The sequence below is a fragment of the Podarcis melisellensis genome, assembly GCF_964234715.1.
Source record: "Podarcis melisellensis genome assembly, chromosome: Z".
Classification (NCBI taxonomy): Eukaryota; Metazoa; Chordata; class Lepidosauria; order Squamata; family Lacertidae; genus Podarcis; species Podarcis melisellensis.
In genome coordinates this window covers 31,527,243-31,597,253 of record NC_138547.1, presented here as the reverse complement: position 1 = coordinate 31,597,253, position 70,011 = coordinate 31,527,243, and the positions used below count along the sequence as shown (strand labels likewise).

The 70,011-nt window shown below is 45.3% G+C and overlaps 5 protein-coding genes and 1 long non-coding RNA gene across 7 annotated transcripts in view; 1 reads left to right on the top strand and 5 right to left on the bottom strand.

The window, feature by feature from the left end:
- Positions 1-5,168, top strand: part of CLIC2 (chloride intracellular channel 2) — a 16,611-nt gene extending 11,443 nt beyond the window's left edge. The window contains exons 4-6 of the mRNA XM_081897507.1: positions 946-1,052; positions 2,189-2,370; positions 3,569-5,168. Coding sequence (XP_081753633.1) covers positions 946-1,052; positions 2,189-2,370; positions 3,569-3,730 — 451 coding nt within the window. The 3' untranslated portion in view covers positions 3,731-5,168. The remainder of the gene's footprint in view (positions 1-945; positions 1,053-2,188; positions 2,371-3,568) is intronic.
- A 2,336-nt stretch (positions 5,169-7,504) lies between these two features.
- On the bottom strand, positions 7,505-15,736 carry LOC309361702 (uncharacterized protein). The gene is made up of 5 exons (XM_081896791.1): positions 14,686-15,736; positions 14,163-14,321; positions 12,884-12,924; positions 11,692-11,797; positions 7,505-9,671 (listed from the first exon to the last, which is right to left on the bottom strand). Exons 1-5 carry the CDS (start codon positions 14,786-14,788, stop codon positions 9,640-9,642), a joined length of 441 nt encoding a protein of 146 aa, XP_081752917.1. The 5' UTR covers positions 14,789-15,736; the 3' UTR covers positions 7,505-9,639.
- A 5,684-nt stretch (positions 15,737-21,420) lies between these two features.
- LOC309361844 (uncharacterized protein) lies at positions 21,421-33,677 on the bottom strand. 2 transcript variants are annotated; one of them, XM_081897079.1, is made up of 7 exons: positions 32,952-33,677; positions 30,341-30,461; positions 28,767-28,945; positions 28,269-28,468; positions 27,136-27,283; positions 24,787-24,920; positions 21,421-23,898 (listed from the first exon to the last, which is right to left on the bottom strand). In XM_081897079.1, exons 1-7 carry the CDS (start codon positions 33,007-33,009, stop codon positions 23,182-23,184), a joined length of 1,557 nt encoding a protein of 518 aa, XP_081753205.1. In that variant the 5' UTR covers positions 33,010-33,677; the 3' UTR covers positions 21,421-23,181. The 2 variants fall into 2 exon arrangements, with proteins under 2 accessions (XP_081753205.1, XP_081753204.1); XM_081897078.1 differs by having other exon boundaries at positions 28,767-28,951; positions 32,952-33,675.
- Positions 33,678-37,024: 3,347 nt separating this feature from the next.
- On the bottom strand, positions 37,025-38,870 carry LOC309361701. Its single transcript, XR_014164592.1, has 2 exons — positions 38,413-38,870; positions 37,025-37,191 (listed from the first exon to the last, which is right to left on the bottom strand). It is a non-coding gene; the product is annotated as an uncharacterized lncRNA (long non-coding RNA).
- Positions 38,871-38,880: 10 nt separating this feature from the next.
- Positions 38,881-54,047, bottom strand: FAAH2 (fatty acid amide hydrolase 2). Its single transcript, XM_081896790.1, has 11 exons — positions 53,728-54,047; positions 49,546-49,628; positions 48,273-48,409; positions 45,797-46,006; positions 45,219-45,338; positions 44,154-44,289; positions 43,479-43,596; positions 42,387-42,506; positions 41,209-41,320; positions 40,418-40,612; positions 38,881-39,769 (listed from the first exon to the last, which is right to left on the bottom strand). The coding sequence occupies exons 1-11, from the start codon at positions 53,977-53,979 to the stop codon at positions 39,594-39,596; spliced, it is 1,659 nt and encodes a 552-aa protein (XP_081752916.1). The 5' UTR covers positions 53,980-54,047; the 3' UTR covers positions 38,881-39,593.
- Positions 54,048-66,919: 12,872 nt separating this feature from the next.
- LOC309361843 (transmembrane protein 47-like) overlaps positions 66,920-70,011 on the bottom strand; it is a 13,125-nt gene continuing 10,033 nt past the window's right edge. The window contains exons 2-3 of the mRNA XM_081897077.1: positions 69,349-69,489; positions 66,920-67,684 (exon numbers count right to left, since the gene is read on the bottom strand). Coding sequence (XP_081753203.1) covers positions 67,503-67,684; positions 69,349-69,489 — 323 coding nt within the window. The 3' untranslated portion in view covers positions 66,920-67,502. The remainder of the gene's footprint in view (positions 67,685-69,348; positions 69,490-70,011) is intronic.

The following is a 70,011-nucleotide window of genomic DNA, read 5'->3' as shown; positions in this document are numbered from 1 at the left end:
ATTTTGTTGCCTAGTAGCAAAGCTTATTTTTAAAAGGTCAGCATCATTGGGCTCCCAGTAGTGGTCCCCCACTGGCAACCCCTAGAGTCCTCTGACCTTGATTTTCCTACTCCTTGATTTTGCTGCCTGCTCGCCTGTCTTCTCTAAAGCAGCAAGCTGGAGGGCTGAGCAAAGAGGAGGAGGAGCTGCAGCAGCAGCAGCATCCTTTTCAGTGGTGATGCAAATTGGCCCAAGGGGTCCCTTGCAGGTTTCCTATGACCACTGCAAAAACAGGATGCAGGACTAGAAGGGCCAGTGGCCGGCCTGGTGCAGCAGCAGGGCTTTTCCTTATGTCATTTTGACAACACAAATCAGCACACAGTGGCAAAAGCAATGAGGAGGTGGATGCCCAGACAGTGGTGGCTGAAGGCATCTTGTCCAGGACTTACCCTCCATGCAAAACTGAAGACAACGCTTCCACTTAGATACAGGATTTCTCTGTACCATCTCAACAGTTGACTTGAAGCTTCAGGGTTTAGCTTGCCTCTTAGAGTCTTCAGAATGAGGTGTAAAATCTTAGTGGGGAGAAGCCAGAATCAGGGGGGCAGGTTGTTTTCTGCTTAGCTTGAGAGATAACACTGTTTACTCAGCTACCAGGTATTTCCTATAACCTTCCAGGTTCCACCTCCTGTTTCTGCTGGGTACCACTAGCCTCCACCCCTCCCCTACCAGACTCTGCTCCTTTTTACCATTCTGAGGCTTCAGAGACCTTGTGTTGTGCTCAGTTGTATGCCATGTCTCTAGAATACCTTGTTATGGTGTCCAGAATTGTGTCTCTTGTGCTTTCAAGCTCTTATGAGATGGGGTTCGAGACAATAAGATAAGCAAGTGGCTAGTTCAATGGAAGCATGAGAGTTCTGAGTTATTTTCCTGCACATCTAAATTAACTCTGTACTTCTAATTAAGATACCCCCGGCTCACCCCACAAAACCAGGATTCTATGGCTGTTGGCAGGAACATTTTTGCCAAGTTCTCTGCGTACATCAAGAACCCCCACAAGGAAGCAAACAAAAGTAAGATTATTAACTTTATTTCCTTAGGGAAATATCTAGAATGAAATAAGCAAGGATAATACATAGGGGTGATGCTAATTGTATTATCATATTCATAAGAGGGAACTCGATAATCTGGGAGTCATGGCATTTATTTTAGGGGGGCAGGCTTCATGTTAGGGGGGACAGAACCGAGTTATCTGGGATGCAGTTGGTCAGTTAGTTAAGTATTTAAATTTATTTAATTGAATTTCTCCTTCCCAAAATGATACACTAACTAAAATACCGCTGTCCTTTGCCATGTGCACTTATCCAAATTTTGTGGTGCCACTTTTCCAACCAAACAATGTTTACAAAAATGCACATATTAGGGCATAAAAGCAAATATATTAGTGAGAATCATATTCAAAAGTGCATTACAGAAGTCTGTACGTGAGTGAACACTGTGGGCAAAAAATGTGTTTACAAGAATAAATTTGCACTAAAATCCAGATTAATTTCCTCGAGGGTTTTTTAACTGGTTTTTATCACCAAATTGCCTGACCACCTGCCCTGCCACCTCCATTGATGCCAGAGAAGTGGCACTAGCATCATCGCTGATTTGGGGTGAGATCTTGTCGATTTCAAGTGAGATCTCCCATGCTCTGTGAGATCTTGTCTGATTTCGGCAATACAGTATCTTGCCTGAAATTGGCAAGGTGTCAGCCAAAATCAGTGCTGATGCAGGCATCACTTCTCTGCCACTGACAGAAGCAATGAAAGGGTTGCCATCTGTGGGGCTTGAACCACCTGCGGTGGGAGCCTCACCCCATCTAATGGCTGGACCAGCCCTGATGGTTAAGCAAAACTGGAAGCAACAAGCACCCCCATTCTCCTCCTGGTTGTGCCAGGGGTGGACAGAAGGAAAGGTGTTTGTGCAAGCCCAAGGCTTTCCTAGGCTTGTTCATGCCATGCTGAGCTATGGTATAGCTTGGCAGCCAAATGCAGCCATTATCTTGCTCATAGGCAAAGCCCTTAAAATATAACAATGTTGACATATTTCAGGGCAGTCCATCAATCAATAGATAAAATTGGTTAGAAAGCAAAAGCGAAATGAAGGACTAAAACTGTTTAAATTGGACAAACGCTTAAATTCGTGGCTGGTTCTTACGATTCAGATATGGAAAAGGCTTTGTTGAGAGAATTCAAGCGCCTGGATGATTATTTAAGCACCCCACTCCCAGAGGAAATTGACCAAGATTGTGCAGAAGATGTGCTGGTCTCCAAGAGAAAGTTCCTAGATGGGAATTGGATGACATTAGCTGATTGCAACCTGCTCCCTAAACTCCACATAATCAAGGTGAGTACATTTCCCAGTATACTAAGCTGATGATGTCTATTCCTGAGATCAAGGCTCAGTTCTCCAAGCGGCTGCTTATGGGTAGGGATGCAAGAAGGCATTTCCCTTTCTGCCCCATGTTTATTATTATTGTATTTTATTTTAGTTATTAAATTTATATACCACCTTTTCCTCCAAGGAAGCTCAGGCTGGTGCACTTGGTTCACCAATCTGCATTGCATCCTCACAATAACTCCACAAGGTTGGTGGGGCTGGGAGACGGTGACTGGCCCAAGGTCACCCAGTGAGCTTCACAGCTAAATGGGGATTCGAACCCTGGTCTCCCAGGTCAGAGTTCAACACTCTTATACACCACATCTGTCACTTAACAGCACTGTTTCTGTTCCACTGCAGCTTGTCTTCCACCCAAGATGTTGCTTGATTGCAGCCTTGACTTGAGATGGGCTAAATATTTGTCACTAGACCACAGGATCAGAATTTCCCAAATGCTGCCATACAACAAACAAGGGCTGGGAAGGGCCTTAGCTCATTGGCAGAGCATCTGCTTTCCATGCAGAATGTCCCAGGTTCAGTCCCCAGCATCTCCAGGAAGGTCTAGGAATGTCCTCCCTCTAAATCCCTGGAGTGCCACTGCCAGTTAGTGCAGGCAATATTGAACTAGATAAACCAATGGTCTGACTCAGTTTAAAGCAGCTTCCTGTGTTCCTCTATGTAAGCTAAAGCACAGAGAGACTGTGGTCAACTTCTGTCCAGGTCATGCTCTCTACCTTAACTACATCTGGAATTGGCATGCAGCTGGCCGGGCCCACACACTCCAGCAGGGCCCACCAGTGCTGATGGCTGCCACAAGCCCCTCTCTGCAGTGGGTTCTGGGAGACTGCCATTTAAAATTTCCCATGATGCCTTGGAGCGCCCAATGTTCTGCACTCTGGGCCACTGTAGGCAATTTAAAATGGCTGCCTCTTGGAACCAACCAGGGGCAGACAGCTGCACATTTCCCACTGGAATTCTACCACCAAGGAAGCTTGCTAAGGTGGGGTGCTGGATAATCCTGCCCAGGGATCATGCCAAACCTGGCACCAGCTTTAATCACCAATTAATTGCCCCAACTTTTCTCTCTCCTGAGCAACACTTTGTGCTTAAGAGTAAATCAGTCTCCAATTATTATTATTTCTCTACATCCATCCCTTCCCCTCAGATCGCTGCAAAAAAGTACCGCAACTTTGAGATCCCCTTGGAGATGACAGCAGTTTGGCGCTATCTCCACAACGCCTACGCCCGCGATGAGTTCAGTCACACCTGCCCAGCTGATGAGGAGATTGAACGCACCTATGCCACTGTGGCCAAGAAGATGAGCTAAGAGCCATATTCCATTCATGTTGGCTCCTGGCATTTCCAACTCTCCTTCTTGAGAGGCTCTCGTCAGCAAGTTCTTTTCATCATGCTGGCTTCAAGAGACATCCCTCACATTTGTTCTGGACACTCCACTACACTAGACCTAAAGGAGTTCTTCAAACTTTTTTAGGGGAAAAGATGTCTCTTCATTCTTTCTGTTCTGTCACATCTGAGTGCCTTCTTCCCATGATGAGTTGCCCAGAAGTGCTATACATTCCACTTTGTGGTGGCAGAAGTAGCTAACAACCCATGACCTTTGGACATGGTTGGTATGTGGCAGTGGGGGGCTGGTGGCCGTTGAGACTAGTATGGCGGGTAGCTGGGAGGCCAACAGTAGGTGGAGCCAGAGCCGATGGGTGGGGGCTGGGAAACATACACCTGTAAAATGCTTGCTTGGGGCCGGTGAAGGCAATCATCACTAAATGTTGCCATTTTCTAACCACAACACTCCAGGTTCCCCTTTGGCTCCATCTCAGCTGACAAGATCTGTGCTGGTTGCCCGCCCCAGTTAATAGCTAATGATACTGTATGAGGGTAGTAGCAATGTTTGCAATGTAATCAAATATACAGGTATGTACCATGCACTGGGGAAAACAATTAAATATATCTCTGGCCCTCCTGTGGTGCATTGGATCAGTGTGTCTGGCTGTTAACCAGAAGGTTAATGGTTTGAGGCCACCCAGGGACAGCTGTGGGCAGGATCCCTACATTGCAAAGGAATGGACTACATGACCCTCAGGATCCTTCCAACTCTACAGTTCTATGATTCTAAAGGATAAATTTCAGAGGTTTGTTGTAGCAAAACAAAAAACAAATACACAGACATGTCCTTATGGCACATTAAAGATTTAATGCATGTTGCCTAATAAATGCACCTTGGCCAGAGCCCATTTCATCACACATAGGAACATAGGAGGCTGCTTATTCTGAAAGTTGGGCCATTGAGCCATCTTGCTCAGCATTGTCTGGGAGTGGGTCTTAGGTTTCAGGCAGGAGACATTCCTAACCCTCTCTCTTCCATGAATGACTCTGGGCAATCCTTTTGAAAGTATTGGTACTAATGCAAGTGGGAGGCAGGCTGCCATTTACTCTGCTTTGGCCAGGAAGCTAGAGTTGGGCTGCCCGTCAAAGGAGGTAATATTACGCTAAATAGGTAACTAGTCCGGTCCGGTCTGTGTCAGCTGACCATGGTCCCTTATGCCACAATAATGTGTATTAGTGTTTCAGGTGCCACAAAGGCACTTGCTGGTGTGCTTGTCTCTCAAGGAATCTCTTAGCCTTCTTCCATTGCACTAGAACAAGGAAACTTTCCACTTAAAAAAATAGATGCGCCAGTTTACTGTCTAGTAAAAAAAAAAATTATTTTATATACAACTTTATAATAAACTTTATTTTATATACAACTTCCACAACTTGGCCTGGATATGTGTATGGAAAATCATTGCTGGAGACTGCTTGAGTATGATTGCTGCATGTCCCATGATGGAGGCAGGGCTGTCTTTAGCATATGCAGCGCCAGGGTGCAAAGATCTGCCCAGCGCCACTATCTTGCTGCTGCCGCCACCACCACCTCCCGAGTAGTAATAAATGCTACTTTCACGAAGGGAAGACAGGGGGTATGTGGCTGAGGAAGGGAGGTGCTGCCTTCATGCAAGGGAGATAGGTGTGTGGCTGAGGAAGGGGGACCCTACATTCAGGCAGGAGAGACTGGGGTTGTGGGGTGAGAGGGGGGTAGATGCTGCCTTCACGCAGGGGAGCCTGGGGGCAAAGGGGAGGCCAACGTGCCGAGCGCCCAGGGCGGTGCTGCACTGCTCCTCCCGGCGTCACGCGTGGGCAAAACAGGGCTGGCGCCATTGCCATTGTTCCACGAGCTCCGCTTTCGGGGGCAGCAGGGGCTTCTCAGAGGGAGATCAGGGCCCGAGGAGTGCGCAGGACAGGTAGCGGCCTCAGCAGGCTGCTCCAGCGGCCTGGGAAGTCAGCCTAGGTGAAGAAAATGAGCCTTGCCTTGCCTTCACCCCGTCCCCTGCCCACAGCTCCCACTGCTGCCGCCGCCGCTAGCGCCCTTGACCAAGCCCATCCCCAGCCATAGCGCTGCTCTTCGGCAGGGAGGCGCCTGGGCAGCTTCAGCAGCAAGCGCTGGTCGCCCACCTGGCACCCCCAGAATTTGGAGCCAGGTTGCCCTGCACCCCTTGCATCCCCAGGTAAAGACAGCCCTGGATGGAGGACAGAATTAGGCAGGCCTTTTATTGGTTTGTATCCCTCCTAATTAGCAAAATGCCCAACTAATAGCAACAGCAAATGAAATGGCAACACTGTGCCTGGACGGTATCGCTTTATGATGAAAGTTGGAGCTGCATGCTTATATGTTTTATTATGAAACCTTTCCCCTCCTCATCCTTTTAAAATCATGAGTCCGGGGACAGGGACTATGTTTATGCTTGTCCTCAATGTGCTGCTTTCAGTCTAGATTAATTCTAGATCCTGTTGTCTACAAGGGTGTGTGTCGTTACCAGTGGCGTAGCGTGGGGGCTGCAGGGGGGGCCGGCCGCACCGGGCGCAACATCTGGGGGTTAGGGTTAGGGGGCACAAATCCACGGGTTAGGGGGCACAAATTACTTGCCTTGCCCCGGGTGCTGACAACCCACGCTACGCCACTGGTCATTACTTGATACACATTTGAAAACCCTTCTCTTGATTAGGTTATTCTTCCCTGCATGTGCCTCAGGTGAGAGAGGAGCCAACTTGAATAAAATATTAGGGGGACCCAAGTAAGCTCTGGCCTGCATATTCAATTGCATGACGTGATGCACACAGACACTATTTGAATGGCAATGCCATCAACTTTGGGAGTCCCAAAAATTTTATTTGGGGGGCCTGAGGACCCCTCGGCCCCTATGAGTTGGCTCCTATGTCAAGTGAACTAAGGAGGAAGTGGTGGTGGCAACTTTGTTGTACACCTACTCACAACATAATTGGGCAGTTGTGGATATGCTCCCCATTGCTAGGACTATTTTCAAAGGGGCACCATTATTGGCAATGAACTTTTATTTTCAGAATGAAACCAGTTTCTTTCCAGGGGCAAGAAAATATGCCATAGAACTAGACTGTTGGTGTGTGGGCTACGCAAAAAAACCAAATCTGGAGTCTTCACTGATGCTGAAATAAAATGTCATGTGTTTGCATCCAGAGACTGACATTATTTTATTTTTTTGCAGGTTTGTATGTTTGTGTGCATGCATGAGTAAGAGGTTTTCGTCTTACCCCTTTCCCTCCCCTACATAAAATTCTTTATATTTTGACATTCGGTTTGTTGGCTATTAAAGCACAGTTCTATGGAAATTCCCACTACAGTCTTCTCCATGTACTTAAGACGGCACAGTTGTTAGTAGGTTTTTTCCAGATTCTTTTTGCCATGTATGTGCAGCACGAAGAAAGTTTCACACAGTCAGTTCACTGCCTCGCAATTGTTTCTATGCAGAACAATTCATACTGGCATCCATATGCCTGCCCCACTGTGATAAATATAGTGGTCCAAATAACGCTTAAGTTCAGCCTCCCCATTACGGCCCCTATAAATGACTGGTTTATTTGAGCATTCAACCTGATTTGCTTGTACACAGTTTGTGCAGAGGTTAGATTATAGCCAGTTCTTTATTGAGCTTTGCACAACCAAAATTAGCTGAAGGCAAGACCATGGAAACAGGCAGCAATGCAAACGAAAAGACAATAATCCCAGTAATAAATACAGAAAGATTTTAATCAGTACAACAAGGAAAAACAACACAGGCTTGCTGTCATGGGGATCAATGAAGTAGGTCTTATTAATGCAGAAGGATGCAGGATGAGGGAATATGTTGTCCAAAATCATCATTGTTTGGGGTCTTGCTTTGGATAATCACCCCAGTCTAAACAGTTGTGGCATGAGATCTTCACTCCCTTACACAGCAGGGCCTGTAGACTGGCATCATTACCCACAGTGGTCAAATGGGACAGACTAGGACTTTACTTGCTCCCCAGGTGAGTAAGCATTCTGTGGCAGATGCCTTGCAGCACTCGGGGAACAAACCATCACTTGCAATTAAGAATAGATGAATCTTATCCATTTCAGTTTCTCATTCACCCCCACCCCCCCCCAAATCTTCAGTTCAGTTCTCCATATTTCCACAGTAAGTTTGCATTATTGTTTTTTTAACATGAAAACCCACCAGCATTTTAGTGAGGATTTATCCTAATACACCCATTTGTGTATACAAATTTTATATGAAGCAACTTCCCCCTTTATTATGCCTATTTGCATTTTATTTTCACTGATATATGCATTTCTATGCACATTATGCCCTAATATATGCATTTATGTACCCTGGAGAACTGGACTGCAAAATTCATAGAACCATGGATTTTGAAGGTTGGTTGTGTTTCTGTTCAAAGAAAGTGCATACAGTATTAGATAGGTTTGGCTTTTAATGTGAATTGAATCTAATCAATACCCTAACCCTACCATTGCAATAAGAAGTTAGCGAGCAGGTTAGGGGAGGAAGAGGTGGTACAGAATGCACCTCCAACTCCTTCTCTGTGTCAAGCATACAATTGGCCTGCCAGAGGAAAGAACACACATTTCCTTTACAGCCAGAATAGAAATGCCGTGGGTTGCTGAAAGAGGGAGCTCCCTCTCTCTCTTCTCTGCCAGCCTCTAGAAAGGTAAAGAATACAGCTCTGCAGGCTAATAAATTTTGTGGGCTTATTTTCAAGGCAGTCTTAAAACAATTAGGTTGTATCCAACTAAGGTCTATTCAGAGTAGGTCCATGGAAATGAATGAACCTAACATGTCTAGTAACTTCAACGGAGCTACCCTGATTAGAACTAGTACTGGATACACCCCATTGTTATTTTATGAAGGAGTGTCTGCTTGCACCCAAGCATTGCTAAACATTGCAGAGGCCATTCATCCCGATGTCACTATCTTAATGGTATTAATAATTTACATGCATGTAATTTTATTAATTTTAAAAACTGCTGGTTTTATTCTGATAAATGTTATGCCTACTCCATTTTAAAGTTTGCTTTTTCTGATGAATATTTTACATTGTTTTTATGAAAACAGCCTATGGTGTTTTTTGTGGATTAAGCAGCAAATAAATATATAAAATAAATGCGTAAAAATAGGCATCTTGCAACTTGCTGTTCTTCCTCCAGTGCTTTTTTCTGAAGTCTGCTAACTGGAAGGGGTTTGCCTTTGTGGGAGCTTCACACAACAGCCAACTCAGGCTGTTGTGTTTTGACTTCAGGAACAAAGTTTATTCATGATGGAATCTGATTTTAAGATAATCCAAGGCCCAGTTTAATTCACCTGCTGCCCAAGCAGGAGTGGGGAACCAGTGGCCTCCCAGTTGTTACTGGACTCCAACTCCCACCATCCTTCAACATGGGCCATGCTGGCTGGTTCTGTTGGGAGTTGTAGTTCAGCACCACCTGGAGGGCAATGTGTTTTGGTGAGTTTAGGCTTTGAGCTGTGGAAGAACAGACTCTTCCACAACTACCCCACCCAGTTTAATGAAGGTGCAAGCTTTTTCCTTGAGCTGTCTCTCTTTCCTCATCTGCTATGCCATCAACAAAGCCAGCAGCTGTATCAGAACTGGTCTCTGTTCTCCACCATGGGGCTGTTGTGGTGATATGAAGGATTCTATCTGCAAGGCAAAGCAAATTCTTCTGCATAACCAAAATGGCATGGCATGATTCAAGGTTAACTGGTGCATTGAAGCGCAGCTGTAAGCAAGGAGTCCACATTCTGGACAGACTGGGTTTGAAGGCAGTCTCTGGAGGCATTTGGGGAGACGGGCACGCATGCGCAGAGAAGATCAGTCGGATCCTGGCCTTCAGTTGGTAACACAGTACTTCCAGAAACAAGCTGGCAAAGAAAAGTAAAGGGGGGGCAGGGAGGAAGAAGTCACCACAATTAATGGCAAGAAACACTGCTCTTATTTTGGGATGCACTAATTTGTCTATGAACCGCAAATTGACCTAAAGAAGTGGGTATGTGGTTGAAAGCCTGTGGTTAAAATTAAACAGCACAGGCCAAATACATAGCACCAGCAAAAGGAAAGGTAAAGGACCCCTGACAGTTAAGTCCAGTTGCGAACGACTCTGGGGTTGCGGCACTCAACTCACTCTATAGGCCGAGGGAGCTGCCATTTGTCCACAGACAGCAGTCCATGTGGCCAGCATGACTAAGCTGCTTCTGGCAAAACTAGAGCAGCAAACGGAAACGCTGCTTATCTTCCCACCAGAGTGGTACCTATTTATCTACTTGCACTTTGACGTGCTTTCAAACTATTAGGTTGGCAGGAGCTGGGACCGAGAAATGGGCACTCACCCCTTCAGGGGGATTCGAACCACTGACCTTCAAATCGGCAAGCCCTAGGCTCAGTGGTTTAGACCACAGCGCCACCCACATCCCAGCACCAGCAAAACACTTCACTAACTGCTCACTTCATGTGACCGTATTCATACAAAAATGTGTGCTGAGTTGTGGGGTTGGGGATGGTTGGTATCACGGCCTCAGTATGGGGAGTGGCTTTAGCCTTTTGTTAGGGATGGGCAGAGCTGTCAGTCTCAGTTTATCTCATTTTTCTAGACTCCGCATTTCCATAACAGTAGGGTTTTTTTTAAAACAGAAACTCCTCATGTAAATTTATCAGTACAGTGGTACCCCAGGTTACATACGCTTCAGGTTGCATACGCTTCAGGATACAGACTCTGCTAAACCAGAAATGGTACCTCGGGTTAAGAACTTTGCTTCAGGATGATAACAGAAATCGTGCTCCGGCAGCACAGTGGCAGCAGGAGGCCCCATTAGCTAAAGTGGTGCTTCAGGTTAAGAACAGTTTCAGGTTAAGAACGGACCTCCGGAATGAATTAAGTACTTAACCCGAGGTACCACTGTATTTTAGTGCGAATTTCTTTTAATATACACATTTTTGCATGCAGTTTTTGCCTTTCACACTTTCTGCAATGTGGTCTTCCATAATGTAATTGTATTATTATTCATTATTTTCACCAATCTACTCATCTGATGCACATTTTATCCTAACGTATGCATTTTTGTATACATTACTTGGCTGGGAAACTGCCCTACAATATTCATATAGGTATGAATGTCTTCCCTGTCCCTAGCCTTTGCCCCAGTCCAGATCCCTCCCACCCCTCAATCTGCTATTTGTTTTTTGTTTTATTTTTAAAATCACTATTGTGTAAATAATATTCATCTTGTTTCCCCCTATGCATTTAGTCAGGGGTGGGCCATGTGGTGTTATTTAGATGTTTCTGGGTTCTTGCATTGTTTCAGAAAGAGCAAACTAGGTTAACCAATACAAATGCATGCATGCAGAAACAGAAAAAGTAAAATGAAGCTACCATAGGGAGGAAAACTTGAAAGCAATTTATAATTTTTACTGTATTTTGTATATACTTATATCAATATTTTTTTCATTTTTTTAAAAAAAACAATTTAATAAATTTGTTGTTGTTGTTGTTATCAGATTCACAAATTTAATAAATTTGTTGTTGTTGTTATCAGTGCTTTTTTCTTAAAAAATGTTTAGGGGTACTCTCATTTTCCTACTTATATTGAAATACTGCCCCTCAATGAGGCCACACTTAGATTCACAAAATATTTGGGGGTATACGTACCCCTGCATCCCCCCAGAAAAAAGGACTGGTTATTATTATTAAAAGAGCAAATTAGGTAGATTCACCTTTAAATGAAAACTGAATTGAAATTCTTCTCCAACCCTATTTGAGAATTCTATGAGGCCTCTGGCCAGGAACCTTACACCTGTACATGACCCAGAATTCTACCACCTGCATATTTTAGAAAGCAGTTCAAGTTCTCCTTTCAACCACGTTACTGAGATCCAGAGGCGCCTCACCTCTCTTGCTCGGCTTCTGAGGAGACTGGTCTGCTTTGACAAAGGCCTGGCTGCGGAACTTGTCTGCTGCTGCCAGCTTCCACAGAATGGCTTTGATATCCTCTACCTGAAAATTGAAGATGGAGAAATCAGTCCACTGGTAGTCCATGTCAGGTTTGCGTGTATTCATTCATAAGACTGTTCTAATTCTGTGCCACATAATATTGCAATTCTCCCCTCAAATCTGCCTGGGAAGTTCATATTTACACATGTGTTTTTAAACCCATTTTCTCTCAAAATACACATTTCTACGTTTCATCCTCTGACATGCATTTTTATACTACCAATCAGATGTCAGTGATATAGAAAGGCGTGTCAGAAAAGGGAGGAAAAGACACACTTAAGAACTGTAGAAAAAAAACAATCTGATTCTCTGGGTTAGGGATGGGCAAATCTGTCAATTTTGATTTCTTGATATTACTTGTTACGCCAATTATAATTTCAGTTCCCCACATTTTCACATTAGTTTGTGATTTTTTTAAAGTCCTCATGAAAATTAATCAACACGTTACAGACAAGTTCTGTTAATATACACATTTTTATATGCGATTTTGCAAAGCCTTCCCCCCCATAGAATGTGGTTTTGTATGTTATTTTCACAATATATGCATTTTAATGCACATTTTATCCTGGTATCTGCACTTCTGTACACATTATTTGATTGGGAAAATGCATTGCAAAATTCAGAGGTGTGCATATTGCAAAGAATGGCTGTGTTTTGGTTTCCATGTCATTTTGGGAACTGAATTCTCTAAATGCACTGAATGAATGCCATTCACATGTGGATACTCTATTAAAAACATGAAGGTTTGGGAGTTCCAGAGAAAAGAGCTAGTGTGGATGGATACAGGCTTTGGAAGCTGAAAAGGTAAATGGGTGATAGTACAGGCAACATCTAGCAGCATAGAAGCTGATTTATACTAAGTTAGGCCATTGGTCCATTTAGTTTAGTACTGTTTGCACTGACTGGCAGTGCAACTCCAAGGCTTCAAGACGGGAGCTTTCCCTAGTCCCATGTGGAGGGACTGGGGATTTAACCTGGACCTTTTGCATGCAAAGCATCACATTTGCTGAGGGTAGAGATGTTATACGTATACAAGAGTGTCCTACATTAATCTGTGAAAAGTTGGGAGGGCATGTCTTTGACACTCACCAGGTTATTGGCACTGTCATCTTGCAGTGACTCCTTGACTCCTGCAATGACAGAATACATCTGGAAACGGCCCCACAAACAGTCAGAAAGAAACTGAGCTTTTGCCGCGCAGTTATTTTTCAAGCGGGAAAAAAGGAAGAAAGTGGAGGCAGGCAATGCCAGTTGGTAATTTGGAAAGCAAAATGAAGAAAATGTCAAGCACACTCTATTGTTGGAAGCAACTTTTTAAGGAGGAACTAATCTCAGTCTGAAACCGAGAACTGTAATGAGCATCATTTGCTGAGAAGGACAAATGAACACGTTCTGGACATCACAAACAATGAAGGGGCAGGACCTATCTGGTCTGACAGTTAATGCCCCAGGTAACCAAGATAAGCACTGGAATCTATAATTCTATGATTCTATGATGCATCCATTCTTTCTGAACAAATCCTAACTGGATATGTATTCTGTGAGTTATTTATGGCTGCAGCTCTTATGCTAGTCAGCAAACAGCGGAAGGAATGGAATGTGACCTTATACCATCCAGATAAACACTGCAAAGAACTGAACAATGGAAGACAGTAATTAACTCTCCCAGGTTTGGAACAACAATGTATATGAAGGACTACACATGTGAAATGGGTTACTTATTTATAAGATGCAACGTAGGTGCTTTTTGTAAGGTGAAAAAAGCAGCCAGCTGGAATAATGGTTTAACTTCAAGTGAAGGGTATCAACAGGACTCCAAATAAGAAACCATGAGGCAATGTGTGGAAACGATGATGGTCATGCGTTTGGAACAGGAGCTGGAAACTTGATTTTAAGAAACTGTATTAAATTTAATTAATTTGGTTTGATTTGTAATAATTTGGAAAATTAATAAAAATAATTTTGAGATAGCAAAAAAAGAAAAGAAAAAAGAATTAAGGAAGCATCCTACTAGCCTAATTCCAGTATTGGAATTAGGCTATTGGATCAATATCATTGATATTGATACGATGCAGAGCTGATGGGGAGGAAGAGTACAGTAAAAGAGGGGATTTTAAGGTTTTTTTTAGACCAGTTGATTATTTAGCATTCATGCAGATACATTTGTGCAGAGGTTATATGACGATGCCAGCTAGCGGATGTGATCCTGCACTTTCCATTACCATTTTCTGTCATTTTTCTTATTGGACTCCCTGTGGTTAGAAAAGTGATGGGATGATTGCACTAGAAAAGTGTGGGATGTTAACTACATTTTGTGTGAATGAACAGCCCATCAGGAAGTGCCCCCAAATCATGTACCCACACTAACCGTTCCATTGTCTACTTTTCTGGACCTGATTAATTCCTTCTTCCAGGGCAGAGTGAGCTGCATTCAGATTCCGGGATGGACGAAGTCCAAAAGAAGCTGCATCATCAGGTATGAATCCAACAGCGTTATCCACCAAGTTAAAATCCGTAGGTACAAAATCTGGACAGAACATTTTAAAAAATGTGTGCTTGTAACTTTCCCACTATGGGACGCAGGACAGATACACCAGAAGTTCCTTAATCTGGTGCTCTCCAGAAAGACTACAACTCCCATCATCCCTGACCATTGGAGTACAACCACTGGACTTTTGGACTACAACTCCCATTGACCATGTTAAGAAGACTGAAGAGAGTTAGAGCCTGATAACTTATGGAAGGCACCAGATAAGGGAAGGCCAAGATGGGCCTTGGTCTGATCTAGCAATGCTCTGCTTATATTGACATGCATTTGTAGCCTAGCGTGAAACCATCACAACAGCACTGACCAACTTCCACCCCAAATCATAATCAAGCTTGTTTCTTACCTTGCATGGCCTCAATGTCTGGGTAAACAGGATAGGCCACTACGCAGCAGATAGATGAAAGTGCTACCATGACATACGCCAGAAGCTGGAACTGCATCTTCATTGTCCTCCTTTGCAGCTTGGCCAAACTGTGAGGATCTCGCAGCGGCCTGCGTGCTTGGACCCTCCTTTATATCCTCTCCACCCATCTATCTCTGCAGGATCAATATGTTATTATTTTGCAAGAGATTCTCATCATCCCAGTCATCCATCTATCTCAGTGACAGTTTGTCATCCTAATGCACCACCATCCTTTTACACTTCCATTCTATCGTCGCTTGAACAGGTAGCCCTTAACAAATGTTTGGACTAGATCAGACAGTTCATTACTGTTTGGTTTGGCTGGGAGAACCTGGGGTAGAAATGAGATGTCGTGACGTCAACAACTCTCTGAAGTTAACAATGAGTTTGGCCTGGACTGAATGGAATGGACAGAAAAATAGATGGTACCATTTTATTTTATTTTTTGTTATATGCAAAATGCAAACCAGCATTTCCGCTTCACAGGATGTTACTGTGTAAAGATTACCCACTTCCCCTGCCTTATGAAAAGCCCTGCAGAGGTGGACGCTTCTTGGTAGCAAATGCCACCTCCGTGATGATGCATTTCCTTTGCTTCCTGCCAAAGTTTTGCTGGAGTCAAGAGTCCATCCAAGCTGAAAAGCACAGTCTCATAAGCGCAGGGATGGGAAACCCTTTTCAGCCTGAGGGCTGCACTTCCTTCTGGGCAAGTTTCTGGGAGCCACGTGCCAGAGGCAAAAGGAGGTGGAGCAACTTAAAAAAATTACCTTTGTATAGTATAGCCTTACATGGCTCAGGACTGCAACACCTTAAGCATTGCCTCTCCCCATACGAACCAACCCAGACCCTGTGCTTGTCATCTGAGGCCCTTCTCTATGTCCTCCATCCCACAGAGATTCAGAGGGTGGCAACAAGAGAACGGGCCTTTTCTGTGGTGGCCTCCCAATTGTGGAACGCTCACTGCAGAGAGGCTCACCTGGAGCCTTCATTACATGTCTTTAGGCACCAGGCAAAAACATTCCTCTATACCCAGGCCTATGACTATTTATTATTATTATTATTATTATTATTATTATTATTATTATTATTATTATTATTATCTGACTGGGCAGCTCCCCCCCAAAAATAGTAAAAATGCAATACAGCATCCCACACTAAAATCTTCCTTGAACAGGGCTGCCTTCAGATGTCTTCTAAAAATGACATAGCTGTTTACAGTGCTTTTTTTCTGGGGGGGACTCAGGGGTACACATACCCCTAAACATTTTGTGAATCTTTGTACTTTACTGTAATTATTTTTCCTGATTTGAATATAAAATGGTATTTTCTTGAGTCAAAATGAGAGTACCCCTAAGCATTTTTAAAAGAAAAAAAGCACTGGCTGTTTATCTTTTTGACATCTGATGGGAGGGTGTTCCACTGGGCAGGCACCACTACTGAAAAGGCCCTCTCTCTGGTTCCCTGTAACCTCACCTCTTGCAATGAGGGAACCACCAGAAGACCCTCTGAGCTGGACGATATGGGTGGAGCGCCTCCTTCAGGTATACAGGGTTGGAGCCGTTTAGGGCCTGTAAAAGGGGGGGGGGATGGAGGACTGTTATTATGATGTCTATTTTTTTTATTAGGCTGTCTGTCAGTATGCTTTTTGCTATTATATGTTTTTATCATTGACATTCCATAATGTATCTTAATTATGTATCTTTTGGTATATAAATTGAATTACATATATATAATTATATACCCATCGTTCAGACACTGAGGTCCTTCTGACAATTCCCTCCCTGCAAGAAGTGAGGTTACAGGGAACCAGGCAAAGGGCCTTTTTGGTGGTGGTGCCCACCCTGTGGAATGCCCTCCCATCTGATGGCAAGGAAATAAACAGCTATCTGACTTTTAGAAGACATTCTGAAGGCAGTCCTGTTTTGGGAAGTTTTTAATGTTTGAAGTTTTATTCTGTTTTTAGTCTTCAGTTGGGAGCTGCCCAGAGTGGCTGGTGAAACCCAGGCAGATGGGCGGGGTATAGATAATAAAATGATTATGATTATGATTATAGTAGCCTCTGCACACACTTAAATACTTACTATCCTCCTGTCAGGCAAACAAAACTCAGTATCATAGGAACATGTAAAGCTGTCTTATACAAGGTCAGATTACGTGTGAGGGATGAATGAATGACTAATAGAAAGATATGCAAATACTCTGCAAGCATATCAGAATGGATGCTGATTGTCATGCAACCGCCCCGCAAACAAATCACGGCAAATGCTCAAGGGAGTTCAGATGCAATCTCCGCACAAGTTTTAGGCAAGCAAATCAGAATGGATGTGCAATAAACTGGTGATTGCTATGCTAGGAACAGACACCAAAGCTCCAACAGCATTCCGTTTCCAGCAGCCTCTGCCACTTTCTGCTATTGTGTTTCTTGCTGGCTCCACAACTGAGCCATTATCATGTGGCTCTTCCGGCTGCTGGAAACGGAAAAAACAGTCTGCATGCATCAGCTGCTTACAAAACTCGTTTTTCACCCCTAACCTTGACAGATTCATTTTCCCTTCCGCAGCACATCCCGTGAGAGGGATGAGAGAAGACAGATGAGTCAGAACAGTCATCCATCTTGGCCTGGAGTGCCCGTCATTGCTTTAGGCAGCTTGTCCTAACTACATCTATTCCTGTCCTGTATTTAATTTGCTTCTATTTACTGGCTGTCTGTTGCCATCAGATGAAAAATTATTGACGTGATCCTACCACTCTGGCTGGCTCAAGGCAATAGGAGGGTATCAAAGGAGCTCCGAAAGCTTCATAAGAGTAGCTTCTGTTTATGATGATTTATATAGGACTCCCACATCCAGGCACACTTTTTTTATTTATTATGCGTTTATGATTATATGTGCTCTTGATGGTACTGGGGTCGTTATACGTGATTCTGCTTTCAATACTGTTTGTGCCTGCAGAAACTTCGATGTGGATATACTGCTTTGTTTTCGATCAGCCCATATCCTGTAGCTTCCTGCGGAAACCCTGTAACTTTTTATACCGCAGGTGTTCCAATTTATTTCTTGTTCTGCTTTCATTGCGCTTTAGAATAACTTGTGACTGGTCCAATATAAATCCACCAGCAATGCACTATTCTTGCATCAATGGCATGTTGCAGGAAATTACACCTGCAAATACACACACCAATTTGGACCACAGAAATTCAGTTAGGCTTTTCATGCGAACCTACCTAATTCACACTTTCTGAAATGATTGCTGTTGTTGTTGTTTAGTCGTTTAGTCCTGTCCGGCTCTTCGTGACCCCATGGACCAGAGCACACCAGGCACTCCTATCTTCCACTGCCTCCCGCAGTTTGGTCAAACTTATGTTAGTAGCTTCGAGAACACTGTCTAACCATCTCGTCCTCTGTCGTCCCCTTCTCCTTGTGCCCTCAATCCTTCCCAACATCAGGGTCTTTTCCAGGGAGTCATCTCTTCTCATGAGGTGGCCAAAGTATTGGAGCCTCAGCTTCATGATCTGTCCTTCCAGTGAACACTCAGGGCTGATTTCCTTAAGAATGGATAGGTTTGATCTTCTTGCAGCCATGGGACTCTCAAGAGTCTCTTCCAACACCATAATTCAAAAGCATCAATTATTTGATTGTGATCAGCCTTCTTTATGGTCTGAAATTATATGTGAACCCAATCACAACCAACCTTCTAAATTTGTACTTATCTAATTTTTACAATGCAGTTCTGCAACCAAATAATGTGTAGATTGGGGTAAGTGTGCATTTAAAAAAATCATAATTAGGGTTGCCATATTTCAAAAAGTGAAAATCCGAACGCAACGGTTGTTGAGCTTTTTTTTTTTTTTTGCCCAAAGTTTTTGAAACTATTTTTAAGGATTTTTGACAAAATCTAGTCTTCAGATGCCCAGACACACTGATTCCAACTGCCATATTCCAGCTATGTCAATGAAATATGGCAGCCTTTCCATGTATCCATGAGAATAATATAAAATGTATTACATGGGGGAGGGGAAATTGCTTGCAAAATGGTGTACTCAACGGGAGAAATTTGCAGTGAAATGCTGACAAATTTCATGAGGACTTGATCCAAAAATGTAGAATACTAAACTTAAGGCTGGGGAAATGAACAACGGGGAGAAACTGCAATTTATGCACCCACCCATCCCTCCCTACTGCTGTATGGAATGCCCTCCCTAAAAAGGTCAACTGAGAGACCTCCTTACACTCAAGATGCCGGGTAAATGCATTTGTGTTTTATTTATTTATTTATTTTATAAAATTTATACACTGCTTGACTGTAAAAAACAACAACATAAAACTCAAAGTGTTTTACAAAAATTTTAAGCAATTGAAATCAAGAAAAACATCACAACCCTACTTTAAAACATACAAAAGTTAATACACTAAAACAGATTAAAATCACCTCTGCTTTCTAAGCTTCTGGGTAGGCTTGTCTAAAAAATAATTTATTTATTTTTAGCAGGCTCTGAAAAGACCACAGAGAAGGCTCCTGCTTGATGTTAATAGGAAGGGAGTTCTAAAGTGCATGTGCTGCCGTACTAAACAATCAAATTCTTACAAATGCAGAATGGGTATTATGTGCCAGCTTTAGTCGTGCCAATTCCACCTATAGAACTGGTTGAGTGGTAAACTGATCCCAAGTTGTCAATGGCTTTATAGGCTAATAGCAACACCCTGAACTTGACCCCATTGAAAATCAGTAACCTGTGCAGAGCACAGGTGTTATAATCTGACAAGGCGTCCTGTTGTTTGCTGCATTCTGCACTAACTGCAACTTCCAGACCAAATGTGACGGAAGACCAACATAGAGCTCATTGCAGTAATCCAGTCATGAAACAACCAGTTTCTCCAGCCCTTTAGGACCTGCTCCTGTAAATATTTTTTCTATTACCATTGGCTGTTTCTGCTTCAGTTTGTGATTTTAATTTCCTGTATTCATTTCTATGCTCTACTACAACTACTACTTTTAAATTAGACATTCATTTTTTTCCCTATTCAGTTAGCTGCCCTGGGAACATCAGTGTACCTATGTTGAAGGTGTGGGAAATATAAAAATACATAAATTAAGACATGTTCCAAGCATATATTTCCCTTCCATTGCTCTGGCTGAGTTGAAGCTATCTAAGGCCATGACGCCCACCAAGATAAACAAGCATCGTTTGCTTAAACAAAGCCACAGATCAGCCAAAGAGTAGTGAATAACCTTGTTTACTCTGCCCAGCCTGAGAGAGTAAACAAGATCAGACTACCTGGGCAGATAATCTGAACTGGGAAAAGGCGGCTCCCTCCCTATGGTACCATTACATACCCTCCAACATTTCTCCGATGAAAATAGGGGCGTCCTATTCACCATCATCATCAACAACAATAACTTATGTCCAGCTCATCTGACTGGGTTGCCCCAGCCACTCTGGGCGGCTTCCAACATATACAAAAATATTTTTAAAAAACATTAAGCATTCTAAAAAAATCTTCCCTATACTGGGGTGCCTTAAGATGCCTTATAAAGGTTGTATAGTTACTTATCTCCTTGGGCTGGGGGTTGCATAATTCCATACCCTCTGATGAAAATAGGGACATCCTAAGAAAAAGCAGGACATTTTGGGATCAAATCAGAAACCGAAACAGCTTCTGTAAATCCAGGACTGTCCCTGGAAAACAGGGATGTTTGGAGGGTCTGCCATTACGACGCCTAAAAGGTGCTGCTGGCATAAAATCTCGTGCCACGCCTGGTAGCTCCTCAGACTCCCATCATGTTGTGGGAGGAGAAAAATAATGGGAAGGTGTTTTGCTGTTATCATTATACAGTGGTACCTCGGGTTACAAATGCTTTGGGTTACAAACACTTCGGGTTACAAACTCCGCTAACCCAGAAGTAGTACCTCGGATTGCGAACTTTGCTCCAGGATGAGAATGGAAATCGTGCACCAGCGGGAGGCCCCATTAGCGAAAGCGTGCCTCAGATTAAGAACGGTTTCGGGTTAAGAACAGACTTCCGGAACGAATTAAGTTCATAACCCAAGGCACCACTGCATGTTGAATCAGAAGACTCAAAGGGTCAATGATGAGTAGGGATGGGGAAGAAATTTGACCCAGTTTCTTATTTAAAGGCAAATTTACCTAATCTGCACTTTTTAAAAGCAATATAAGAACTGAAACCCAGGCGTCCTTCAAAATCCTCACTATTCTCAATGTTGTAATGTTGTCTGTCCAACTAAAGCCTTTGTAAAGGCATTTGACTGAACTCTGGAAAACGAATGATAGATGAGGTGGGCCTTGGCCTAGTCAAGGGAGGCTTAGTTTTCTTTCACTGAATATCAGTCGATGAGGAGAGTGTTGTGCAAGCAAGGCCTGAGCACACAACACTCTCCTCAGTGAGCGGCATAGTGCCTCTGATATTTGGAATAATGTAGCCAACCGGCATATATTTACAAAGGGTCTGCTTTAATAATATTAGTTTCAACAATATTTGCATATTGTTTAAATGTTTCAATAAGGTATGTTCGTTGTTCTTGCATGCAGGGCCGCTGAATAAGTGTGTTCAAAATGCATTGGACAAATATTGTAGCCACTTTATGTCTGTGCATCCTTGAGATTTAATTCCCCCACTCCCATCATTATCGATGCCTTCAGGCCAAGGACGGCAGAGCACTTTTATCTACTTTAATTGCACAATTTGAATCCCTCCCACAAGAGACTTACAGTCTGGAGACACCCTCCTATGTACAACTGCAAGGAATAAACCAGCACTGCACAAAAGTGGAACTCTGGTAAGGTCCAGGCATGGTGGAAATTTCCTGTTTCAGGTAAGTGGAATGCCTAGGTACCTTCTAGCAAGGTTGGAAGCATTATTGTACTGATGTCACAGGAACTGTTCCAAGGTAACAGGAGTTCACAAGCATGGCCACCAAGATGCTATTCTTTTTAAAAACCACGTTTTTCCTTAGGAACCTATGCCTTTGCCCTCCTTGCTAGCTTCTTCTTTGCAACAGCGAGCACCTTGCAGAACGGTGCAGATACATAATTAACACTCCGTTGTTGAGCTGTCAGTGCCTTCCATCAAGCATCAACCAGGAAGAGTATGTGCTGTAAATGGAATGCACATGCCACCCAGAAAGAATCAATTTATAACCTTCCTCTTAGAAAATAAGATGTTTTTTATAAACGAATAATGTCTTTTATGAATGATACTCATGTCAAAATGTTATAGTGAGCCAAAAGGGGAATGGAGGAGCCAAGTTCGTTCCATATCGGACTCCGGCAGCCACCTATGTAGTGAGGAACTCCTAAATGTACTGCTGATGGGCAACTGGCAGGTTTGGTACTTGCCAGAAGAAGGTGAAACCTGCCAAATGGAGTTCTTTTGTGTATAAAAGGGGAGAGATTTGAGTCAGTGCAAGAAGAATAGCCTAAGAAAGAAGAGGAGACAGGGATGGTTGCAATATCTACAGGAATGGTAAATGTGTCCGGAGTATGAATGAGTGAGACAAGCAATTTATAAAATATCATGATAGACAAGTTGGAAAGCATGTAATCCATGCATGCTCCCAATTTCACAGAACAACCACTTTTTATTACATTTCTGGGTGGTCTTTCTGTAAAGAGGATGGGACACTTTCTGAAGTTTTAGAACTTGCTACCCACTTTGCGGCTCTTCTTCCTTTTTGAGGAGGGGGGAATCTCTGTTGCAACCATTCAATAAGGATCAGGCTTAGCAGCCAGCCTTGCTTTACCTTTACTTGGTTGTTGTCTCCTTTTATTTTTCTGAGAGCAGACCTTGGGGAATTCTGAGCCCCTTGAGTGGGACTTCAGCTGTAAAAGCGAACCCCAGTTTCTATAACATTGATATGGGAACTGGGAAGATGATGAGTGCAAAAGACCCACTGACAGCAGCCACACAGTTTGGGAACACAAGATCTACAAATCTAACAATGAATTTTCAAATACAGTAAAACCCAAAGTTCCTAGTTTGGAGTATCCTTGGAGCCTTGGTAGTACGTAAGGGTTAACACACATGAGGCACATGAGAAGGAGGAGTTCTACCATTACTCCTTCTTACAATTTTCTGGCTCTCCTTTGTGCACTCCAGTTACATGGCTACATTTGGATTAGGTAGGTTCATGAGTCAGATTGCTGTCTCACCATCCTCAGTGCCTGCCCTACCATTAGGCAGAGTGAGACATCAGTTGCCAGGGATCAGGGTGAGGTGGCGAGCTGGAGGAGGGTGGAACTGTGCATGTCAGGAAGCAAAATATAGTGGGAGGGGAGGGAAAGAGAGGCCAGTAACCCTTTTGAAGACCCGTCAGGACAGACCTCTCTCTTTCTTCTTCAGCTCCCACCTTCTCCTGCAAGGTGAGACAGCAGCTGGGGTTTCTGCATTTCCCAGTTGCTTATTTGACACATCAAAAAACTACGTTTCACAGAAAAGGATGGGTGGGTGGAGTTCATAGCCAGGGAAACTCATTGCCTTTGTGTCTTTGGCTTCCAGGCTGGAGCTGCTACAAAGTTCTGCATCTTCTAAGAAACTGCTTTGATCCCGGTACACCTGTAACTCAGCGACCTGCTTGGCTGGGGCCTCTGGGTAGGTATCGCAGCCTTTCACTATATCAGAAGGTCCTGGACGGTACACAAGGCCTTGTGTGTCTAGATGAGCCTGCAGCTTCAAAGAGCTGAGGGGAATATCAGCCCCAGATGAAGGCAGCCATCTCACTTGGCCACTTTTATAGCTAGTTCTGCATTCCCAAGAGACTGTCTCCAAGCCACCAAAATTAAATCCTCCCAGTGATGGTGATGGGTGTTCAGAAGATTCCAAGAGGCCCAGAGCACTTCTGTAGTCCTCATCAGCTGAATAATCTTCTCTCACCAGCCCTCCTGAGGAGAGGGAGTCTACAACAGCAACTGACAAGCAAGAGGGGTCCTCATTGCCCTTATCAAAACCATTTGGACAATAGTCACTTGATCCCTGAGCACCTAAACTTCCTGGAATCAGTTGGAACTGGGGGTTCTCCTGCTCTGTTGGCAGGCCGTCTTCCAAGGGCAGCTGCACAGTAGTTGAGATGAAAACTACGGAATCAGCTTCCAAGTGAAGTGCAGGTATCTGAGCAGATGAATTCCTGTTCAGAAAGACCTGTGGAGAAATGAACAGATTGTTGCTCCATTGTAAACCAAGAAGAAATTCAACAGGGCAGTATGCTACCGCATAAAATTTCATGGGCAAAAATAGTTCCATCAGAGGTCCTTCTCTAGGCACCCCTCTCTTCAAAGGCAAGACAGGTAGTGACTAGATAGAGAGGGGCTTCTCCCATTTGTGAAATACTCTCTCCAGTTGCTCAGGTGCCAGATGAAGGCTCTCTTATTTGTCCAAGCCTTCCCATGAATGGCACACTGCTTGTTCTGTTTTTTCAATCTGCTGCTCCACAATATTAAGGCTCCCCCATTATTTTTTAAACACTGCCTATTAATAAAAGCATCAGTGAAAAAGCTTCTATTCCAGCTTGCTTCTTGCTATGCTAGATGTCTTTTTGCAAGGGGATTCCCCCACCCACCCACCCAGAGGGGAGCATTCAAGACTGCAATTTCTTCCACCTGCAGTCTGAAATGACACAGTTCATCCTATCACTTCAGGATTCTTCTCCTCACTACCAACTCACTTTGCTGCAAATGTAGATTGAGACTTTCACAGATGGCAACTGGTTTAAAATTGTAGGGTATGCAAAACACTGATGCCCAAGGACGATACATGTAAGAATTATAGCCTGTTCCAACAGGCTTGGGGAAACTGACAGCTTCTACACACACACACACACGTTTAATTGTTTTTAATTGTTATTTTTTCTATGTTTTTAGCTGTTCTTATTTTTATCTGTAAATTGCCTTGGGTCCCTGTCAACAACAACAACAACAACAACAGCTGTATGTGTCCACAAGAGAGTTGCCTCAAAGCATACATTCTATCAAAAAAGGATGCAGATCTGTTGATATTTGTGCCAAGCTGAAGCAAACAATTGCTACTCACCAGGGATTTGGGGAGATCCATTTCTGAGGTGCTCAGTTGCATGTACTGCTTAAGGAAAGTCTTTCCAACCCCACTCAACAGGATGAGTCCAAAAACAGAGGCCAACACTATAACAGAAAGGGTCCAGTAGACACCTGAAATGGGGTAAAAAAAGTTGGGAGAAAAAAATAACCTTTCTTCAATTAACACCATTCTATTCTACAGTGGTACCTTGGTTTAAGAACAGTCCTGTTTATGAACGATTCAGTTTACAAACTCTGCAAAACTGGTAGCAGTGTCCCGGTTTGTGAACTTTACCTCAATCTAAGAACGGAATCCAAACATTGGAAGGGCACCGGCCGTGGGAGGCCTCATTAGGGAAAGCGCGCCTCGGTTTAAGAATTGTTTCAATTTAAGAATGGACTTCTGGAACGGATTAAGTTCATAAACTGAAGTACCATTGTATCAGGATTGTGAATAAGGGCTTTTCCCGGCGAATAAGTAGGTCCATTGCAGTTTAACCTTTGGAAAGCTAATCCTGACGGCCTTGATACTGAAATCTTAGGAAGGATAACAACAGGAAGATTTAAAGAAGGAACTATTGTAAACTCAAGGCAGTGGAAACATAAGATGATTAGACCCCACTGAAATTGAAGCATGGGAAGCCGCAACAAAAATTTATACTGGTAATTTGGCAGAATATTTGGACTATATGAGATGTATTTGTATAATTTGGAATATGCAATGTGATCTGATTGGATTGTTAAAATGGAAAGCTTAATAAAAAATATTATTAAAAAAAAAGATATTGAAATCTTAATTTAGTCCATATTTAGAGGAGTGGAGGAGACAGCCATCCCACTTTTATATTTTCAGTATACAGGTGACTCTCAACGTACGCAGGGGTTATGTTCCAGGGATTGCGCATAAAGCCAATATTATTATTATTATTATTACTATTATTATTATTATTATTTATAATTTATACCCTGCCCATCTGGCTGGGTTTCCCCAGCCACTCTGGGCGGCTTCCAACAAATATTAAAATACAATGGTCTGTTAAATATTAAAAGCTTCCCTGAAGAGGGCTGCCTTCAGATGTCTTCTAAAAGTCTGGTAGTTGTTTTTCTCTTTGACATCTGGTGGGAAAGCATTCCGTAGGGCGGGTGCCACTACCGAGAAGGCCCTCTGCTTGGTTCCCTGTAACTTAGCTTCTCACAGCAAGGGAACCGCCAGGAGGCCCTCGGCACTGGACCTCAGTGTCCAGGCAGAATGATGGGGGTGGAGATGCTCCTTCAGGTATACTGGAGCAGTTTAGGGCTTTAAAGGTCAGCACCAACACTTTGAATTGTGCTCGGAAATGTAAAGGTAAAGGTAAAGGTACCTCTGCCCGTACGGGCCAGTCGTGTCTGACTCTAGGGTTGTGCGCTCATCTCACTTAAGAGGCTGTCTGGAGACACTTCCGGGTCACGTGGCCAGCGTGACGAAGCTGTTCTGGCAAACCAGCACCAGCGCAGCACACAAAACGCTGTATATCTTCCTGCTATAAAGCGGTACCTATTTATCTACTTGCACTTAGGGGTGCTTTCAAACTGCTAGGTGGGCGGGAGCTGGGACCGAACGACGGGAGCTCACCCCGCCGCGGAGATTTGAACCGCCGACCATACGATTGGCAAGTCCTAGGCACTGAGGTTTTACCCACAGCGCCACCTGCGTCCCCAGCTCGGAAATGTACTGGGAGCCAATGTAGATCTTTCAAGACCGGTGTTATGTGGTCTCAGTGGCCACTCCCAGTCACCAGTCTAGCTGCCGCATTCTGGATTAGTTGTAGTTTCCGGGTCACCTTGAAAGGTAGCCCCACATAGAACACATTGCAGTAATCCAAGTGAGAGATAACTAGAGCATGCACCACTCTCATGAGACAGTCCGCAGGCAGATGGGGTCTCAGCCTGCGTACCAGATGGAGCTGGTAAACAGCTGCCCTGGACACAGAATTGACCTGTACCTCCATGCTTCATTCGTGAGTCCAGAATGACTCCCAGGCTGCGCACCTGGTACTTCATGGGCACAGTTACCCCATTCAGGACCAGGGAGTCCTCCACACCTGCCCGCCTCCTGTCCCCCCAAAACAGTACTTCTGTCTTGTCAGGATTCAACCTCAGCCTGTTAGCAGCCACATAAAGCCACATCTTCTAAAGACAGCACAGTCTCTGCTGACCTTTATTCCTAGGAAACTGAACCCTGGGTAAGCACAGGCACACCTGGAGTCTCTTGCACATTGAGATATTGGGGTGGTGCACAAAAACAGCAAAGATTAGGTAGATTACCCCAGTCCAAAGTGAGTGGGGGTGAAGTCTCTTTGTCTCTTACCTGTTGAGCTAGGTGGTGTTTTAATACACTGCACAGCTTCCCTGGTTCGCTGGTTGGCAACTTCTGCTTTGACGCAATAATTGGTATTTGGCTTCACATTCTTAAAGGTGTGTTTTGTTACATTTATTCTTCTTTGTTTGCTATCCATCTTGGGAAAGAAGACACACAGGGTGTCAAAGCAGATCCATGCTCTTAGAAACAACAAAAGGCTACTGTCACTTTTAAGGTCAGTTTTTAAACTGGAAGCCTTTAGATAAGGCTGCGGGCAAACAAGTTTTCTTCAACTTAGTGCTCTCCAGATGTTGGACTACAACTCCCATCAGCCTCAGCCAACATTGCCAGTTGTCAGGGATGGTGGGAGCAGTATTCCAATTGGATCTGGTGGTCATTCATGTTGAGGAAGGTCAGTGAAAACCACAATTAGATATTTCTGTTGTGGCTTAATGGCTAAGAAACTGAGTTGTGGATCAGGAAATCCCTGGTCCAAATTTAGCCTCTACAAAAAGGAAAGAAAGAAAACGCAGTTGCACTGTAGTCCTATGCATCTCTTCTCAGAAGTAAGTTCCACTAAGATCCATCTGCACTATATATTTAAAGCAGTTTCATGCCACTTTAAACAGTCATGGCTTCTCCCAAAGTATCTTGGGAATTTCAGTTTTCTAAGGGTGCTGGGAGTTGCTAGGACACCACCTATTCCTCTCACAGCTACAATTCCCAGAGGCCCCTGCAAAGATGGATTAACCGTTAAACAATTCAGAATTGTAGCACTTTCTGGGCCATACACCTGTGCTGGGTGGGGCCAGGGCAAAAGTGGGTGGACCAACAAACACAACTTCCCCTTTTGTACAATAGGCTAGTTTCTACTATCTTCCATCTAGGCAAGCAAGAAATATTATCAATGTTAAGGGAAACTTTCCAGCCAGGCAAAAACACTTGGCATGCGAAGCAAGGACAATGAGTAGGGTGGCCAGGACAGAGTTTCAAGGACCAAGGACCAAGGAAGGACACCTTCAGCCTCTGGCCCTGAGGTTCTCCACCCCTGTGTGAACCCATTCAATACAATCTGCCTGGTTCAAGGAAATGGGCATCAAGGAAAGGGAGAATCTTGTTCAACAACAACAACAACAACGAACCCAACAGCTGTTCAGTTCATCTTCACACAACATTACGCTCTGGAAATCTCCCCCTTCACTACTGAGGATGATCAGGATCTTTAGAAGGGATGTAAAATCCAATGAGTCATTTTCCTTCAGTAGGATCTGGGGCATAGAGATGGATACCGTAATGTTGCGATCTGCAGCAGCCAGAGAGAGAATGAGGGGGCCAACAACAGCTGTAAAGAGAGAGGAAAAGAAGGAGATACATTTGGCTGGTTCCATTTCACCTTTCAGTGCCCCAGGCAGAATAGGCAACTCAGATCTCGCCATCGTCAGCACTTTTAATCTCTGCGCTTTCTTCTGAATGTCAGGACTAGACGACGTGCCATATTAAATCCATGTTTACATTACATTATGTTTTAAAGCAGAGATGGACAGGACACCCCTTCAGAAGGAGCTGCCTTTCTTCTGCAAAGTAGTACATGCATGGTCACCTAACCCAATTCAAGTCTTTGACAGAAAAAGTTCCCTTACTGTCTTTGTATGGCTGCAGCCAATCCGAATAGGTCCATTCTGACCACCTGCCTCCATCCTGGGCTCTCACCCTGGCTTGGTAAAAACTGAAAACGTCTGACAGATGAAGCTGGCAGCTTTGGTTTCCTCTGAGATTCCTTCTTCTGCAGGACGGCTCTTTGATCCAGTCAGGATAAGATCTGTTACTTAGAAGCAGAAGATGCAATAGTACCATGACATCTCTTGTCTTAGCATTTGTTCCACGCTACCCACAACCAGCCTGTCTGTGAAGCGCAGCACCCCGAGAGGAGGAAGAGTCACCACTGCCCAAAGTGGCAAGATAAGCAAGAGGCTTGTTGGGTGGGGGGCTGCACCTTCTACCCCCACACCATCATGCCTCCCCCCTGGCAGGTGGAACTGCTGTTGCCAAAGCCAGCTCCTGCCCTTCGCTGCTTCAGAGTGCTACCCTCTGCTGGGTGTTTGCTGCCTCCTGCTCCTCAACTCTGGCAGCTGGCAGTGGCAGGCTCATGGATTGCTGTGGCAGGCTCCTCTGCTCACCCCTTCTTCTTGCTTGCCCTCTTTGGGGCAGCCCAGGTGTAAGTATAGGTTTGCTGCTGCCATCCATGAGTGTGCCAGTGGTGGGGTTGAGCAGCAGCAAAGAGCAAGCACCCAGCAACAGTGAGCACCCAGCAGGGCCAAGTGCTGGCCACCAGAAGGTGCTGAGGGCTAGGGGTTGCCATCTGGGGTTTTGCCTCTAGTGGCAACATGGCTTGGGCCAGGGCTTACCCTGAAAGTTAATCTCTCGTTCATGATTTCAGTCATGATCAAAATGATACTGCTTTCAGGAAGACTGTGGCCAGGATAGAGCCAATGGTGTACCTCCATACCTGGAGCACTGATTTACCCCCTGTTGTTGTTGTTATTTATTGAACATGATCATTTCTTGTTACGCACAAAGGCATCCAAAAGGCTTGCAACATATTTAAGACCATAAGCATAAACAACTAAAACACATTGTAGAAAAAACACATTTACATGAAAACATACGTTCTTCATTAAAAAAAAATATGGACAAGGAGCAACAAGAAATAAGAGCAGCAGAAAACATTGGCAACCTAGCTAAAAGCAAGCAACATCACTGTAGTCCAATCAAAAGCCTGAAAGGAAAAGTATGTTTTTACCTGAAGGCCTCTGAAAAGAGAGTGGCACAGATGGGGGAGCCACAACTGAAAAGGCCCTTTCCTTTGTCACCTATGCACCACCCCCCACCCCCCAGAAAACACATCAAGGGAAACTGCTCTTAACACCCATAGAGACTTTCCTTGAAATCTAAATAATTTTCAAGCAGTGATTTTGGTCAGTACTGTGGCACTGGGAGTGTGGGTGGATAGACTGAAACTTACCCTCCCCATCATTCCACAGTCCTACAGCTGCTGCACAAATAACAAAAACCAGGAACATTAGCTGCACTCACGCAGCTAACTTCTTGGCAAGTTTGACCCTCAGTGTTGACAACGCTTAGCTAGGTGGACTGATTGTCTGGTTCAGTATAAGTTCAAAAGAGGTAGTTCTTGGAAAAGAAAATGTCAGCATACCCATTACTTTTCTCCACCTCATACTGAGTGCTGTTGGTCGAGTTTGGAGACTGGTGCCATGTCAATAAAGTGTAGAAGTTCTCCGAAATTAGTGTCACATTTTGTGGAGGAAGCAGGATTCCTTAGAATGAATGAGAAGGGGGAAAGTGAACAAATCAAGAACTCTGGAAGGAAAGAGCTCTCCAAATATGCTACTTTCAGCTGAAAAGGATAAATCCTGATGAATACTGTATATACTCAGAATTCAGGGGACGGGAAAGGCTGGATTCAAGCCAGGCCCAGATGCAGAGTGAGATGGTTGGGATGGGTTTTGGTTTCTCTCCATTCCCCCCCCCCCCCCAGTATTTAGTTAAGTTCTCCATATTTCCATAGCAGTTTGCATTTTGCTTCTTTTTAAAAAAGTCCTCATGAAAATTCACCAGCATTCTTCTAGGCAATGTAGCTTAATATAACGTGATTCCAAAGCTATTTTCTCTAATACGATGCATGTTTGTAAGTTGCATTCGCTAATTTCACCCAAACATACACATTTTTGTACTGATAACTTGGCTGGAGAACTGTGTTGCAAAATTCACAGAAGGGTGAATTTTGAATCATGGCTGTGTTTTAGAAAGAGCAGATTGAGTAAGGTCACCTTTAAATGCAAACTGAATCTAGCGTCTCACCCACCCTGTGGTTTGCAGATCTGACTTGAACTCATACCAGGATGCAGAAGATCTTCTTCAAAGATCTACCAAATACCGTAAGTAGCAGGACTGCAAAGGAACTTTGAATCACCGGATGTCAGACGAGTTACAAGTGGGCAGCCCCACCCAAATGGGCCAATTCCCCTCCCATTATACAGGCTGCAGATGTATGCTGTGTATTGTCTGTCGAACAGATATCTGTTAGGAGACATCTGAATGCAGTCCTGTATAGGCAAGCTTTTTAAAGGTTTGATGTTTTACTATGTTTTGACATGAATAATAATAATAATAGTAGTAGTGGTGGTGGTGGTGGTGGTTGCTCCACACAGCCGATGGTTAAAGTAACAGCTTTATTAAGCAAAGCTCTGCGCAGCTTCCTGGTGGAGCTCTAAAAATCCAGTTCCACAGGTTAGGTGACTCTTAAAGCAACAGTGCAGAGTTTTTTTCTGTATACCTGAAGATAACATTTCCTAAATGGATATGAATTCACCTGAAGGAATGGGGTCTGAAAGGATAGGGGTTTGAGGAAACCAGTTTTGAATTGGGAGGCTTGGGAGATTGGAACAGAGGGAATCCTCAATTAGCTAAAGGTATCCTGATGCTTTCAACTTTTCTTTGCATTGACCTGATTCTCTAATTTCCTGACACATTTCACCTCTGACTGTGGCTGCCTCCATACTAAGTAGAACTGCTTTCTTTTCTGCTGCCCTCCTTCCTGGCCACCTCTAGCTCCACAATTTACAGGTAGATTGCCTTTTCAGGAAGACACCCCCTAGCCCTTCCCTTATGCCATGGGTAGGCAAACTAAGGCCCAGGGACCGGATCCGGCCCAATCGCCTTCTAAATCCGGCCTGCGGGCAGCCCGGGAATCAGTGTGTTTTTACATGAGTAGAATGTGCCCTTTTATTTAAAATGCATCTCTGGGTTATTTGTGGGGCATACGAATTCATTCATTCTCCCCCCCCCCCTCCTCAAAATATAGTCCGGCCCCCCACAAGGTCTGAGGGACAGTGGACCACCCCCCCCTGCTGGAAAAGTTTGCTGACCCCTGCCTTACCATCTCCTTTGAGGAAATATCAGCTGATCATTTCAGTTGACAGCCATCAGCTTAAATCAATGATAGGGCAGGACATTTCCTTGACTTATCCAAGGTCAAAGTTTGTGTTGCAATACTCAGAAATGCCTGCATATATAGCACAACTTCCTAATGCCTTGTAATTCTGAGTCCTGGTAATCATGAAGATCTAGAATGCTGCACAAATCAAACGAAGTTTATGTGATCTATGTGAACTAATACGTCCTCATTAACACCTCACCAGTGTGTGGGCAGGTCAGGGCTTTGGGGGCAGACACCCACGGTTCTCTCAGCAGAATAAGGACCCCAGAACTCAGTAGTTCTTGCTTATCACACTTTGATATAAGTAATAGACATGGTCATCTAAAATTAATTGACGCACATATATTCCATTACTCTCTCATAATTATCTTAAATCCAGAACATAAAATTACCTAATTGCATCACTTCATCTAGGCTGGCCCTTTGCCTTTTGCCAGTTTTTGCTTGATGTTATCAAAGCAACATATTCCTGTGCTTGTATGCATGAATTTATTGGAAAACAGGATTTCCTTCTCAGCTTATATCCCCCCCCCCCCCTGCAAAGCCCTGGAAGGACCTTTATCTACAGATAGATCAAAGGTCTTCAGGACACATTCTTTCTTTGCCAGAAATGGGGGTGGGCGCAGCTATGGCCATTCAGATGTTGTTGGGCTACCACTCCCATCATCCTTCATCTTAGCTGGGAGGCTTAGGTGGAGTCCCACAACTTCCAGAGGAGTCCCCAAGTTCCCCATCCCTGGTGCAGGCACTAGGAGCCAAGAACAGCTAGTCAACTTTTCTTCACCAACTTAAGGAATCAAAGACTTACCAAGTTGGAAGGAGTGGCCGATAAAGAGCAAAAATGCAGCCCACAATGCAACGGCCATGGTTCCTGGCTGGCGGGCTCTGCTCTCCTTCCATCTGTCTCGCGGCCATGCATTTGAATCATATGAATTGGACAAATGTGGAAGGATGAATTCCTGAAGTTACCACACCTTAAGACTGAGTTCTCTCATTGCACACCAATTACTTAAGTGAAGGATTAGCGAGCAAATTCTTTTTGAACAGGGGGAGGAGCAGGAAGAGGGTGCGTAAGGACAGTCCTTTTGTTTGTGTGCACATGATCTGCGAGTGGAATGCTGGTTGGGAGCCAGTATGCTGTGGATACTAAACTTCACAACAAGTCACCTGATTCAAAGTAAAAAGGAAGCTTTATACCTGCCCCTTTTAATCCCAGCAGTCAGTGTCAAACAGAGCTTCTTTTCCAAAAGCAGACTAACAGAGTGATGGACTAGGGCTGGGTAGATCCAGGGTGAAATCCCCACTCGCAAATACTTCCCTTGCCAACTTTTCACCTGTATGTGGTCATCCACATCTGCAAAAAGGGAAAGGGAGAGTGAGGGTGATGATTGGATGCCTGGTTTTTCCCATGGGGGATGTGTATTCCTGATGATCTGTGCCATTCACATGCAAAGACAATGATTTTAAATGGTTCTGTTTCCCACCCCAAGCAAATAAAACTTATAAAGTAGAAGTGCCTGGGAGCAATGGCTATTTGATGGTGGGCAATCAAGAACAAAGGACGCGGGTGGCGCTGTGAGTTAAACCACAGAGCCTAGGACTTGCTGATCAGAAGGTCGACAGTTCGAATCCCCGCAACGGGTTGAGCTCCCGTTGCTCGGTCCGTGCTCATTGTTGAAAGCACATGAAAGTGCAAGTAGATAAATAGGTACCGCTCCAGCGGGAAGGTAAACGGCATTTCCGTGCGCTGCTCTGGTTCACCAGAAGCGGCTTAGTCATGCTGGCCACATGACCTGGAAGCTGTATGCCAACTCCCTCGGCCAATAAAGCGAGGTGCGCGCCGCAGCCTCAGAGTTGGTCACGACTGGACCTAATGGTCAGGGGTCCCTTTACCTTTACCTAAGAACAATAGCAGCACTGTAAATAGGAAAAAGGGAATAAGAAAGAAGTGGGGAAATAACCATATCCAATATGTAAGACGCAATCACTGCCACTGTCAGGAAAATCTAAAACAGTGACATTATTTTTGCAAATCACCACACCAGGCTGAGATCATTCAAATTTAATTAAACAAGAACCATTTCGGATAAAGTTTGCATGATAAACAGGTACAGATCAGCAAACCTCCTCCCTACTCCTGTGTTAATGAACACATTACCTGCATTATATGATAAAAGCCTGCTGTAATTAAAGGACTTCAATGAGCAGCTAAACACAATGAGGGAGAGGGCCAACTGCTGTTCACAGGTCAGAGTGGTCCATAATTGGGCTGCAGCTGCTGAGAAAGCCCCCCCCCCCATTGCTTCTTACACCCTAGATAGTTCCTTTCTTTCTTACAGCTGTCAACAATGGATGGATCATTGTTTATTGGGAAGGTCTGTAGCTCAGTAGTAGCAGCACGTGACTTGCATGCAGAAGGCCCCAGGTTCAGTCTGAAAATCCCAGAGAGCTGCTGCCAGCCAGTGTGGACAATACAGAGCTAGATGGCCCAATGGCCTGACTCCATATGAGGTAGCTTCCACTGTTCCTGTGTTGCTCTGCCACTCTTTCAGTCTTCACTCTTATTTTTATAGTCTATCCATTTTCAGTAGTAAACACAGACAAATGGTCTAACTCGGAATAACTCCCTATTGCCTGCACCCTGCTTGCCATTCACTCCATGTACAAAAGATATTCACATACAGGTGCTTAACAAATCATGTGTAAATATTGAAGGCATTAGGAAATATGATGCTCATTGTTTCAGTGGATTTACTCCAGTGATTACCATGAGTCAATGGATGTGTCTTTGTCATGTCACGGTTTCTGATGTGTTGAATAAAAATGCACCATGTTTCTTCAGGATTGCCCTTAGTGTATTGTCTGTAAGTTGCTTAGTTTTTCCACAAGTGCATTGGCAGCTGTATTCCAAATCTGAGCCAAAATTTGTCTAATGGTCACCAAAACAAGGATTAATAATTCTTTAAACAATTAGCCCTTTAAAACTTCAGTTTAACCATGCTAGTCTGGGATCACAGAAAACCACTTGACTTGTAATAAGACTTCATCCATTATTAAACTCCGAAAACCTTGAACCACCATGCAGTTCCACATGTGGTTGTAAGATCCCAAGCGCTGGGCAACCTCTCCAATATAGTGGGTTTGATTGAGGGTTTATTTTATTGCATATGAGAGGTGTGCAACACCACCAAGATAGTATCTTTATGTGGTTTTCTTTCAACCTTACAGATATGGTCTTAGTTGTCTGTTTCCCCCAAAGTTTATGCCACTCAGTTGGCTCAGTATAATACTTCAAATCTGATTTCCGCAGAGATTTTAAGGAACCTAGATTGTCCATCATTGCCTCACAAATAATTTATAGATGTGTGTGTGTGTGTGTGTGTAGAATTTAGATGTAACTGTTCTATAGGTTTGAGTGGTATGATGGCTTGAAACATATAGTTGGATGGAAAGTGTATTATTTGATGAACCATCAGTCAGTTTCGTCTCCAAGGTTTGGATCTCACCCTTCAAAACTTTTACAGTCAAAATATTATTATACATACAATAGTGAAATAAATAAATGACTAAATAATATAGTTTTATGATTAGAAGTTTTGATAAAAGGTAAAGGGTAAAGGGACCCCTGACCATTAGGTACAGTCGCAGACGACTTTGGGGTTGCAGCACCCATCTCGCTTTATTGGGCGAGTGAGCCGGCGTACAGCTTCTGGGTCATGTGGCCAGCATGACTAAGCTGCTTCTGACGAACCAGAGCAGCACACGGAAACGCCGTTTGCCTTCCCGCCAGAGAAGTATTTATCTACTTGCACTTTGATATGCTTTCAAACTGCTAGGTTGGCAGGAGCAGGGACCGAGCAACGGGAGCTCACCCCGTCGCGGGGATTCGAACCACCGACCTTCTGATCGGCAAGCCCTAGGCTCTGCGGTTTAACCCATAGGGCAAATTGAGCAAGGAGTACTGCAGGCAACTGCCTTAGGCCATCTCCAAAATGTTGTGGGGGTTTAGTCTGCAACATCTCATTGATGCAGTAATAGTGAATTTATACAGGGCTGGGCTGACATCGTTCTGCTTTATTAGTTGTTCTGTGATAGCTCCCAAATGCTACCACCATTTTGCTAGCTGCAGAACTCTTGCACTGTAGTGCAATGAATGTGGGACAAAAAAGTAGTAGACCTGGGATATTTATCATATGAAAAGTTACAGGCTTTCAGCAGGAAGCTATGTGGCATGAACCAATTTGCAAATGAAGAAGTGTCTCCTGCAAAACACTGGCAGGCACAAACAGTCTTGAAAGCATAATTGTGTATATGCAATTTTGAATGAGTAGCTAATTATCTGAAAGGGAATACTTCCTTCCACCCACCCATCCCAATGGGGCAGTTGGGTGATGTGAGACTCTTAGAGGGTCTCCCATTTTTTATGGCAATATGTATTCCTTCCGGTCCTGCTGTCCTCCGTTAATTTATCCCTTTTGCCCTGGACTATTTAACTTTTCATACCTAACATTTGCTCTGTTGATTGATTGCAAGAATTACAAAACTACCCTGTAAGAACTCTGGGTAGTAGCAAATCATAACCATCTTGACCATGTCAGCAAAAAGGTGGCTGAAACGCGTACCAACCATTTCAGACCCTGCAATTGGCAAGCGAGGTCTTATTGGTGGTGCTGCCACTAAGGGCTGCTGGTTGGCATTGACCCATGACAGGGCCTTCTCAGTGCTGGCTCCAAGTTTGTGCAATGCCCATCCTGGTGAAGTGCATTGATCTCCCTCATTATTGAGATTCAGGCATTGGATTGCTGAATATTGTTTTTACCATTGATGTTTGGCATCCTAGGCTCCTTTGGGAGGAAAAGAGGGATAACATCCAATTCAGCATTGTTAGAATCAGCTTTTTAAATAATGTCAATAGTTAATTAATTAATTCCTTATCCTTGTGGCTGAAAAAAAAACAGGTGCATCTCAGCATCTCACAAGCCCAAGAGGAGTTGAGTAAGATCGTCCGCTCTTCAAAGGATGAGGTTTCAGTTCCTTGCAGATCCTAGCTCCTTTCCATGGAAAAAGCAGAACAAAGAAAACTGTTGTGAATCCAGAAGCCTCTCCTTCTTCTAGGAACCATGTGGCCTCAGGGAGACCTTTCTTAGTCTCAGCCCTCCTACCCACTTGCAGTGACAAAGTGTGGGTGGCGTGCCAAATGTCGCAGCCTTTTAAAAAGGGCTCATTCCGTTGCCACCACCCCCACCTTCAGGGGGACCTTTCCTCTTTGTATTGGTGATAAATTATGAATGGTGTGTTTTGGTACAACACTAGCTTATTTGGGATTTATTATTAAATTGTTCTGAATTGCCTTTGGTTGCACGGTAATAACATACTGATGACTAAGGTGGTGTGGGTTTGCTTGTTGTGAACAGCACTTTATAGTAATTTTTAGAATACTGTATAAAGGGTAAAGGGGACTCCTGACCATTAGGTCCAGTTGCAGACGACTCTGGGGTTGCGGCTCTCATCTCGCTTTATTGGCCGAGGGAGCCGGCGTACAGCTTCCGGGTCATGTGGCCAGCATGACTAAGCCGCTTCTGGCGAAGCAGAGCAGCGCATGGAAATGCCCGTTACCTTCCCGCTGGACCTATTTATCTACTTGCACTTTGATGTGCTTTCGAACTGCTAGGTTGCCAGGAGCAGAGACCAAGCAACGGGAGCTCACCCTGTCACGGGGAATCGAACCGCCAACCTTCTGATCAGCAAGTCCTAGGCTCTGTGGTTTAACCTACAGCGCCACCCGCGTCCCAATAATACAGTATACAGATACACAAATAAAGTGACTGGCTAAAGTATTATACTGCATACTGAGGCTATGCGCCCAATCTGGATCCATCCTAATTAGGATCCTTCCCTAATTAAACATTTGGGCAGAAGGTGGGATGGAGCAAGGAGACACGGGATCCCCTTCCCTGCTGCTCCTGACCACACTGCAGAGAGAAGGACTAAAAGTTCTACTTGCCGGCTGGAAGCTGCTTTCCTGTAGGGAATGTGCTAGTGAAGCAGATCCTGCCTGCCTCTCCTTTCTTCCTTCCTTCCTACCTCCACCATGCAACTAGGCTGCCTTTTGACAACTCCTGGCTGGCTCAAGGTGGAGCAACCTGATGCAGGGCAATCCAGAGCTCTCTCAGCCCAAGCCTGGGTCCACACAAGCTGGCCTGATTCAGTTCTGGTGCACAGCCCTGGCGGTACCTCATGCACATGAAGTTACAGATGAAAAGCACAACCTAACTACAGTTGTACCTTTGGACGTTTGACTTCCAAAACGTTCAGAAACCAAAGCGCGGCTTCTGATTTGCTGCAGGAAGCCTCACTGGACATTCAGCTTCGAAAAATAGTTTGCAAACCAGAACAGTCACTTTCATGTTTGTGGCGTTCGGGAACCAAAACTTTCGAGAAGTAAGCTGTTCGAAAACCAAGGTACAACTATACTTAATTATGTCATATACCATCAGTACTGCGATCCAAACACATTTTAGCTCCTTATTGACACTGGCTAACAGTGTTAGATTTGGTTCGAAGAAAAGGAGAGTTCAAGAGAAGAAACAGAACCACAAACCTAAAGTACTATATCATTATATTCTCTTTGGTGCAAATGACATACATTTCATTTTGTTTGGTCCATCGGAACTGGCCAACAGCACTGTTTTTCAGTGTACCCAGTCAAAAGGTGCATAGAGTAACATATGGACATGGCCCCACAGGCTCAGAAGAGGAATGTGTGTGGGAAAACACTTGATCCATCACGTTCATTTGAACAGTCCTAGATTTACTAAGGTGTGCCTTCCAAGAGATCAAAAAGCTGCCCTCGTCTTCTTCCACCATGAGCCATGGCTGGGAACTCCCAAGTTTAGTGAGGACTCAACAACATCTTCTCCAGCACTGTTCTCAGTGTTCTGTGCAAATTGTGGGAAGCTGGGGGACCCCAATTTCCCAAATACATTTTCAAGTAGGGGAACTAGTCTCCAGCACAGATAAAAATTACAGATGCCCTTGGCCTGGCCTTGAAAGCAGCAAAGAAAAACCACGTTACATAGGGGACCAGGAGCCCTATACTACCAACACCACAGTCAGGGACAGAAAACCCTCTCCCATATCTCACAATATGATTGTCCTGTCAGAACCCTCCCCCCCTCCCCCAAACCCCCGATTTCCCTGAGAAAGGAGAGAGCATCCTATTGCCTAAACTTCTCAAGTAATTTTGTAATAAGAAAGGAAGAAAGCTAAAGGTGCAGCTGAACTCTCTATCAGCTTTGGCCCTGTGGGAGGGAATTAAGTCCCCCTGGGTTGCAAGTGTGTGCAGGGGGGACAGGCATCAGAGCTCCTCCAATATCAGATGCAGCTGCCTGCTGCTACAGGTGGGGCACTCTTCGTGTTTCTGCTATCACCAGGACTCGGGCAACACACGCTAGGATGTACCAGGGAGAACCCATCCTCCAAAAGCCTTCTCCAAGTATTGTGCCATGGCCAGAGTCAAGTGGTCATTGTAGGGTCCTGCCACCACCTGGATGCCCAAGGGGAGGCCTTCCTTGCTCAAGCCCAGCGGGCACTGGGTCACTGGTAAGCCCAGTATGTTGAAGATGGCTAAAAGGGGAAGAGAGAGTGAAAGGAATTAGGGACTCAAAGCACTTCTTTGCAACAAACGAACTAGAATCCAAGACATTTTGTTTCGCTGCTATCTAGAAACATTCTCTGAGAATTTGGAATTTATCATACTGGTTTTAAGTGCAAGAATAAATCAAGGGGTTCTGCACTGGCTAATGAAACACAATATGTCACAGAAGCCCCTAATAAACAAAGCACAGTTTGCTCCATACCCAGAACCCCATGGAAAAGTTGTATCACCTTGTTTAGAGGTAGCAGGACTGTGGAATTGTATAGTACATACCCATGTACTGCACACATATGTACACATATAGTACATACCCATGTACTGCACACATATGCAGCATATGGCTGCATCATATGCTATATCCTGTTCGGTGGGTGCACATGAGCATGTACACATGCAAAGAAAACCAGATTCACCCAAATGGTGAAATACAATTACTGCATGCTGCTTCCCTTTTTCTCCTGGTCTCCTGCTTCCTCTGCTTTTCCTGTCTTGAATTTTTACATTATAAGCTCCTTAAGGCAGTGACCTGTCTAACATCTTGTACTCTGCAAAGCATCATGTACACTGAAAGAATGTACATGAGTAATACATGCATATGCAAAATAGGAACGCCTTACCCGTGTAGGCAAAATTGAAAGGCATCCCCAGAGGAGTGTGGTGCTTGGGAGCAACTACAGGGTGTGAAGGATATAAGAGGACACCATCACTTCCCAGTAGATTCACCATCTCGGTCTGCAGACTCTGTGCCATGCTTGCTAGCTTAGCGTTCACTTTGGGACTGTATTTCACCACCTTCTCGGTCAATCCTAGTGCTAAAAAGCACAGAGATGCAGGTAGGTCAAAGACAAACAGCAGTCATTGCAAAAGGCTGGATCATATATAACATGATATATTAGAACAGGGGTAGCCAATGTGATGCCCTCCAGATATTGCTGGACTACAACTCCCATCATCCCTTAGCACAGGCCACAGCCAAGAGCAGGTACACAAGTGTTTGAAAACAACTCTCTTAGTTGCTGCCTTTCACTCCCAAACTTCCATGCTACTGGATGAGTTGAGGATCGCCAGACTCCTTAGTCAATGTGGCACCCTCCATATGCTGTTGGGAATCCAGCAGACATCAGCCCCCAACCTGCATGGCCAATGGTCAGGGGTGATGGGACTAGTAGTACACCAACATCTGGAAGGCGCTATGTTGGCTATCCCAGTCCTAGATTGTAAGCACCACCAACTTCCTTCCAAATATATAATGCTACCTTCTGGTCCCAAGCATTGTTATATACATTTCTTTGCCAGCACTCCATATTTAGTTACCAGGAAATTGCCAAACAACCTGGATAGAACTAGCACATCAAAGGAGTGCAGCTATTTTAGAATAAAACTCTTAAGTTTAAAAACAGGACATTACCAATGGCTGGGATGGTGTGTGAAGACATCCCTATCATCCACTTCAGCAGTTCCCATGACGGCCACACTGGCTTTCCATGATCCCCAAGAAGCTCTGTGAAGGTTTCTGTTTGCTGTAATATGAATATGAATGGAGAAGCAAGGACGAAGAGAATTCCGTAACGTTTTCTGCTTCTACCTTTTTAAACTAGTATATTTTAAGCATGGTTTGCCAAACCTCCTCTCTCAACTTTACAAGGTACAATGACAAATAAATAAATCTTTCATAGTGGAGCAAGAGCTATGGAAGCAGGCATGGGTCCCAACTGCAGCAGAAGTTTAAAAGACGACGTCACCTTGAACATCTCCCAAAGAATCTTGCAAAGTGTAGTTTGCTAAGGTTGCTGAGCATTGTTCGGAGATCCCTATTCTCCTCGCAGAGCTACAACTGCGAGACTGGTTTAACAATCAATCCCTCTTCTAGATTGAAAGAAGATAAAGTCCCTACCAGAGAAGAATGGCAAACTAAGCTGTTGGATTATGCCAAAATGGTGAAACTGGCCGGAAAGCTCAGGGACCAAGAAGATCAAAACTTTAATAAATAATGGGGAAAATTTACAATCTACCTGAGGGACCACTGTAAGCAGATGAAAATGTCAGCAGGATTACAATAACACTTGTAATGTAGAAAGTATTATGGACAAAAATTGAGAGATATAAAATTTGGATGATTAAATAATATGCAGTTGATAATAGGACCCATGGAGGGGAAGGTGGGAAGTCCAGAGATTTCGAAGAATCTCTAAATATTGTTATGTATATTGTACTGTTACAATTTTATACTTGTAAAATAAAATAAAAATTATTTTTAAAAAACAAAACCAAACAATCCCTCTTTCCAGGGAATTCTGGTAATTGTAGCTCTAGGAGGGAAATAAGGATCTCCTAGCAAAACTCTTAACAAACTACAGTTCCCAGAATCCTTTGAGGGAAACCATAATTGCATAAGGTTGCATGGTACTGCTTTAAACGTATAGTACAGATTGGGGCCCATGGAAAGGACTAAGTACTTTTTAGAACCATGCTCTAGACTAGAGAACAATGTAAGTGCACAGAAACCTCCATGTGAAGATCAGCATCCCTGCTGCTGTTCTTCCCCTGTTGCAGGTAGGCTAACGCCCTGGTTTGCATTTTACATACCTGCCCATCACTGTCCTTGGAAGACATCATGACAGACCAGATCTGGAAGGAATACTTCATTTTGTGAATATTCACAGGCTGAACTTGAACACCCAGGTCAGCCTCCAGGTGCTTTACCACCTTGAAAACATAAGAGAGAAAATAACAGCCATTGAGTAAACAGTTATTAAAGGAGGAATTGAAAGCCTGGGGGCTGAAGAGCATTTAAGAAAAATATAGGATTCTTCTCATTCCACACAGACACAGTACACCAAAACAATATTATCACCACTACATCAGAGTTAGGAGGACTGGTAACACCTGGACATTCACAGATGGATGTCTGAACTTCTGAGGAGCTCCACTCTGCTTCAGGCAACATGATAGGAAGACTGTGTCTGTGGACTTTGCTATGTAACAACTTTTTTCAATATTTTGTTGTAATCACAGGGTGAAGATGGTATGCATGTGTGAACTCTCTCACACACAGAGAGAGAGAAGGATAGAGAGTGGTTCTCCTTAATCTTTGGTACTTTCACTGCAACCGCTAATGAACATAGGGGTTGCTCCCTACACTCCAGCTTCAAGACTTCCACAGCTCACCAGAACATTATGTAAATGTACCCTAAGCTTAGCTATCAAAGCTCCACGGTAGCCCTTACATTTCCCATTTTGATTTGGCAATCCTACTTCAAGATAATTGCACTGCTTTGGGGCTATTTTATGCTATCTTTGTATTCATAATCTTGCTGCAAGTTGAACTGAGACTTTTTCCCTATAAAAATGCATTTAATTATTATTAATAATAAATATAACACAGCCAGTAGATATACAGCCAAGGTTTAAGGAAGGGATCGTTTCCTATCTGGAGATGCTGGGAACTGAATGGGGCAGGGGGCTTCTGCATGCAAAGGATATACTCTACCACTGAGCTATGGACCTGTGCATGAATCTGAAAAAAACAGTGCCCAGGTATGCTGGGGCACACGAAGGCATGCACAGGCAAATTTGAACAGGCTGACTCAGCTGCCATTTACCAAACGCCTACCTAAACTCCCTGATAACTGTGATGGCCCTCAAGTTTTTAAGCTACCAGATGCAGTTTCCTCTTACGTTCCGATGAGCCTGAAGAAGCTCTTTGTCCACTGGGGAAACAAAGACAGAACCTCCGTCGTGCTCCATGGAGTAGAATTTCACATTCTTTAGAGATACTTTTTCATCCAGCTTCAACCTGAATAGGAAGGAATAAGATGGCCACAAGTCAGAAGCGAGGAGCGCTTTGGTCCCATCCTCAGTTCAAGTCGGCAGAGTGGACTAGCTCCTTGATGTACACCAAGTTCTTATAATCAACTCTTGGTAAAAAAATGCCACAGCAACCGAAGGCGCCAGACCAGTGGGGATACTGTCCTTCATTAGGCAGACCAAGGCAGAGGATGATAGAGGGTACAGAGTAGAGCAAAGTAATGGATAACAGAGTCAAGTGAGCTATGCAGCCAATGCTGCACCCCTGAAGCAAGCCTGGTACCCAGAGGCACAGTGAGGGATGCTGTCCCACAGCCAGTGCGGAAATAAGATTCAACGGCCAGTTAAATTGGCTTTCCTACATGGTGTTGTGAAGGGGGAGTATTCCGACCTCTGCCTCAGTTAGCCCTGTCCCTCACTGTGCAGATCTCTACCGTCGGGGGCAAAGACAGCCAGTGACAATAATGACAGGTGCCAAACACATTTGCACTTCTTAGCAGATTAGGATTCACTTTATGCACTGCAAAAGTAATAAGAACCACTTACTTTGTAACGCCCGACCCAGCCATGACCCTCAACAGGGGTTCCAGGTCCTCTGCAAAACGGCACATTGGGCCAGTGCACAGGAACTTTGTCCGAATGCCCACAGCATTAGGGAATTGGCCGTCATTGGGAACCACACCTAGACGAACACACCGAGTTTAGCTTTGCATGACAAACCACATCGCTTTAGTTTAGTGACAGGGTTGGGTTCATATGCCACCTCTCCCATACACAGAGCACTGTATTCAAGGCTAGTTTAGGTCCAAACCAAAACCCTAATCAGTTTTCTGACAGAAAGGATACTGCTACTGCCAGTTACCTTGAGACTGCAGAACTGAAGAAGGCACACTCGGGTCCACCTTTTGTTCCACACAATGAACATTATGGCAACAGGGATAAAGTATCCTGGCCTCATCCTCTGGCCAAAGAAGGAGCAGGTGCTGCAAATCTTGTTCTCTTCCCTCCTCCCATTGCTTTTGTATTAGTCTGTGAACTGGCAGGCAGGGGCCTTCCTGTCTTTTAATAGCCATGCAACACTTTAAAAAAGTTTTCAACAGGATACCGTTGCCAGATTTGGACTTGCTGCCTCCACTACAGTCATACCTCATGCTGCGTCCACTTCAGGTTACGTGTTTTCGTGTTGCATCCCGTGGCAACCCGGAAGTACTCAAATGGATTACTTCCGGGTTTTACCACTCGCACAGACACAGACGTGCTAAATCGTGCCATGTGCGTGCACCGATGTGGCACTTTGGCATGCATTAGTTCCGTGTTACCGATGGGCCTCCGAAACGGATCCCGTCCATAACATGAAGTTCCACTGTACTGAGATGCCAATTTGTGTAGCCAAAACAGCCAGGCCTTCAGGAACGGTAGCTGACTCTCCTTCTGAACTGGATGCCCACATTCCCAAAGGCTTTTACCTTAAGGTCCAGTTGACCTTCCAAAGGAAATAAACCCTAACTCTTGAGAGGTAAGAGCATCAAGACAACCTGCAACTGTTCTTTCTGTCCTTTCTTTTAGTTAACTTGGTGGAAAAAGAAGCAATGAGAAATGGGCATTTTGTACCAGTGGTGGGCTTGTGTCCAAAGACGCCATTGAAGAAAGCCGGCATACGGATGCTGCCCCCAATATCTGAGCCCACACCGATCACAGAACCAGCAGCTGCCAGGATGCAGCCTTCTCCTCCTGGAAGGCAAAGAAAGGACAGATTGGCAGTGGACCACAGGCATATCTGAGTAACCCCGCACTTGCCACTCACAGAATCTGCTCTGGGAGACCAAAATACACATGGAGAAACAGAGTGTGCTAAACAGATTTTTTCCCCCAGGGATTGTCTTGCTAACCAGTACTAATCTCAAATACTTGCAGATCCAACAAAAGAGAAGCATCACTGGCATACCTAACTTGCAAACTATTATAGGTGGCTTTCTGGTCCCCAATCCCTATACAACCCTACTTCTATGCTGTATCAAAGTCAAAAATAAGCAACGTATTCCCAACTGCCCTCCATTCTTGTTGAGTTCTGGTCACTTGTTTAAACCACCATCACATGAGCAGTTAATCACTAGCAGGAGATTTGATCAGCCAGGACTAACTTATCTGTTCAGTGCAGCATGTTCTCACAAACGAGGTAGCCCACTCACCTGAGCTGCCTCCTACGATGCGCTCTAGGTCATATGGGTTGTTGGTCCGACCATAGACCCGGTTGCTCGACTCAAACCACATGCACAGCTCGCTGCAGTTGGTCACACCCAGTGGGATGGTGCCAGCCTGCTTTACCCGTGACACTACCGAAGCATCAGATGTGGAGATAATGTTACGACGGCTAACCAGTCCAGAGGCATTGGGCAACCCTACCACAACGAGGAAAACAAAAAGGAAAAAAAGAGTCAGAGGTTCCACAATAGCCTAGAGCAGTGCTAAAGGGCAGCTATAAGGCCAAGAGCCAAGGGAGTAGCTGCCCCCCAAATGTCTGGAAAATGATGCAATATGGTAGATACACCACACTATTTCAGCAATGTTTAATCAAGCAGGTATCTCTGGTTTTATTTGGTAGGTGTTTTTCATTTTCTGTAAACCATTTGCAGCCTGTAGTAGATGAGATAAAGTCATCTTTATCATCTTTCCAGCTGGGGAAAGCAAATGCTCCTTTTAGCAGTGGAAGGGAGAAAGGTAAGTAATGAACTAAAATGAAAACAAAACCTAATACAGTAATGGTTTTTGCTCACTCTGTGCTTTATAACCCACCTCCTCCTTTCCAGCCAGTTCCTTGATCTTTTAGCATGCTCTCTGTCCTCAAGTATACAAGCAAGTACACAGTCCTCAAACCAAGAAGTATCTTACTTGTTTTGTATGTGTGAAGAGAGGTATGGCTTAGCCAAGGAGGAATAGGTTTGTGGGGAGCAAACCACAAATAGTACATCTCATCCCTAGATACTCCAGAGGTACCTCATTAAGAGTGCAAAAATTGGTTGGCCTTACTGGAGAAGGAGTATCTTGTTTAACAAGTTTGGGACCACACCCTCTAAGATGCAGCAACACCAGAGAATTGCTGGTTTCAGACTAAAACCTGGCGCCCTCAGAGCAGCTGGATTTTTGCTCAGTCTGCAGAACTACATGAAGGAAAATCCCTAGAAGGTTAGGAAAGATGTCACTCACTGAGAAAAGGACGTGGGCTGCATTTTATACAGCACGCCCTATTGTAAGATAACATAGCTTTCCCAAAACACAACAGTTGGAAACCTTCTTCTTCTTCTTCCAAGAAGTTCAAGATAGCACATGTCTACCTCCTAATTAAAGGGACGCGGGTGGCGCTGTGGGTAAAACCTCAGCGCCTAGGACTTGCCGATCGCATGGTCGGCGGTTCAAATCCCCACGGCGGGGTGAGCTCCCAGCTCCTGCCCACCTAGCAGTTCGAAAGCACCTTTAAGTGCAAGTAGATAAATAGGTACCGCTTTATAGCGGGAAGGTAAACGGCGTTTCCGTGTGCTGCGCTGGTGCTGGCTTGCCAGAGCAGCTTTGTCACGCTGGTCACGTGACCCAGAAGTGTCTGCGGACAGCGCTTGCTCCCGGCCTCTAGAGTGAGATGAGCGCACAACCCTAGAGTCTGTCAAGACTGGCCCGTACGGGCAGGGGTACCTTTACCTTTACCTCCTAATTAATCCTCACAATTACCCTGTGATGTAGGGTTAGGTTGGGCATCATGTCTGAGTGGTGGATTTGAACCTTTGTCTTCAAAGTAACGCACTATTTAATTGGGATCTGCCATTATGGGATAGACCGAGTTGCAGAGATAAATAGTCATGGGGGAGGCGAGCTCTTAATTTGTTATTATATCTGTACTTCAAGTCTGATTAGGCAAATCTCCCCTGGAAAGACTAATGTTTGATGCAACCTGTATGAGAAAATTAATGAGCGAACGCCTAGATTTTATTTCATTGGAACTGAGAGAAGATGGCGTTTGCCACCAGAGAAGAACTTTTGGATTGATTCGGCATAAACAGCAACGTGTGAGGATATATTGCAAATAACAGACTTACCATCTACAAAAAAAAAAAAAAGGAGAGTCATACAAATTTCACACAGAGGCATATTATTGCTCACTTCAACTCGCCTGTGGAAATAACTCAGAGGCCATGAAAGAAGGAAGGATAACAGGAAGATTTAAAGAAGGAACTATTGGAAACTCAAGGCAGTAGAAACATAAGATGATTGGACCCCACTGAACTTGAAGCCTGGGAAGCCCCAACAAAAATTTATAATTTGGCAAAATATTTGGACTATATGATATGTATTTGTATAATTTGGAATATTTAATGTGATCTGATTGGATTGTTAAAATGGAAAACAATAAAAATTATTTTTTAAAAAAGGATTCAACTGATTCAAGCACCATTTGGCTGTCACTATTTTATAAGATCTCATTGACAGAGTTTTAAAAGAATGAAGGAATGCCAATTTAAGAAAGCAACAAACAAAACGTCTTAAGGGTTGCTCTGTTACCCATTACTGTAAAATATTCATACTGAAACAAATCTATGAAATAGATAAATAAATTAAATGAGGGAAGACTACAGACTGCGGTCAAGAGGTGGGTGGAGGTTATGCAAGAGAACACACCGTATAGCGCAAAGGCTTCTTTGATGGTGATAGGGACTCCCAAGAAGGGGAACTTTTCCTTCAGTGACTCTTCATCATCTTGCCCCTCAGAGAGCAGCTGGTCGACCTGATGAGCTTCCTCAAGGGCAGCCTCAAACCTGAGAGGGATGGTTGGATAAGAGCCAGAGGAAATAAGAGAAAACCCGTCAATCTCTAGAGCCTGGAACCTAACTGGTCTTCCTACGATGCTCATTTTGTCCCACACCTATTGCTCCTCCCAAGTTCCATCTCTGGACCACAGCTAGAGGTGAAGCTGGAGAAAGACTTCAGAGGGAGCCTAGAGGAAACAAGTCTAAATGTTGCTGTTTTTTGTTTTTGTTTTTTTGCTTTGTGATCACCACAGCTTTGGAACTTCTCTATAAATATTTGCTTAACGACAAACAGGTTCTTGACCTCGGATAAACAAAACAGGGTTCTGTCTCCAGGTTTCCCCTCAGGTATGCAGCCCCTTGCTATTTCCTACCTGGGAGAGAGGACAAATGGTCAAACAGCTTTCTAAAAATCCTTAAAAGAAGAACATGATGGTATACAACAGGGACAGAGAATCTCCACCTTGCAGCCAGTCGTGGTCTACAGGGGGTCTGACCCATTAGACCATCTCTCCAAAATACAACCACATGCCCACCAGCAAAGGATGACATTAGCTGATAGGCATGATGGAGATGGGGTCCAAAGATTCCAGAGAATGCATTGGCAATGCAGATCCCTGCAGGAAGGTTGGTGAGTGGGAGGCTTGTTATTGCCAGGTGCTGCTTTGTCCCACCCCGTGAGATGGGCCACCTATTACATCACCTTTCTCCACCATGCCCCTGCTTGTGTATCTTCCAGGAGCATCTGATCAGCAGCTGTCGGGAGACAGAGTACTAGGTGAGATGACACTTTATCCCACCTGCCTGCCCCACTCATCCAGTAGGCCAGCTCTCATGTCCTTAGTCTGAATACAGGATGGCCAAGGTCAGCGAAAGGTTCAGAAAGGACAAGTACTTCCGAGAATGAGCAGAGCTCCCTTTGTTTGGATTCGGAGAAGCTACAAACTAGTTACTTTTGCTATGATTGTGTTGCAAACCATAACTATGCGAGCACTTGGAAGAATTCTTCAGGAAATGTATTGACTCAAAGTAGGTCAACGTGTGAGGCAACAGAGAATCTCTAGCGGAGCACCGCATCTGCCTGCCCTTTTTCCTGTCAGAAGTAGAAATATGTTGAAACAGAAAGTATAAATTCTATCACTCACCTGTCTTTTACAACCGCATTGATCAACGGGTTGACTTCTTTGATCCTCCCAATGTATGTTTCAATAACATCAATACATTTCACCTGCAAGGAATAAAAGGTGCTCAAAAGATTGCTGCAATCTGGCTAACTTCCAGAGCATCTAGTGATCATATGTGCTGAACATTGTGTTCTGTTTCATTAGCAATTAGCACCATGCCATGGACAGAATGCTGAGCTTGGAGCAAGGAAATCAAGGTTCGAATATTCTATAATAATTTAGTTATCATGATGATTCATTCTTTATATGCTGCTCAAGTCACTCTGGGCAGCTATGAACTTCAATGGATCGGACCAAAGGTCCAAATAACCCAGCATCACAAAATGGTTTACAGATGTTTCTGTGAAGCTCACAAGCAAGGCAAAACGTCCATCACACACTCCCTGCTATTACTTGCCAGAAAAGTACTTGTCAGTGGTACACTATCTCTGAGAAAGGAGGCTCTCCACATAGCCATGTAAGGAAGCCTTCAGTCAGTATTTTAGCCTCACTCACCTCACAATATTTGTTGAGTAGGGGAAAATTGGAAAAGCCCATGCACAGTATGTCTGAGTTCCTTGGGAAAGTGGTGTAATATACATGCAATAAAATAAGTGATAAATACGTTTATGATTAACCATTGGGTGTGAGAAGCAATGCGAGGGAAGTCGCTGATAACAACGGATTTCAGAAAGAGGCAGAATTTAGCTCATGCTCACTATTACGAATTATTTCCCTTGCCATCTGGGAATGTGCCTACATTTAACATGCATGTTTTCCCTCAAAGAATACTCAGAACTGCATTTTACCCGCACTGAGCTACACCTCCCAGCACCCTTAACAAAATATAGTATCCCACAGGTATTATTTGAGGGAGGCAATGTGCTTTAAATGTTCATTGAATATTAACGGTATTGAGGTGGGACATAGAGTCTATAAATTAAGGGTGTCAGTGGTGTTGACACTAGAACAACCTTTGGAGAGCGTTCCCAAAACATTAGAAGAAATTAAAAGGTTTGGAGAAGTGGCGGGTTTCAAAATAAGCTCAGATAAAACAACAATGTTGGTCAAAAACATGGATGAGCAGTCAAAAAAAATTTTTAGAAAGGATGTCTAGTTTAAAAATAGGCAAAAAGTTGTATTTGGGAATTTGGCTTACAGTAAGAAATCTTACTGGGACGTGGGTGGCGCTGTGGATTAAACCACAGAGCCTAGGACTTGCTGATCAGAAGGTTGGCGGTTCGAATCCCCGCGTCGGGGTGAGCTCCCGTTGCTTGGTCCCTGCTCCTGCCAACCTAGCAGTTCGAAAGCGCGTCAAAGTGCAAGTAGATAAATAGGTACCACTCCAGCGGGAAGATAAACGGCACTTCCGTGTGCTGCTCTGGTTCGCCAGAAGCAGCTTAGTCATGCTGGCCACATGACCTGGAAGCTGTATGCCGGCTCCCTTGGCCAATAAAGCGAGATGAGTGCCGCAACCCCAGAATCGGTCACGACTGGACCTAACGGTCAGGGGTCCCCTTACCTTACCTTTAAGAAATCTTAACCTATTTGAAAATAATTACTGTATTTTTCCGTGCATAAGACTAGGTTTTCCCCCTTAAAAATAATGTCAAAAATTAGGGGGCTTCTTTTACACGGGGCCATCTCCTCCCATTTTCTTAAATCTGAGTCCCCCAAAACAGGGGGCATCTTATACATGGGGGCATCTTATAGAAGGAAAAAGATGGTATATTAAATTGTGGAAAGAGATTAAGAAAGAATTGGAGATATGGGGGAGAATATGGGAAACCTCCAGATGTTGCCAGACTACAATTCCCACAAGCCCTAGAAAGCATGGCTAATGGCTGGGAACGATGGGAGCTGCAGTTCAGCAACATGTGACGATGACACAAAGTTTCCCCGCCCCTATGAAAGATGCACAACAGAATGTAAGGACTCAAATGAGCCCGTTTTCCTGTATAACCATGAAAGACAATTACTGTATGTTATTTGCCTCTGTCAAAAGTCTATGCCACGGTAACCCCATACAGGTTTTGGCTAAGTTATAATCTGAACAGAGCTTGGAGGCTTATTTGAAAATCTTCTAAATGAGAATGTACACAAGATTTCTCCTAAGATTCCAAACCTCTTTACAATACACACCAAGCAAGTCACTGGAAAAAACCACATTCCTTTAAGGAAGGGAGGGGCAGGAGATGAGATTCTCAATACCAATCTCTTGTCCTGACGCAAAGCAACTGAAGAACAGTGCAATGCTTGTTTAGAATAAGGTTACCAGATTTTTTCCAATGAATCTGGGGACACTTTTCAACTTCAATGGATTTTGTATGGGGACTGATTTGTAAATCCAGGGACTGTCCCCGGGAAACAGGGACATCTGGTAACCTTAGTTTAAAAGCAAGTGTTGATGAAACAAATTTGAATTCACTCACGCAACAAGTGTATTTAGAATTGGAGGGGAGGGGACATCAGAACTAACGGTGGTACAGTTGATTACCTTCTTAAATCTAGATTTTCAAATAGTAACTTGCTGAGAGTAAAAATTGCCTCCTGGTGACCAGGCTGGTTTGTCATTCCCCCACCCAACCTAAAAATCGGTAATACAGGTGGATAAAGCAAGAAAGCCAGCATCATTGTGGACTAGTAACTCTCTATTCCTAATAATGATTTGCATTAATCTGCAAAAGAAAAATTAAACCTAAGAACAGGATGTTCTCTTACTCTTCTCCAGATGCTTTTGAAAAGTATTCAAGTGGAACCAATCCAAATTTATTTCATCATGAACACCAGCAGGGCTCATTGCAAATTTATTTGTATCTTCCACAGAAAAGTGGGCAGAAGGTAAACAGCAAGAGCGTGGCAGGCTTTGCATTTGGTGAGATTTCTTTAAAACATTTATTTAGTGGGTAAACTGAAGGCAGACGAGACCCTTATCAAATGAGTATAATGTTCAGCAGATGAACTTTAATGCTGCAGAGATAGTGGCTTACCAAACCGTCTGAAGAATTAGAAAAGTTTCAGATATTGCATTTTTAGGAGCTGGATTTCTCTCTCCCACCCCCCAGCTCTTGGTCTTTCCCACATGAAAGCTACATGTCTGGAGTCAGTAGACCACTACCATGGATGACTAACTGAGAAATCCAAATCCCTGAATCACTCTGCTGAAGGGAGATTGAATGGGGCCATTGAATGGCGTTTTAAAGGCTTCTGCAACCATGGAAGCTCCAACCATCAGTGTGGAAGCTCTGCCAGCAAAGAGCACCCCAATGTACCCATCCAAATAGTGAGCAGAACCAACCACTAGTGGTGTCCCCACCAGCAGAAATCTCTGAAACAGGGTGCTTCAGGGGTGGGGCTGAGCCACCGCAGAATCCTATGGATCCTCGGCCGATCCTGCTACTGTCACATAATGGCAACAGGTGCAATCCTGGTCTGTTCGCTGTGCTAATGCAGCAGATGGGTATTTTTCTGCTCCCTCCACCTTTTGATGTGCCCAATATTATCTGCCTTCACCATTCTGGTTGTAAAAGTGGTACTTTTAATAGTAAAAGTACTATTAAAGAGTACTGCCTCTTTCCTCTAACTAAAGGGAACATCGCCCACATTCTCACAAGAAATTTGTTTTTTCTTTGCAAGCAGGTGGAGTATCTAACAGAACTACGTGGACTTAAGATTCTACATACAAAGATCCTGGGATTCGTGTTAAGGGCTTATGTTGATTTATTCTGAAAGGTTCACCCCTTGTGCCTAGGGCAAGAATCTTCCACGCCAGATCTAGATTCCATACTCCGCAAACAAGCTGCAAAGAAATTAAAAAGAGAGCACCAAGGCTGTGGGAGCCGACATGCCCCTGCTACCTTGGAACAGAGGACTTCCACGAAATATTCCACACTGGATTTTGTGGCACAACTTCATAAGCAGATCCCCAGTCAGGCTAGGATATATGGAAGCCTAGGTGGTCTAGGAACATGGGGCATTCGCGAAGGGCTAGGAATCCCCAAGCTTTGCCTTGGAGTAGACCCCCTCCTAGCAAAACTACAATGCCCAGCAGCCCTTGCGGGGCGATCCCCTCCCACATCTCTCTCTCTCTCTCTCTCTCTCTCTCTCTCTCTCTCTCTCTCTCTCTCTCTCTCAAACTCAGAGACGGGCTGTCCGGGCCCTTACCTCCCTACGACGGATCCGCCGCGCCAGCTCCACTGCGGACAGCAACAGCAATGGGTGTTCCGGCGGCGGGACGGCGCGGGCTCTGCTGGGGCCAGGAGGAGAAGAAGCAGCAGCAGCAGCCACCGCCGCCGGCGCCCTCAATGGGGAGCGGAGGGCTGAGGCGCGCGCCGCCAGGCTGAGCAGCGCGAGGAGGGCTCCCGAGAGGAAGCGCAGCACGAGCACGACGCAGCGCTCTGCGCGTGAGAGCGCCATGGCAAAAGAGATCAGAGCTCCGGGCCAATGCTGCCGATTAGAGCGGAAGGTGCGCGGCCACGCCCATTGGGGGGTGGGGGTGAGGGGCCCGCCGGCGCCAAGCTCCGCCCCCTCCGCTCGCCCCTCCCCGTCCCCGAGATTTAAATCGTCAAGCGAAGGAACGACAGGCTAGTTAGTTTTTCCTCAGTCAGAGGGAGAGTTAAGAAACAGAAACAAGCAGCTCCTAAAGACCCTTTTAAAATGAATTGAGTGAATAAAATAAAATAAAAATACAATACAATACTGTGATCTTCGGATGAAGGGTGGTATAGAGATTTAATCACTAGTAATAAGCACATTGAATTATTTATTTATTGCATTTATATCCCACCTCCCCCCCCCCCAGGTGGTGTAGCTCAGGGGGAGCCCTTTCTGAGGAGATCCCTGGGGCATGGCTAAACCAGGTGAGGGTAGCTGTTGGGTCTCAAACCATAGCTGTCAACTTTCAGATTTGAAAATAAGGGATCAGCAGCCTCGAAAATAATGGATCAGCAGCCTCACCTGTCCCAGGGACAGTCTACGGGATATCTCACAATCCGGGATAGCAACGGGAAGCAGCGGGAGACAGCGCTGGAATAAGGGAATTTCCCGCAAAAAAAGGGAAGGTTGACAGCTATGTCTCAAACCCTCAGTTGGTGACTTCTCAGGCATGTGGTGGATTGATCAGGCGAGACCAATAGTGGGTCCAAAGGCCAAGGAGCCTGTTTCGGGAGATGCCATGTGAGAGGCAATCAGGTCTTGTCAACCTAAGAAGGTAACCCTCCTAGAAGGAAAACTCTCGCCCTGAACCTCCGCTGCTTTGTGGGCTACCTTTGGAAGAAGAAAAGGGTAAGAACTACCAGGGCCATCTTAACCATTGGGCTTCGTGGTCCATCAAGCCATGGCGCCGGCCTCTCAGGGGTGCCCAGCAAGAGTCCATGGCCAAAATTTGGAGTCTGGCGAAGCTGCGCTGACGAGCAGAGCAGATTCTGTCAGAGGGTGCGCCACAGGCTCTGCTCTGCTGCAGCCCCTGCCCTGAGGGGAGGGGTTGTGAGTGGGCATCGCTTCCCGCGCTTGCAGGGGGCATGTTATTGCCCCCTGCATCATAGAATCATAGAGTTGGAAGAGACCACAAGGGCCATCGAGTCCAACCCCCTGCCAAGCAGGAAACACCATCAGAGCACTCCTGACATATGGTTGTCAAGCCTCTGCTTAAAGACCTCCAAAGAAGGAGACTCCACCACACTCCTTGGCAGCAAATTCCACTGTCAAACAGCTCTTACTGTCAAGAAGTTCTTCCTAATGTTTAGGTGGAATCTTCTTTCTTGTAGTTTGAATCCATTGCTCCGTGTCCGCTTCTCTGGAGCAGCAGAAAACACCCTTTCTCGCTCCTCTATGTGACATCCTTTTATATACAGTTACAGATAGGTAGCCGTGTTGGTCTGCCATAGTCAAAACAAAACAAAATTCCTTCCAGTAGCACCTTAAAGACCAACTAAGTTAGTTCTTGGTATGAGCTTTCGTGTGCATGCACGCTTTCGTGTGCATGCACACGAAAGCTCATACCAAGAACTAACTTAGTTGGTCTTTAAGGTGCTACTGGAAGGAATGTCCTTTTATATATTTGAACATGGCTATCATATCACCCCTTAACCTCCTCTTCTCCAGGAGCCCTGGGGCCAAGTCATGCTACCCCGCCAGCTAATCTGGCTGGCAGGGGTGTGTGGTTTGCCACTCCTCCTGTTTGCCTGCTTCCTCTGATTTCGGATCTCTCACACGCCGCTAGCTTCCAGGTCCCTGTTGCACAGTTTGAGTGTGTGTGTTTGCCGCTTGCCTCCTGGTCACTCCTGGTTTGCATGAGGGTGTGTGCACTCTGGGGGCTATGTGTTTCCCTCTGTGTTTAAAGAGCTGCTTGCCACTTTAAGAGGCTTGGGCTTTTCATGTACTGTAGAAATGGCTTGAAGGCAGTTTTGGCCAGCTTTTATTGTTTAACAGCGGGGCTTGCAACGCTATATTGGCAATTGGCATTAGCGGCAGTGTTTGCTGTGAACACCTCTTGTTGTTTGTGTGGGTTTTTGGATTGCTTTTTGTTTGTCATTACATGCAGTGCGAGATCACTAACCTGAGGGCTGCCATCTTGTTTTCTGGTCACATGGTCAATATTGCTGGCTATAGCACGTGGTTTGGTTCGGCAACCTTTTTTAAAGTGGGCTAGCGATCTATATTCTACAGACCTGCGAAGCTTTTCTGTGGGCTGCCATTTCATTTTTCTGCCTCACCAGATGGTCTGACAACTTTGGCATCCCCCCTCCCTAAAAAAAGGTCGACAACTCTGGGAAACCAGGGGAGGGCAGAGGAATCTTTGCACCCCAGCGCCACATATGCTTAAGACGGCATCCAGAGTGCAGTCCCTAATACAATTGAATGGCGCCTTGTGCGGTTCCTTCCAGCAACTCCTGCAGCCAAATGGGTGCCAAGTGTATAGCTTTGCTTTCTTTTGAGCCACATCGGTAAGGCCAAGAGGAGAGTCTGTTCACCTGGGCACCCCAGGACTTCCATACCCAGGCTCACATCTCTGGGAGGACATTTCAGTGCTTCAGATGCCGCAGTCTGACTTCACCCCTGGAAGCACACACTTGAGACAGATGCCAACAACCGCCACCAAAGTTCCTTTAAAAAAGCAACTGTGCCAAGAGGAATTACTGCATGTTAGGAAGCATCCTAAGTAAGATACTTGGTCCATCTGACTCGATTTTTTCAATGTGGTGTGATTTCACATAGGTCTCTCTCAGCCCTACCTCAAGGTGCCAGCGGGGATTTGCCTGGTGCCTTCTGTGTGCAAGGCAGATGCTCTGCCACTGAGCTGCAATCAGAAGGGAGGACTTTGGACCTGTGTGTCTGCAAGAGAAAATTGCTTAATTAGTTTTGGCCAGGGAGGGCGGGATACAAATAAAAGATTATAATTATTATTATGTTCATTGGCATGTGGGGATTTGGGGTTGGAGGACAGGTGAGCAAGCTGGGGGGGAGGTTAGAGAGCCAGTGTGGTGTAGTGGTTAAGAGCGGTGGACTCGTAATCTGGTGAACCGGGTTCGCGTCTCCACTCCTCCACATGCAGCTGCTGGGTGACCTTGGGCCAGTCACACTTCTCTGGAGTCTCTCAGCCCCACTCACCTCACAGAGTGTTTGTTGTGGGGGAGGAAGGGAAAGGAGAATGTTAGCCGCTTTGAGACTCCTGAAGGGGAGTGAAAGGCGGGATATCAAATCCAAACTCCTCCTCCTCCTCCTCTTCTTCTTCTTCTTCTTCTTCTTCTTCTTCTTCTTCTTCTTCATTGGTTGTGTTAATCTGCCGTTAAGTCATTTGGTATACATTATCTTTATTTCCCTACACATAAAAGTGAGTAATGTTCACTTACCACACAGGAGATTATGTCAACCCAGGTTTTTTTTCCCCTATTCATTTTTCCCAGGCTTACATTCAGTTCTCTACAATTTCTGCTACAGTTTATAATTTTTTTAAAGAAAAACTCCTGAAAATCCATTGGCATTTTAGTGCAGATTTCTCATAATATACACATTTTTGCAAGCTATTTCCCGAATATATTGCACTTTATATTGAATTGAGTTGGCATCTGCCTGTTTTTGGAAGACAATGGAGAAGTCTGCCTTTAGGAGTGAGGTCAAGCTGTTGGACAGTTGCAGAGCCCATTGTGACTGGAGAGATTTATGCAGGAGAGGCATGTTTTGTTGCAGCTGGGGCAGATAATGGTGTCCAGTTGTACTGCTACAGATGCATCATGACGTTTCTTCTCTCTGTGCTCTTCCCAGTGGTCATTTCTCCTCTGGTCACTGCTATGGAAACATGACTTGACTGCCTGCCTGACAAAGACCAATATCTTGGGTCAAGACATTGCCAGCAAACCACTCATCAGCATTTTATAGAATTACAAATATATGCCCAATACAGTATGTGCATTTTTGTGCATTTTGTTTTTGCTGGAGAACTGCATCACAAAATTAGGCAAAGTGCAAATTTCAAATAATAGTAGTGTTTCAGTTCACATGGTTTGCAAAGTGTGGTAGAATCACTTTAAAATCCTAGTTGAATCAAGCTTCTTCCCTCCCTGGTAGAGACTACCTTCAACATAGAAAGCCACACCCAAACCAGAACAGCATACCTAGCTGCTGCTGCGAATGTTAATGTGACAAAGGTTCCAGGCACATTGTTAAACACCTGTAAGCATCTGCTGAATGTGTAGAATAGTGGGTAGACATGGCAGACGACACAGTGATGTCTCCAAGGCAGCTCTTTATTTTGTAAGCTGGAACAGCAAACTGAACAGCAAACAGCTCAGCTGTAGTGCTTATATACAGCACTACACGTAATGGTTCAATTAGGCACAAAAGCATATCGGTTACATTTCCCATACTTAGACCAACAGTGATACCTGTCCAACAACATAGTCCTTTAAATAAGTTGGGCGCTTGGAATCTCTGCCAGACCGCCGGGGACTGGTAGCCAAGTCCGGAGGGCCACACAGTTCTTGCTGAGGCTGTTGTGCGACCCTAGGTGGCGTTGAAACCAAATTCCCTGGATCTGCTGCTGTGGGTGGAGCCTCCGCAAGTGGAGTGGTCTGAGTCTGTGGTAAGTCTGGCAGACCCTCTGAAGTGGCTTGGTTCGGCTCCATGCTGGCAGTTTGCGAGGGAGGTGTAGGTGGAGCCTCGCCATCTGTAAGTGTCTCTTCTGGAGCCACAAGCGCAGTTGGGGGCACCACGGTAGTGTCCAAGTCCCCAACCCTGCGCCTAAGCTGGTCTATGTGCCGGCGCCACAAGCATCCGTCTTCGAGTGCCACCTGGTACGAGCGAGGTCCAGTGACTCCCACTACTGTGGCTGGCACCCAAGGAATGTCCCCCACATAGTTCCGGGCAAAGACCTGGTTTCCTGGAACAAATGACCGTGGCGCGTTGTCACAGCCTGGGGGTTCGGCCACAGCAAAGTCCGGGTGCAGCCGGTCGAGCGGTGACCTGAGGCGGCGGCCCATAAGCAGTTCAGCAGGACTCCGCCCTGTGGCTGCATGAGGGGGTGATGTGTTGTACGAACAAGTATTCGGCGACCCGCTCGTGCCAGTCTCCCGGTCCAGGCGCGCCAGTGCCTCTTTTGCCGAGCGCACCATTCTCTCCGCTTGCCCGTTGCTGGATGGATGAAAGGCTGTCGTTAGGGCATGGCGGATGCCCAGTCCCAAAAGATACTGCTCAAAAGTGCCTGACGTGAACTGCGGTCCGTTGTCGGAGACAAGGACGTCAAGATACCCAGGCGTCGTAAAGAAGCCTCGCAGCACCCGGATGACGGCCTCGGTAGTGGTGGAGGGCATCAGGGCCACCTCCAGCCATTTGGAATAGGCGTCCACCACTACCATAAAGGTCCGGCCGTGAAAGGGGCCAGCCAGATCGATGTGCACCCTCGACCAGGGTGTCTTTGGCGTCTCCCAGGTGTGTCCCTTAGCTGCCGGTGGTGCAGGCCTCGATTCTTGGCACGCTTGACAGGCGGACACCCAGGCAGTGATGGCATCGTCCATGTTAGGCCACCAGACATAACACTGAGCCAACGGCTTCATTTTGACAATTCCCGGGTGGCCAACGTGCAGAGCCTCCAGGACGCGTTGACGGAGTCTTTGGGGAATCACGACGCGGTCTCCCCACAGCAGGCAGCTGCGATGAGCCGAGAGTTCATGTTGTCTGGTTGCAAAGGGCTGGAACTCCAATGCAAAAGGCCCTTGTGGCCACCCCCTCCACACCCAGTTGAGCACACGGCTGATGGTGCAATCCTGGGCAGATGTGGAGGCCACAGTGGCAGCCGATACAGGCGCTGCCGGAAGCAATCAGGAGGAGCGATGAAGCTGGAGCCGGGTCTTCCACAAACACTGGAAGAGGGCAACGGCTGAGGGCGTCGGCATGGCCCATTGATTTCCCCGGGTGATGGATGAGCCGGTAGTGGTAGGCAGCCAGGAAAACAGTCCATCGCAGCATGCGCGGTGAGAGGACCGGTGGAGTTGGACGATCACTGGCGAGGAGGCCCAGGAGCGGCTTGTGGTCAGTGATGAGGTCAAAAGTCCTGCCATAGAGGTATTCATGGAACCTTTTCACTCCAGCCCCAAGTGCCAGTGCCTCCTTGTCAAGCTGGCTGTAATTCAGTTCCATTGGAGATAGTGTCCTGGAAAAGTAGGCGAGCGGTGCTTCTCTTCCGTCTGGAAAACGGTGACTAAGGACAGCGCCAATGCCAAAAGGTGAGGCGTCGCAGGCAAGGACCAGCGGCCTGGATTCACTGTACTGTACCAGCACACGGTCCGATGAAAGGAGAGCCTTGACCGCGTTGAAGGCCGCCATCTCCCGATGACCCCAGGCCCAAGGCGTCTTTGTGCTAAGGAGTCGGTGAAGAGGCTCAGCCACTGTGGCTTTGTGTGGCAGGAACATGTTATAAAAGTTCAGCAGCCCCAGGAATGCCTGCAACTCCGTCTTGTTCTTTGCGATGGGGGCCTGCTGGATAGCTCGGATCTTGGATGTGGTCGGGTGAAGGCTGGAGGCGTCGATAAGATAGCCCAGGAACTCTACCGGTGGAACGGCGATCTGCCACTTCTCCCTCTTTACCTTGAGCCCGGCCTCTTGGAACCTGGTCAGCACGGCACGGAGGCGCTTGAACAGCTGCTGGTGTGAGTCTGCGGACACCAAGACGTCATCAAAATATGGTACCACACCCAGAAGCCCTTGCAGGAGATGCTCCATAAGGCTTTGGAAGATGCCAGGAGCCACACTCACCCCGAACTGCAACCGGCGGCAACGGAATGCCCCTCGGTGGGTGACGATCGTCTGGGCTTCAGCAGTGGCATCATCGACGGACAGTTGTTGATAGGCTTGGCGAAGACCTTCCCCTCACCCAGGGAATGCAGCAGGTGTTGAACAACAGGAACCGGGTAAGCGTGCTGCTGAAGTGCCTTGTTGATCGTGCACTTGTAGTTGGCGCAGATTCTCACTGACCCATCTGGCTTGACAGGCGTGACAATGGGGGTTTCCCACTTGGCGTGGTCAACTGGCTCCAAAACACCTTGCGCGATCAGCTTGTCCAGTTGTTCATCCACCTTAGCCTTGAGAGCAAAGGGAACCCGGCGTGGCTTTAGCTTGATGGGGGCAACTTGTGGATCAAGGCTAAAGGAGATGGGCGTACCTGTATATTGCCCCAAAGTGCCATCAAAAACCTCGGCAAAGTCTTTGACCAGACCCTCAGTCTCTGCGTTAGAGATGCAGTTGATGCCGGTGACTTCCAGGCCGAGGGCATCAAACCAGTCTAGCCCTAGGAGGCTTGGCCACTGACCCTCGACCACCACCAGTTGGAGCAGGCCCGAAAAATCCTTGAAGGCAATCCGGAACCGGCCAACGCCTACCACGGGAATGTCCTTTCCCTGGTAGTCTCTCAGGTGTACGCGGTGAGAGTCGAGTTGCCTTTTGGACACTCTGGGTACCAGTCTTTTGATGGTGCTCCAAGACACGATGGACAGGGCAGACCCGGTGTCAATCTCCATGTCACATGGAGCTCCTTCAATGAGCACTGTGACGTTCAGCTTGCGTCGCGTAGGCGAGTCGGTTTGGCCAATCGTGGTTCCAGATGGGCAGCGGAAGTTGGTGAGAGCGAAACAGCTTTCCTTGGCAGACTGGAGTGAAGACTTGGACTTGCGAGTCAGTGAAGGGGGGGTGTCAGACGGAGCTGATCGGCAGACCTTAGCGATGTGGCCCCTTCTGGAACACTTCCTACAGATGGCGTCTCTGAATCGACACTTGGCACAGGAATGGTTGCCTCCGCAGCCGGCACATTCCGGTTGGCCCTTGGACTTCTGTTGGAACTTCCTGCGCTCCCGCTTTGTCTGGTGCACGTCATCGTCTTCACTGGAGGATGCCTCACCACTGCTGGCCTCTTCATGATGCACTGGAACTGGCTTCCTAGCAAAACACGGGCTGCTGGACTTGCGGATCTCCTGCAGCTTCTGAGGCCACAGCCTCCTCAATGACTTTCTGTAGTGTGAGGTCTGGCTTGGCAAGGAGACGCCATTGCAGATGGATGTCCCGGACCCCGCAGACGATTCGATCCATCAGGGCATCGTCTAAGTCTCGGAACTCACAGTGCATGGCAGCCTGTCTGAGGGCAGTGGTGTAGTTGCTGATTGACTCCCCCTCTGCCTGGTTCCGGTGGTAAAACGCATGGCGGGCAGCAATCTTCGACGGCTTTGGTGCGTAGTGGTTGCGGAGCTTCTCTTGGATCGTGTCCCATGGTGTTGCCTGGACTGCTTCAGGCGCAACCAATGCTCGGCCTGTCTCAAACACCTCAGGCCTACAGAGGCTGAGGAATAGGCCCCGCTTCCGATCCTTTGATACTGCTGTCAGTTCGTTGGCTTGGAGGTAGCAGTCAAACCGAGCGAGGTAGGAGTCCCATGATTCAGAGGCTGGCGCAAACGGCGGTAGAGGCACAAGTGAAGCCATGATTCCGATGCCGGAGAAGGGCGATGGATGGAACACAGTGCTCTCGCCAGAATGGTCAGCTCTGAATTGGTTCTGTCCAGTGATTTCGCTCTGTGATTCAGCTCAGTTCAGATGATGGCCGCATCTGGCTGTGCTCTGATGTCCACCGATCCCACCTTCGTCGCCAGTGTAGAATAGTGAGTAGACATGGCAGACGACACAGCGATGTCTCCAAGGCAGCTCTTTATTTTGTAAGCTGGAACATCAAACTGAACAGCAAACAGCTCAGCCGGCCTGCTTTTATAGGCAGCCGGCTGTCAACATTGTAGCAACAACAACCCAGAGTTTCCCGCCTAAAATAACTGACGTGGACCTGAGTGAAAACTATCTACAGACCTGAGTGAAAACTATCTACAGTATCCCCCTGCTGGCCCAGGGGGGACTTCACTACATAACAGAATGCAATTTGCCATGGACAGTTTTCTAATATTTACTTAAAATAACCTAAAGGCAAAAATCTGTGAAACCCTATATGGAGACAATCAGCTGTTTTGAAAAATGTCTCTCAAGACAAAGTACCTTTGAGAATCTGCTCAGCACATTTTCCCAACCATGGAAAGCAGCTCTCAGATAAATTGACATAAGGACAGTGTCTCTTAGGTGCAAAGTTAACCTCATAGAAAACACATGCATAATAGAAAATCATACTCCTACTGTGCATGAATTTTTCTGCAGTATGCATGCTGAAATGGACCAACATGGTCAGAGTCAGAGAAGGGAGACAATGTTACTAAAAAAAGAAGAAATGGAGTGTTTTCATTGGTACAATAAGATGCAAGAAAATACCAACCCACACATTCTTTGGGAGTTATTGTGAAATATTTTTTTATCAAAGTAATTATTACATATTTTACTGAACAGAATCTTATTCTTCTCTCTCTCACACACACCCTTGTTGAGAAATTTCCAAGGGTTCATACCAGTGTTGGGCAAGGTAGAAGGCAATGGGAAGTGGAGCAATGAAATGACTCTTAACTTAGTACTGTGGGCTCCATTCCACTTGTGCAAAAGCCCGGGGTTTCTCTGAAAACTCCCCCGCAAACTTTCAATCTAGTTAAGCAAGAAGTATAATCATAGTATAATGATTATAATTATATAATGATTATATATAATTATATAATTATATATAACTATATAATTATTATATAGTATAATGGACGCAGGTGGCTGCGGGTTAAATCACAGAGCCTAGGACTTGCCGATCAGAAGGTCAGCGGTTCGAATCTCCGCGATGGGGTGAGCTCCCGTTGCTCGGTCCCCGCTCCTGCCAACCTAGCAGTTTGAAAGCACATCAAGTGCAAGTAGATAAATAGGTCCAGCCGGAAGGTAAACGGCGTTTCTGTGTGCTGCTCTGGTTCGCCAGAAGCGGCTTAGTCATGCTGGCCACATGACCCGGAAGCTGTACACCGGCTCCCTCGGCCAATAAAGCGAGATGAGGGCTGCAACCCCAGAGTCAGTCACGACTGGACCTAATGGTCAGGGGTCCCTTTACCTTTACCTATAATCATAGAGGAAAGTTTCCAAACAGCCAAAATTTCTTGAGAGTGCAGAGCAAGGCTGATGAGGGACATGACACAGCGAGCATCCTGAGGACCAGAATGGCCTGGAGGGCTTCATTTGGCATACAGCAGGCATGGCCAAACTTGGCCCACCAGCTGTTTTCGGACTACAGTTCCCATCATCCCTGACCACTGGTCCTGTTAGCTAAGGATGATGGGAATTGTAGTCCCACAACAGCTGGAGGACCAAGTTTGGGCATGCCTGGCCTACAGCGTAGAGCCTCCCTACCCCTGTTATAAAGTAAGTGATAAGTGTAGCTGGTGCTGAGAGTTGTTTGGAAACCCCTATTCCCCTCACAGACTTATATTTCCCAGTTCCCTGGCAAGAGGGATTGATGGCTAAACCACTCAGAATTGTCACTCTGCAGGGAGAATAGGGGTCTCCTAACAACTCTTAGTAAACCACAATTCCCAAAATTCTTGAGCAGGGAGGAGCCATGACTGGTACAATACAGTGGTACCTCTGGTTAAGAACTTAATTTGTTCTGGAGTTCTGTTCTTAACCTGAAACTGTTCTTAACCTGAGATACCACTTTAGCTGATGGGGCCTCCCGCTGCCGCCACACCACCGGAGCACGATTTCTGTTCTCATCCTGAAGCAAAGTTCTTAACCTGAGGTACTATTTCTGGGTCTGTAACCTGAAGCGTCTGTAACCTGAAGCATCTGTTACCTGAGGTACCACTGTACTGCGTTTAATGTTAGGTACAGATGTGACTGATGTGGTCAGCAGTGCAGAGCCTGACCATAGCCACATGATGGCACAATTTTCTTCATTTCTTCCTGCACTTTATACTTACTATCAAGGTATGTTCTATGGCAGTCTGTGGCTGTGCCGACCTCATTGCAAAGGACAGCAAAAAGAAACTTTGATGGTGACGTACAGTATTTTGAAAGAAAGTGCTGATATCAAAGGAAGCTTCTGAGTGACACAGAATATATTTCAGGCAGAAGATAAGAAAAGTTAATTTGGTAGGCAGGTAGATTGATTGGTTATTGGTAGATTTTAACATCCTAGTGCCTTGCCAATGTTTTACACTATCTACAACTCCCATCAGCCCCACTTGGCACCAACTCATGAGGGGAATTGCAGTCCAAAACATCTAGAGGACACTCAGATGAGAAAGGTGGTGGGTGGTGGTTTTTACAACTCTGTAACAGCTGCTCCATATGCACCAAGCACTAGGATAGTTGTTTAAAACCCTGTCACACTCAGATTTCATGATGGGGCGGGGAGAGGGAATTCATTTATCTGGCAATAAGTAAATGAGACCATAACTAATTTGTATTCTAATGTTTCCCAGGTGCTGAGACAAAGAAGGAAGATACCTTGCCTTTATTTAGAAAAGCACTGGACTTTACCTTTAGTAGAGAGAAGTGGGGCCTGCAACAAAATGTTGCAGTATGGAGTACTCCTGTTCAAAATGCCAGCCATGGCCTCTTCTACATATTCCATTGTGTTCTTCCCTCCCTGGAGGCTTCCTGTTTCCCCCTTCCAATAGTTAGTCAGTGTCCACTGAGGATGCGGGCCTTTTACCTTTTTACCATGTTACCAGGCCAAGTTGAAGGTTTTTTGTGTTAACAGAGATAGCACTGAGCAACTTGAGTCCAGGATACCTTAATGTCCGTGCCCCCCACCCACCGAGTCCTTATATCCCAGCTCGATCACTGAAATCACGCGGAGGCGTGTTTTTAGTTGTTTCCCAGGTTACAGAGACCCAGCTTGCTTCAAAACCAGAAGTTGGGCGTTGAGTGTTGCTGGGCTTGTAGCGGAAGGTACTGTTCTAGTGGAGATTCAGTAGGCCCATCACTTTCAACTTTCAGGCATCTCTTGGGGTTATTTTTATGCTGACAGCCCCTTGTAGTTGTTGACTTTAAATAATAATAATAATTAATAATAATAATAATAATAGTAATAATAATAATAATAATTCTGGTCATTATATTCTTTGTATGATGGGGTGATAAAGAATTACCTTTATAAACAAAACAGCTGAAGTAAAATCTAGTCTTTCTCCATTAGCTGTTGAAAAATCATCTCAGCTTCTACATTCAGGTTGTTTCGTTTGTTTTAACAGAATAAGCCACGTGATATCCATTTATGAAAAAGTCAGTCTGAGTAGAGCATCTGCTTAGGACACAAAAAGTCCCAGGTTCAATCCCTAGCATTGCAGGGAACACTCGTTTGAAATCCTAAGGTGCCACATTAGTGTAGATGAGACACAGCCCACACAGTGTCCTCTAAATGCCTTGGAATACAACTCCCCTCATCCTTGAACAAATGACCACACTTGCTGGCGCCGATAGGAACTGTAGTCCAAAACACTTGGAGTCACTATGTTGCCTACCTCCGGTGTAGACAAAGCAAGCTAGATGGGCCAAAAGGAACATTTCCTATGTCCTATTTGTGTGTGTGTGTTTTCTCAAAGAGGCAAAGAAGTTGAATGGTGCTGTCCGGGTGGATTTGCTGGCCACCCCCATCTCTCTTCAATGTGATTTATTTATTTAGCATTTCCTTTATTCTGCACCTTTTTCTTGTTGCCAGCAAATTACCTCTCAGAGGCAGCTTCGCTCCTGGACCGAAGTATCAGCTTCCTTCCCAGTTTCTCATCCATTGTGCAAGTAACATAAGTTTCCTTACTGATTTCAATCAATCTGATGTGACTGTTTCCACCTACATTGATACTTCCCCACCAACCCTGACCTTTTCAACTCCATTCTCTGCAGAAGTCCCCCCCAGGAATGCTGAGCTGTTCAAAGCTTTCACATACATACAACACAAAAACATGCACCATGGCAATCTCATTTTAATAGGTTGGTTTATTCAACTCTGCAGCTACACAAACCCACACACTTTCTGCACAGAGCAGGGACCGAGATCACCACCAGCAAAACAGTCTCTGTGCACTTCTGGTTTCCCAGGATCAAGTGGATTTACTACTGATACGATTACAGATCCAGTTGACTTCACCCTATGCTCCCCCACCTGTCTCCTGCACCATGTGAAAGGGTGTGTGCTAAGCACCTCAAAATAAAGGCAACCAAGTTCTACTTCAACACAGGGGGTTGTTCTCTTTAAAAATAAAGACGTTTCCAGCATAGAATAACAGAAACAAGCAAAAGATCTCAAGCTAGTTATTCTGTGGAGAAGTATGGCTCTTGTATAGTTTTTTGTTCCTCTAATTCTTTGAAGGGTGTCCAACTCAAGATCTCTGCATCTTCATTTTTCAAGGTGTCTGCCAGCATCTTGCCAAGATGAGGTGCACATCTGGAAGGGCCAAGTGTGCCAATCCACCACTCCTTTCCCCATTTCATCTCTCTCCTCCTGTCTACCAGTCTGGTCCCAGCAGTCTGATAATCCAGTCCAGCTCCATCTGCCTGCCTCAATAGTATGCATCTTCATACAAATCTGTGCGTAAGCAGTAAAGGATGGCAGCACCCAGCATGAAGACGGCAGATCCCCAGCCTAAGCCGTAGCCCCAGTTGAACTCGTGGTAGCTCTTCAGCATGCTGCTGTCGATGAATTTGATGGGGTAGAGGATTAAGGCACAGACATGCAGAACCACTAGACCAATCCAACAAAGAAAAAAGGTCTGTTAGAAATCCAAAGAAGGAAAATACACTTGTTCCATGGAGACACTGGGGAGATCAGGAACAACTGATCTCCAAGTATGCCACATTCTTGTTTCTATGTTTACCAACTGGTCTCAACATCTATCTTAAGACAAGGTCATTAACCTTTAAAGCCCTATACAGCTTAGGACCCTCATACCTACAGGACCGCCTCTCCTGGTATGTCCCACTGTATGTCCTCTGGTATGTCCCCCTTACGGTCTTCAAATAAAAATATATTGGAGATCCCGGGCCACAGGGAGATTAGCCTGGCCTCAACCAGAGCCAGGGCTTTTTCAGCCGTGGCCCCAATCTGATGGAACGCTCTGTCACAAGAGACTAGGGCCCTGCAGGATGTGACATCTTTCCGCAGGGCCTGCAAGGTAAAGCTGTTCCACCAGGCCTTTGGCCAAGCACAGTCTGTCCCCCTCTCTCCTCCTGTAATCCACATAGAACTCCAGCCCAATGGTTGCCATTAATTTGATCCCGGATTTCAGAATGTATTATAATTAATTGACTGTGTGATTTTACGTACACTGTGCTATTTTTACTTGTTGTTAGCCGCTCTGAGCCCAGCTTTGGCCGGGGAGGGCGGAATATAAAAATAATAATAATAATAATAATAATAATAATAATGTCAAATCTTGGTCCCCAAACGCCTCTGTTCTGGAACATGTTGGCTCCCAACCAAAAACATTTTTTGGAAGCCGAACATCCGACGAGCTTCCAGAATGGATTACATTCGACAACTGCATCTGCACTATACATTTAAAGCATCATGATGCTTCTTTAAAAGTCATTGCTTTCCCAAATAATCCTGGGAATGGCCACCCATGGCTCCTTTTGTGAGGAGGAAGGATGGGATATAAAGTCAATAAATAATAATAAGCAATAAGCTTGTTAAAGGTGCTGACAACTTTTCCCCCAACAGAGCTACCAATCTCAGAGTTCCCTAGGAAGAGGGATTGATTGATTGTTAATCCACTCTGGGAAATGTAGCTTTGTGAGGGAATAGGGGCTGTCTAATTATTCTCAGCACCCTTAACAAACTACAGTCCCCAGGATTCTATTAGGGAAGTCAAGGCATTTTAAAGTGGCATGATAGGGCTTTAAATGCCTATTGTAGATTTGGCCCAAGTTCATCTGGAGTAAAAATGGAAAGGACAGCCATTGGCAATTAGCTAGGCCTTACCTATAGGTCCATTGTTGATGCTGCTTGGATATTGGAAAGGGCATATTAGGCAAGCCCATCAAGAACTTGCAAGGTATTTTTTTGAAAGAAGCAAAAAGACAATTGCATAGAAATGGAGTGAATGGAAGGGGTTTAAAACTATAATGACCGTGCTTGAACATTGCAACAAAGCATAACATATATGGCTCCCACTTCACTCCTGGCCCAGCAGAAAAAGCAGTGAGCCCTGATATTTAGCCAATTTCTGATTTTAACTTTTCTATATGGTTTTTATTGTGTGGTTTTATGTACAATTGTTGTAACCCACTCTGGTTTTATTTATTTTTATGAACAGCGGTATATAAATACATTTCAAATAAATAAATAAATAAAAGCAGCATAGAAATGAACTGATGTTACAAAAGCAGAGGTTAAAGGATACGTACCAGCAGCAAAAAGGAGGATGGCAACAACCCGGTAATAGCGCTTATAGATCCCCAGGCAGAAGGAAGTCAGAGACAGGAGGAATGACAGCAGAGTAATGGTGGCTGCCGTCAGGATTAACACCAAAGCAGCTATTTGCCAGTCTGTAGGAAGGGAAAGGGTGGGATAAGGAACAATTGTGAAAAAGACTCTCAAAGCACTATCAACAGACATGAGGGTCTTGTTTAGTCACCAAGAAACCTAGTGACATACACATATGCTGTTTTAGATCAGAGTTTGTCAGCTCAAGGACCACACTTCCACATGGGACACATGCCTGTCTGTGGTGGGTGGGGCCAGGGTGGAAGTGAGCAGAGGAATACAGTGGTGCCTCGCAAGACGAAATTAATTCGTTCCGCAAGTTTTTTCTTCTTGCGAGTTTTTCGTCTTGCGAAGCACGGTTTCCCATAGGAATGCATTAAAAATCAATTAATGCGTTCCTATGGAGACCGCTTGCCAGGCTGGCGGTGCGGAGAAGGGCTTTTCTCCCCACCGCAAGCCTTCAGCACAGGTACGGGAACAGAGGGGAAGGCGCACAGTGCTTCTCCTCTGTTCCCGGGGCTTGCGGTGGGAGGAGGGTTTTTCCTCCCCACCGCCAACATTCAGAACGAAAGCCCATAGGGAAA

Coding starts and splice junctions, on each gene's coding strand:
- LOC309361702 (XM_081896791.1), bottom strand. CDS start 14,788: ATGAAGATGCAGTTCCAGCTTCTGGCGTATGTCATGGTAGCACTTTCA. Junction 12,925..14,162: donor GAAAAGTAGACAATGGAACG/GTTAGTGTGGGT, acceptor CTGTCATTGCAG/GAGTCAAGGAGTCACTGCAA. Junction 9,672..11,691: donor TCAGAAGCCGAGCAAGAGAG/GTGAGGCGCCTC, acceptor TTTCTTTGCCAG/CTTGTTTCTGGAAGTACTGT.
- LOC309361844 (XM_081897078.1), bottom strand. CDS start 33,009: ATGGCCGTTGCATTGTGGGCTGCATTTTTGCTCTTTATCGGCCACTCC. Junction 30,462..32,951: donor CGGCCACTCCTTCCAACTTG/GTAAGTCTTTGA, acceptor ATTCATTCTAAG/GAATCCTGCTTCCTCCACAA. Junction 23,899..24,786: donor TGGATCTCCCCAAATCCCTG/GTGAGTAGCAAT, acceptor ATTTCTCCACAG/GTCTTTCTGAACAGGAATTC.
- FAAH2 (XM_081896790.1), bottom strand. CDS start 53,979: ATGGCGCTCTCACGCGCAGAGCGCTGCGTCGTGCTCGTGCTGCGCTTC. Junction 48,410..49,545: donor AATGCGGTTGTAAAAGACAG/GTGAGTGATAGA, acceptor CATCCCTCTCAG/GTTTGAGGCTGCCCTTGAGG. Junction 42,507..43,478: donor TTCTTCAGGCTCATCGGAAC/GTAAGAGGAAAC, acceptor TATGTTTTCAAG/GTGGTAAAGCACCTGGAGGC.